This window comes from Triticum aestivum, chromosome 2A (assembly GCF_018294505.1).
Source record: "Triticum aestivum cultivar Chinese Spring chromosome 2A, IWGSC CS RefSeq v2.1, whole genome shotgun sequence".
NCBI lineage: Eukaryota > Viridiplantae > Streptophyta > Magnoliopsida > Poales > Poaceae > Triticum > Triticum aestivum.
In genome coordinates this window covers 181553465-181625553 of record NC_057797.1, presented here as the reverse complement: position 1 = coordinate 181625553, position 72089 = coordinate 181553465, and positions in this window count along the sequence as shown.

Here is a 72089-nt window from a genome sequence, read left to right as displayed (position 1 = left end):
ATGGAACCAGAGAAATTTCGAGTAACACTATGTTACCTCAACGGTGATATGCACATCCCCAATAATAAGAATATCATATTTCTTTTTGACAGTAGGTAGAGGAAATTCAAAACCTCCAATAATAATCGATGGAATTTTTCCAACAGAGTTGATACTATGAACTTGAGGTTGTTTCCTCGGGAAGTGTACCGTATGCTCATTACCATTAACATGAAAAGTGACATTGCCTTTGTTGCAATCAATAACAGCCCCTGCAGTATTCAAAAAGGGTCTTCCAAGAATATTAGACATACTATCGTCCTCGGGAATATCAAGAATAACAAAGTCCGTTAAAATAGTAATGTTTGCAACTACAACAGGCACATCCTCACAAATAACGATAGGTATAGCAGTTGATTTATCAGCCATTTGCAAAGATATTTCAGTAGGTGTCAACTTATTCAAATCAAGTCTACGATATAAAGAGAGAGGCATAACACTAACACCGACTCCAAGATCACATAAAGCAGTTTTAAGATAGTTTCTTTTAATGGAGCATGGTATAGTGGGTACTCCTGGATCTCCAAGTTTCTTAGGTATTCCACCTTTAAAAGTATAATTAGCAAGCATGGTGGAAATTTCAGCTTCTGGTATCTTTCTTTTATTAGAAACAATATCTTTCATGTACTTAGCATAAGGATTCATTTTAAGCATATCAGTTAATCGCATATGCAAAAAGATAGGTCTAATCATTTCAGAAAAGCGCTCAAAATCCTCCTCATCCTTTCTCTTGGATGGTTTGGGAGGAAAAGGCATGGGTTTCTGAACCCATGGTTCTCTTTCTTTACCATGTTTCCTAGCAACAAAGTCTTTCTTATCATCACGTTGATTCTTTGATTGTGGGTTATCAAGATCATTATCATTGTTTCCTAGCAACAAAGTCTTTCTTAGCAACAAAGACTTTCTTAGCAGGTTCAATTTCCATATCATTATCATTGCTAGGTTGAGCATCATCATAAACATTATCATTAACATTATCACTAGTTTCAGGTTCATTACCAAATTGTGTTTCAGCATCAGAAATAGAAATATCATTTGGATTCTCAGGTGTATCAATAACAGGTTCACTAGAAGCATGCAAAGTCCTATCATTTTTCTTTTTCTTCCTTTTAGAAGGACTAGGTGCATCTATATTATTTCTCTGAGAATCCGGCTCAATTCCCTTAGGATGGCCTTCAGGATACAAAGGTTCCTGAGTCATTTTACCACCTCTAGTCATAACTCTAACAGCATTATCATTATTCTTACTATTCAATTCATTGAGCAAATCATTTTGAGCTTTAAGTACTTGTTCTACTTGAGTGGTAACCATAGAAGCATGTTTGCTAATAAGTTTAAGTTCACCTTTGACATTAGCCATATAATCACCCAAGTGTTCAAGCATATTTGAATTATATTTCAATTGTCTACCAAAATAAGCATTGAAGTCTTCTTGCTTAACCATAAATTTGTCAAACTCATCTAAGCATGGGCTAGCAAACTTAGTAAATGGGATTTCAGCTTTATCATATCTATAGAGAGAATTTACCTTTACTATGTGTCGGGTTATCAAGACCATGTATTTCTTCAATAGGTAATGGATTAAGATCATATGTTTCTTCAACAGGCGGTAAATTAAGACCATGTATTTCTTCAATAGGAGGTAAATTCTTAACATCTTCAGCTTTAATACCTTTTTCTTTCATAGATTTCTTTGCCTCTTGCATATCTTCAGGACTGAGAAATAGAACACCTCTTTTCTTCGGAGTTGGTTTAGGAGGAATAGGCTCAGGAAGTGTACAATTATTTTCATTTGTCAACATATTATTCCATAGAATTTCAGCTTCATCCGGTGTTCTTTCCCTGAAAACAGAACCAACACAACTATACATGTAATCTCTGGAAGCATCGTTTAGTCCATTATAAAAGATATCAAGTATTTCATTTTTCTTAAGAGGATGATCAGGCAAAGAATTCAGTAACTTGAGAAGCCTCCCCCAAGCTTGTGGGAGACTCTCTTCTTCAATTTGCACAAAATTATATATATATATATCCCTCAAAGCAGCTTGTTTCTTATGAGCAGGGAAATATTTAGCAGAGAAGTAATAAATCATATCCTGGGGACTACGCACACAACCAGGATCAAGAGAGTTAAACCATATCTTAGCATCACCCTTTAATGAGAATAGGAATATTTTAAGGATATAAAAGTAACGAGTTCTCTCATCATTAGTGAACAGGGTAGCTATATCATTTAATTTAGTAAGATGTGCCACAACAGTTTCAGATTCATAGCCATGAAAAGGATCAGATTCAACCAAAGTAATTATATCAGGATCAACAGAGAATTCATAATCCTTATCAGTAACACAGATAGGTGAAGTAGCAAAAGCAGGGTCAGGTTTCATTCTAGCATTAAGAGATTGCTGCTTCCATTTAGCTAATAACCTCTTGAGCTCGTATCTATCTTTGCAAGCTAAAATAGCTAAAGCAGCTTCCTTTTCAAAAACATAACCCTCAAGAATAACAGGTGATTCATATTTATTAGGGGGAGAGTCTTCATCATCACTTTCATCAATATTATCAGTTTCAATATTTTCATTCTCTCTAACCCTAGCAAGTTGTTCATAAGAAATTCACCAAGTAGCACAGTAGTATCAAGCATAGAAGTAGTTTCATCATAAGTATCATGCATAGCAGAAGTGGCATCATCAATAACATGCGACATATCAGAACAAATAGCAGAATCAGGTTTAGGTGTCGCAAGCTTACTCAAAACAGAAGGTGAATCAAGTGCAGAGCTAGATGGCAGTTCCTTACCTCCCCTCGTAGTTGAGGGATAAATCTTGGTTTTTGGATCTCTCAAGTTCTTCATAATCATAAGCAGATATAAATACCAAGTGACTCAAAGAATAGAGCTATGCTCCCTGGCAGCGGCGCCAGAAAATAGTCTTGATAACCCACAAGTATAGGGGATTGCAACCGTTTTTGAGGGTAGAGTATTCAACCCAAATTTATTGATTCGACACAAGGGGAGCCAAAAAATATTCTCAAGTATTACCAGCTGAGTTGTCAATTCAACCACACCTGGAAACTTAATATCTGCAGCAATGTATTTAGTAGCAAAGTAATATGATAGTAGTGGTAACGGTAGCAAAAGGTAATGATAGTAAAAGTATTGTTTTTGGTATTTTGTAGTGATGATAGCAATAGCAACGGAAAAGTAAATAAGCAAAGAACAATATATGGAAAGCTCGTAGGCAATGGATCAGTGATAGAGAATTATGCCGGATGCGGTTCATCATGTAACAGTCATAACCTACGGTGACACAGAACTAGCTCCAATTCATCAATGTAATGTAGGCATGTATTTCGAATATAGTCATACATGCTTATGGAAAAGAACTTGCATGACATCTTTTGTCCTACCCTCCCGTGGCAGCGGGGTCCTAGCGGAAACTAAGGGATAATAAGGCCTCCTTTTAATAGAGTACCGGACCAAAGCATTAACACGCAGTGAATACATGAACTCCTCAAACTACGGTCATCACCGGTAAGTATCCCGATTATTGTCACTTCGGGGTTAACGGATCATAACACATAATAGGTGACTATAGACTTGCAAGATAGGATCAAGAACTCTCATATATTGATGAAAATATAATAATTTCAGATCTGAAATCATGGCACTCGGGCCCTAGTGACAAGCATTAAGCATAGCAAAGTCATAGCAACATCAATCTCAGAACATAGTGGATACTAGGGATCAAACCCTAACAAAACTAACTCGATTACATGATAAATCTCATCCAACCCATCACCGTCCAGCAAGCCTACGATGGAATTACTCACGCACGGCGGTGAGCATCATGAAATTGGTGATGGAGGAAGGTTGATGATGACGATGGCAACGGATTCCCCTCTTCGGAGCCCCAAACGGACTCCAGATCAGCCCTCCCAAGAGGTTTTAGGGCTTGGTGGCGGCTCCGTATCATAAAACGCGATGAATCCTTCTCTCTGATTTTTTTTCTTCCTGAAAGAAAATATATGGAGTTGGAGTTGAGGTCGGAGGAGCTCCAGGGGGCCCACGAGGTAGGGGCGCGCCCCCCACCCTCGTGGCTAGGGTGTGGGCCCCCTGCTCTTCATCTTTTGCAAGGATTTTTTATTATTTCCAAATAGACGTTCCGTGAAGTTTCAGGTCATTCCGAGAACTTTTGTTTCTGCACATAAATAACACCATGGCAATTCTGCTGAAAACAGCGTCAGTCTGGGTTAGTTCCATTTAAATCATGCAAGTTAGAGTTCAAAACAAGGGCAAAAGTGTTTGGAAAAGTAGATACGATGGAGACGTATCAATCAGCTCTGCTGGGCTGCAAATCTTTCAAGACAAGGAGAGTTTCATTCGGTTTGCCCAGAAATGGGCTGTACATTTTTAAAACACATCAAACAGGGAATTAGTTTCAACTTTTTCATTACAAGATTTTAAATTCCATTGATTTTTATGCGCGGACAATTATTTGGATTTTATATTTATATAAATTATTTTTCAAAATAGTTTGAATGTAAATCGATATTTCGGGATTAAAAACAGTTGACTGCACCGAAATATGCAAAATTTTGTATACTTTTTAACCGTGGCCACAATATGGGGTGTAATGCTAACAAAAATAGGATGGGCTCCAAACAAATTCTTAAGAATTAGCAAATGGGTTGTACATTACTAGAAATAATGCACACGAGAGCAGTGACTGTTGGATGTTCATCCAACGGCTGTTGTACTTCTTCAATCTCTGCTCTTCCTGCTCCAGGCGCTCAAACAAGCGCCGGCGGGACTACCTGCTTCCTCCTCCCGCGGCCGGCTATGCTGCCGCGTAGGCCTCACCGCCCCACCGTACTCCCATCGCTGGCCTAGCCATCCCTCTACTCACCCACACCTGCTGTTATTCTCCGGGGACGGCAGACGAACTAGTAAACCCTCGTACTCCTCCGCGTGGGAAACAACTGCCGAGTCTTCCCTGGCTCCGTGTCGTTCCCTTCCTAGTCCTCGCCATCGTCCACCGCCCTGGTGCTCTCGGCGCGGCCTGGTTAACGTGGTCAATGAACGACATCCATCAGAAGTGGATTGTACGTGGAGAGGCTGATAGTTGGGTCCACCGCCGCACACAAGGAAATGCCTCCTTATTACGTGCAAAATAATGATTCCTCCACCTGACAGCTAGGACCCACGGGAAGGGCTTATGTATTTCACGAAAAACACATTCCCCCGCTGACAGGTCGGACCCACCAGCTATATCTTCGCACGTAAGTGCCTCCTTATTACGCACAAAAAAATGAATATCCCCCTGCTAGTTGGGACCCACCATAGTGGGTGGCTGACTTGTGGGCCTACTAAGTTGACGGGGACGGAGGGCTTTGTCAACTTAGTCAATATGAACGATTCTAGCTCCAATGACCGTACGATGTCCATCCAACGGCCATAGTGCTTCTTCAACCTCTAGTCTTCTTGCTCCAGCCGCCCAAAGCAGCGTCGGTCGTGCCGCCTGCACCTGCCTCCCGTGGCCGGCTGTGCTGTCGCGGAGGCCTCACCACCCCAATACTACTCCCACCGCTGGCCAGACCATCCATCCAGTCACCCACACCCCCTATTATTCTGCGGCGACGGCAGCCTCACACCGCAGTCGAACCAGTGAACCCTCGTACTCCTCTCCGTGTGGGAATCCACTGTCGCGTCGTCCCCTTGCTAGGCCTCGCCGTCGTCCACTGCCTTGGTGCTCTAGGCGCGGAGTGGTCAATGTGGTCAACGACCGACTTCCATCAGAAGAGTACTGTACGTGGAGAGGCTGACAGCTGGGTCCACAGCCATAGCCCAGTTTTTTTGTGATTTGCCAGGTAAATCGCTTTGTCAAGCCTGTTGGGCTACAAATCTTCCAAGACGAGGAGAGCTTCATTCGGCTGGCCGAGAAAATGGCCTATCAGTAATGAGAAATGGGTTGTACATTTTTAAAACACACCAAACCGACAATTAGTTTCAAATTTCTTTTTTTCATTTTGAGATTTTAAATTGTATTGATTTTTATGCGTGGAAAATTTGTTGGATTTTATATTGATATACATTTATTTTTAAAATCAGTTTGAATGTGACTCGAAATTTCGGGATTACAAACAGTTCGGACTGCACCGAAATACGCAAAATTTCGTATCTTTCACTAATAATAAAGCACAGGTTGAGTCTCTTGGGTTCACCGTTGCGGCGTTTTTACACCAAGGTCCCTGCAGTCTTCCACAATTAACCCGCAGTCACGATCCTAATCCTAATAAGTGAAATAATTGTTCGTCCGTGAAAAAGAGTCACCCGCGTCCTCCCACCTGCACAACTGCGCTTGCATAGTTGCATCGCCCCCATGGCATCGCCTCGCTCGCCGCCGGCCCTCCCCCTCCCCTTCTCCCACCTGTAGCTCTGCCGTCTTCCAGATCCGCCTGCATTCCCCACCCACCCATCCCTCTCTCTCTCTCTTCATGCGGCTCCTCGCTGCGCTACCTGTGGCGGCTGATTCAGGCGAAGTCCGGGGAATCCCACCACCACGAACCACAGCCCGAGGCCCCGCTTGCACTTGCGGGGCCCTCCCATATGACTAGATCCAGTGCAGGCGGCCAGCAAAGCTCACCAGCGACACTCCTCCCATGGCTAGGGTTTGGGGCGGCTCCAGCGCCGGTGGCCATATCGCCCTCCTCTCATCCGGTGAGTGCATCCCCTCCCCTGGCTTCGCCCTCTCTCTCTCTAACCTCTGCTCTTCTCTTCTCACGTAGACGTGCAGGGAGGTACAGTGGACAGCCTTGCTACTGCTCGGGACGAAGCAGCCATGAAGCTTCCTCCTCTGGCTTGTGGCTTCAGGTGAGTTTGTCCGCCATGATCCATCGAACGGCTAGCGCGATGACCTAGAAAGTCGGGCAGGGCCAGGACAAGGTAGGTCACAAACATCCATCTACTTTGCCGTCCTATGCATATTTTGATGCTAGATCGGTGTTGTATTTCAATTGCTAAGAAAGCAGAATAAAAGGGCTATGTTCCGTGGTTAGCAGCCGCACCTCTGTGGTTAGCAGCTATATTTTGACATCTCCATATCATCCTTAGCAAAGAAAAGATCATACTAAATCTACTATTCTGTGAGTTTGCCCATATGCACAATTTTGCTTTTTCCTAACAAGTTCCGATCCTCATTCCTTCACTAGCTACTTATTCATGGTGCTGGTCAATGCAGTCTATGCGGTAAACTGCTACAAGGCTCTATTCTTTTTCTACAAAATAAATTACTTTAATTATAAGAGATGGAGTTTTTTCCAGGAATATTTGACTACTATTTGGTTCAATCAGCTGGGGATACAATATTTTTTTAAAGCAATCCAAATCTGTTTCTGCATAGATGCACTGCAAAAATATCAGCATCATTAGACCATAAAGATAGGGGCGTGCTTACGAATTACCCTTAGTGTCCTAATGGTAGTTTTCTCTGTTCTTGCAAAGGTGCTTATTGACTAATGATCCACTGAAACCATGTTATAAGATGCAATTGTTTTATCTCCTGAAAAAGCATGAAGATTTGTTTCTTTTAGTAATTAATTGAAACCACGTGTAAGCCTGCAATAAAGCTTCTATTATTTGTCTCTCATCAATTCGGCAGCTATTTTATGCAATATTTTTTACTTAAATTTCAGCGGAATTTTATAGGGAGCATTTTTAATTTGACATATGAACTGGTCTCTTTTTCCTTTCTTGAAGGAGCGCACCTGGGCTTTTGAATGGAATTCAATACCCTGGTCATATCCACAAATTAAGCCGATCTCACCATGGGTCTTATTCGCTACCACCGTTGGCATGCTTCCAACCGACCACCCAAAAAAAACTAACTAAATGCAAAATCACATTGTAGATCGCAGGTGCAGCAGACTTGACCCCGGCCCTTAGATTGATCCCACACTTAGATTTGTCCAATGGTAATCCATGTCGTTGTTAGTATAATGCCTTGCAAAGTAGGCCTGGCCAGGGTAGTGCCTATACACAGTGGGTCATGAGCCTCTGCTGCTCTGTCCTACAAGCTATGCTTTGGCTGATGTTGTGTGTTTCACTTCATAATACTTTTCATCAGCATATTCATCACGTCTTACACTATGGTATCGGCAGGAAGTAGTACTTCCTGATAAAGAAAAAACTCTAGATATGTCTTAAAGGCGGACTGGTCATCATTTGCTACCAAGATGTGGGTGAGAGTGTGTAATCGATGATAGGCTGATGAGGCTATGCCGATAAGCAGTGGCTGGTACATGTTGGATGTCATTGACGGCTAAGTGCAACCTATGGAACAAGACGCCGGCAAAGGGATTCTCAACACCTGCTAAACTGGACGGAGAATTTGATTGTTATTCTGCTTTATTTACGGGTACTGCTCTCCTATCCAATTGAATGATTCTCACATGATGCATGGCTGGGTCTTGGCTTCATATAATATATTTTGGAGAACGCGTTCCAGTGGATATGATGGTTTGCAAGTATAGGATGGTTGATGCTTGCCTTTATATATCTGCATTTTGGTGTTGGTCTGATTGCTCCAGTTTTTACTGTTAGTACATGCATTAGCATCAAGTAACTAACAAAAAGTTACTATAACATAGGAGGTAACATTTGTCAATGCCATACTTACAAGCGATCTAAATAATTCATAGCGGTAGTGACATTTAAATTTCTCAATGCATTGCTTCTGAATAGTTGTCAATAATCATGCCTTTTTATTTTTTTTATTTTTGCTAGCATCATGCCGATATGACACTTGTGAAAACTGAAGATTTGGTACGGAGTCACAAAAACTGCAATACTCTCGGTAATGCAGAAAAAAACAAAGATTGCATGGCCTTCAACCTTTGTATGTGACTAATATCCTACCTCTATCACTACTTGCATCATGTCAATGCATTGCCTGTTAACACTTCATTTTGTTATTTTCTTTGTAGTTCAAAAGATATATGTAGATGGTTATATGGGTGTCTGGCAAGTATACTGCAATTATGTCACGGCCCTAGATTTGCTTGTAACTAGTTGCATGAAAGCATTCATGTCATCATGTTTAAATTTAAGAAATTTGAATTGGGGATTGATAAACCCTAGCACAAATGCAATTGAAATAGGTTCAACCAAAATATTTTCAATGACCTCAAAATATCCTTTTAAAATGTTCACGATTTATGGAAAAAGGTGAAAGCCTCTACCAGCGATGATGCATATTTTTCCAGGACATTTTGGTCATTGAATTAAATCGTTATGGTATTTGAGTTGGGGTTTAAAATTTACCATTAAATATTGGTTGCTCCAAATATTCTGAAATTTGTTGTGTGGTTTGAAAATAATTCAAATATTCCTCACAAAAATTTATAGAATTAACCAAAGTGTTTTGGTTAGTATTTTATTTGCAAAACAGTAGCAGAAATTAGAAAAACTAAAACAAATAAGAGAGAGAGAGAGAGGGAGAAAGCACTTACCTGGCGCTCACCTGACACGACCCAGCATGGCCCAGCCCACTAGAGCCAGGCGCCAATCGTCTCCTTCCTTTGCCAGGAGGACGACAGCGTGGCGCATGCACAGGAGGCGAAGCCACCTCCTGCTTCCTCCCCACTCCGATCCGACGCGCTTGGAGACGCCTGAGCCCCCTGGTCCTTCCCCTCTCTCGCAGCTCACTCTCTCCTCCTCTGCTCTCCCTCCCTCGCACGCCACCGAGCGAGCTCGCTGACGCCGATCACCGTACCCGCGGCCACCGCCACCGCCTCGCCTCTCCGACCTGTCCATGAGCTCCGCCTCATCCGCCTCTTCCTCCTCGACGATCCGCCCGGCCTCGGACGCGCTGCTTCATCGCCACCATTGCCGTTTCCGTCGCCAGCCACCGAGGCACCTCGTCGGTCGATTCGCCACTACCAATGTGCCCCCGAGCCCGTCGACCACCCCTGCAGAACCGCCGTGAGCCCCTCTTCATTTCCCCTCTACTCTCGTGCCCACGCTCGTCCCCTAGCTCCGTTCCCCCCCCCCCGCGCCCGAGAGCTTCTGCCACCGGCCATGTCGCCGCCGCCGCTTTAGCAACCGCAGCTCGCTCCCGAGTGCGTCACCGCACTCAGGGCACTCCTTGGGGGCCTCCCAGCCCCTCAGCTGGCCTCCTAGCGCACCGCAACCCTGCGCCCGCTCAAACCCGAACTCCGACCACCGCCGCGAGCTCTATTCCGGCGAGCTCCGGCCATCCCAGCTGCTGTTGCTTGCTGGAATGGATGCGCGCGTGTGCCAGCAATCCATAGCCGCAAACCACGCGCCAAACCATCGCCCGTGGCACAAATCCGAGCCGCACCGACGTCATTTGGGTCACCGTCGGCCAGCCTCCGGCGATTGCCGACGTGGCGCCGACGTGGCTTCATCTTTAGTGGCTAACGACGCCACTAAACTAACCCCTAGCTCACTGACGGATGAGCCCCACTCTCTAATTAACCTGGTTTAGTTTCTGCTTAGGTTTAACTAACCACAAGGGCCCCACAGGTCAGTTTGACCTGGCCACGTCACCTGTTGACCAGACCCCACCTGTTTGTGTCACTAGCCTGTTCTGGGTCACTGACCAATGGGCCCCACTATCAGGTTTGACCTGGACCGGCATGTTGACCTTGCTGGCGTCACCCAGACGCAATGCTGATGCAGTAATTGATTTTCTGGATTTAAAGTAATTAGAAAATTCCAGAAAATGCCCAAAACTTCTAAAAATCATAGAAAATTATCTATAACTCCAAATAAGATAAATTATATATGAAAAATTATCAAAAAAATCCAATCTATCCATTTATGCTAGTTTCATGCATGTTAGAACACCTTAACCTTGCTGTTTAGGTGAAACAAGTTAATGCACTAGTATGACTTCATAAAATGGGTTTGCATTTGAATCCTTGGTTCAAATGGACTCATTTCAATATGTTCTAGCTTGCATTAGCCCAAAACACATTCATATTGCCATGTCATAGCATGCATCATATTGTTGCATATCGTCATGTGTTGATTGAGTTCTTTCTCGGTTGCCGGTGTTTGTCCCCTCTCGATAGACGTGGTTCCGACGATGTGATCGATGACACCGATGAAGAACTATACTATCTTCAGAAGTGCCAGGCAAGAAAAACCCCCTTGTTCATTCCGATACAATCCCACTCTCTCGCTCCTGATCTCTTTTACTGCATTAGGACAACAGCGATTCAATTGTTACATGCTGCGGTAGTTGAACCCCTTTCCTCTGCATGACCTGTCATTGCCACAGTAAATAGATGAAACCCACTAGCATGAGTAGGAGTTGTTTGAGCCCTGATGTGCCTACTCATTCATGCTTGTTTGTCATGCCTGCTACTGCTTAGAGTTGAGTCAGGTCCGATTCATCGGGGATGAATTGGAATGTGGTGAACATGTCCTACGTTGTGAGCTAAGTGTGTGAACACGATTTTGGTAAAGGTAGCGGTGAGAGGCCATGTAGGAGTACATGGTGGGTTGTCTCATTGCAGCCGTCCTCAGGAACTGAGTTCTGTGTTTGTGATCCATGAACAGTTACTACCACACATTGGGTTCCGGTAACTCAGCCCCTCTCGGCTTATTAATCAACTCGATCTCTGTCCAGGAGTTGCAACTAGTTTTCTGGTGTTTGTAGGTAGTGTTAGTAGTCTACCAGTGGCACCCGGTACAGGTGGGCTTGGGACAGACTAGGCACAGTGGCACGGTGTACCAAGTGGCACCCGAATGGTGGGCTTGGGAACCCTGCTACACATCGTTTGGGGCCGTGAGCGACACCCCGCCGGGATCTCCTTGCGGATGGAACCCGAATAGGCGATAAACTGGACTGAGAGACTTGTGTGGTTAGTCAGGTCGTGGGCCGACTCCCTCACCAGGCTTCCGCTTGAAGGTTGCCGAGGATACACGACGTGTACATGGTGTAAGTGGCGAGAGCGTGTGTGAAGAAGTACACCCCTGCAGGGTTATCATTATCTATTCGAATAGCCGGATTCCTCAAATATGGAAACTTGGACCCCTTGCATAGTTCATAGAGAAGTGAAAGTGGATACTCTAAAACTCGAAAGATAAGCGTGAGTGCTATGGATGGCATTCTCGCAGGGAGACGGGAGCGGATCCATAGTGGAGTATTGATATGGTGAATTTGTGGACTCATGTGCGCCACCTCAAAAGAGTTGCTTGCAGTCATAGTTCAGGTTAGCCACCGAGTCAAAGCTGGCTTGCTGCAGTTAAACTCCACTACCACTTTGTTGATACCGATGCATATGTAGTTAGTTCTGATGTAAGTCTTGCTGGGTATATTTGTACTCACGTTTGCTTAATTTATGTTTTTGCAGAGAGACTTCAATCTTGCTAGTAGTTCCACGTGGACTTCGACGGTTAGCTTGTTACCTCAGCTACGATCTTGTACCCTTGGGAGGGTCTTGTAGATAGTCAGGCTTCTCAGCCTTTTTCATTTGTAGATGTCTGTACTCAGACATGTTAAGCTTCCGCATGTGCTTGTTGCTTGTATGCTCTGTATGTTGGGTCATGAGACCATGTTTGTAATATCTTGGCTCCTCGGAGCCTAATGAATAAATACTCTGAGTCGTAGATTCTTGTTGTGATGCCATGTTGTATTGCACATATTGAGCATATTGTGTGTATGATTGAAATGCTTGGTATGTGTGGGATCCGACAACCTAGTTGTTTATCCTTGGTAGCCTCTCTTATGGGGAAATGTAGGTCTGGTGCTTCCATGAGGCATAGTAGTCCGCTATAGCCCGGTTCATCGGAGCCCTGCTAGCCCAGCACTACTGCTCTGGAACACTTGACTGGCCGGCATGTGATTCACTTCGTTCCTGTGTCTGTCCCTTTGGGGAAATGTCACGCGGTGACATCCGTAGTCCTGCCTAGCCTGCTACAGCCCGGTTCACCGGAGTCCTGTTAGCCCAGTGCTATAGCCCGGATTCACACACTGCTAACCGACATGCTCGATGTTGATTCATGTATGCCTGTCCCCATAAGTTAGTGCCACTTTGGGTTCATGACTAGTCATGTCGGCCCGGGTTCTCTGTCATATGGATGCTAGCGACACTATCATATACGTGAGCCAAAAGGCGCAAATGGTCCCGGGCCATGGTAAGGCGACACCCGTGGGAATACCGTGCGTGAGGTCGCAAAGTGATATGAGGTGTTACCAGATAAATCAATGTGACTTGGAATCGGGGTCCTGACAGCTTTGGTATCAGAGCCTGACTGCATGTAGGATTACCAAGCCAAGTTGGTCGAAGTTGTGTGTAGAAATGATTTAGTTATATAAGGGAATTGATTGTGGAAGGGAACGTAAGCCTCTTTTTACTCCTTATCCTCATGACCTTCTGATCTGAGTCATCTTATCTTTTCTACGGGGTTAAGAACTAGGCTTCTCTTCTATCTCTCAGGACGATGTGTTACTAAACCGTACTTGCCTAGGATTGTTGAGTTCAAGCCTCAGTCCAGTTCCTACTACTTCCATATGTTTATAGCTGGCCTCAGAACCTTGATATTGTTATGTTGAGTGGTTATGCCACCATTTTTGCAGGATGTCTCAAATCATTTTGAGCATTTACAGTCGTTATGTTGTCCGAGTCATCCCAGGTTTCTAGATAGTCTGATGCACTTGCAAATCTTTCCTCCATGTTCCGTTGTATTTTGGGCCAGATTAAGCACACTAATCGGTGTGTTGAGGTACTCTGTTGCCTTGACGTGTATGTTGGAGTTGGTACTATGACCCTAGGTGTCCTCGAGAATTTAGCAATGCTTCCATATCCCCAGTGTGATGATTCTGGCCATCATTCTTGAAAGCATCCCGTGATGCCATTTAGTAGTAGGTATTCTACTCCTGTGTTCTTGACCCAAGAATCACTCTGTTACTTCCTGTTGATATTGTTGCTAGTTCCTTCAGGATATTAGTAACCTTTGTGATAGTCCTTGAGGTCCGTGGTATTTCCTTCTTCCAAATACCATGAACCCTTAAGGCAGAAATTCTTTGAACCAAAAGATTACCATTAGAGTACTCCTGAGGAGTTCTCCATCCATAATTGTGATTCTGCCAGTTCTACCTTTCTGCATGGGTTATCCGGAAGAAATATGTTGAATTGTTCGACATACTAATCTATGCATCCACAACTCAGAAAGTTATATGTTCCTTTGAGTTGTCCCCCTTCAGTTATATTCCGACCTTCATCTATCAATTGATAGTCAGGAGTAGTCGTGCACTCGTGTTATCGTTGCCTATTACTCTTGTGGTTCGTCAAGCCATTCTATTCCAGAATGACTAGGAGAAACAAACTCCAGTACCTCATCCATATCCAGGATTGGGTCAAAGCAGTTGTAATCCGCAAATCAAATGCCAATCTAGCTTTTGATTCTGTTCTACCTTGGAGTATTACCATCTTTATATTAAGAATGTCATGGAAATTGCACACCATCCTATGAACTCTTGATACAGTGATACTTCTTGCCATCATTATTCATTCCTTGGTCCCCATGTTATTGTAACCGGAACATCGACAAGTGAATCGTGATGTGTGAAATCAATACTCCTAGCAACCCCGTTGCTTGGTAGTTAATGGACAATAAACTCATTCTTAGCGTGTTGGTTATTGAATCATCATTCTAAGATTCGTCATGCTACCTAGTCCTTATTTTCGGAGCACTATTCGATCAATGAGTTAGGATTGTGTCAAACCCTTGCTCTATTGGTCACATCGTCTTGCCTCGCAAAGCAAGATTGTTCTCGAGCTTAGTAACATATCGGTGGTTCGTGAATTTCCGAATATCTTCTCGGAAGTGTTACCAGGTTGTCACCTGACCGCTATGTTGAGTTCGTGGTCAAGTTGGTTTTCTTATAAACCACCCCTTCTCCAAGAATTTGTGTTGGATACCCTGAAATAGTTGATTAAGCTAAATGACAACTTGGAGAGTTGGAATATGATAGCTTGTCCGACTTAGTTCATACCAAAGGGATATCCTTGTGTTTTGATAGTTCTTGAAGCAAGATGATATCTTCATCAATTGGTCCTCATGATCAATTGCTGGGTCTATCATCTTGTCAAAACTTTGACTTGAGTATGGGCTATCGTCAAGTCAAATCAGAACCAACGATGTTTGTAATGTTGCCTTACTCGTGGTTGACCCCTCGAGCATACACCATTACATCTTTTGGTCTGACCAATGCTATCACCGTGTTCACATGATGGTGGAAGTCCAGTGATAAGGAAATTCCGATGAGTTGCTGTTGAGCCCATCAGTAGCATTTTGTCTCCCTGTGATTCATGTTGAACATCAACCTAGTATTGGAAACTTTGTAAGCAATTCCTTCGTGTTCCGTTCATGAAGCTTATGCTTGGATGGAAGAAGTGACTTCCTCAAATTCATGTGCATTTGGAGCAAGTTGCCGCCATGAGTTCAAGAAAGATTGTTTTGTTTCCTCTGGTACCATCCCAAGTTAGTTGTGCATGTGCGAATGTATTATATGGTTTGGTAGATTAATTACCTCCACTCCATATGTATTCCCTAGCACACCAAGCCACTGATTGATTTGTTCAAGGAGAAGAAGTTCCTTCTTAAGAGCATGCCTTATGCAAGGACTTTGTTATCCTCGATGATGGTTCCCCACCTGAACTCGGTAGTGTTTTTATTATAAGACTACTACGTGGTCATGCTTGTCCGGGACAACATGTTCACATGTGTTAGCAGAACCAGCTCATGTTTTGGAGCTTACTACCATAGTCCATTTCCCGAGAATCTCGCAACGCCATCTCGTCGATTTGTGTTGCAAACTTTCATTTTCTTCTTGACTCGATGGGTCTGGAATATCATGTTACCAACTAGATCTGAATCCCAGGCAGATATGATGGTTGGAATTTTTCCAAGATCTATGATGTAGGTCCCCGACAAGGTTGATGTTCTGGCCGACAAACCTAGCTAGAAGATCTATCATTGTAGTATCTTGATTGAGCTATTTAACCATCTTCTCCATGAGGATTTAGTGTGACTTATTCTTGAAGTTGTTCCTTAGGGATCCTTGTGCTCTTAGTTTCTTCGATGATTTTATAACCATTAGAATGTTGGAAACACTCTCGACTGTTGAGTTCTTCCCCAGTTACCAGAATCATTCCCAACATTTGCATTTTGTTCCCAGCTTGCACCTCAGTAGTTGTTGTTCAGGATCATCTTCAAAAGTGGACTTACCATGGGTACCATCCATTTCCTATGATAAGCCAAAAATCATCCATTGCGTTGTCTTCAACAAGGTAGTCCACATCATCCATCCTAGCCGGAGTATGCCATTTTTTTGGAACCCCTTCCAACGATCGATTGTGCTTACCTCAGGCTGTTATAAAGAGTTTCAATGATCTTTGTATCAAAAGTAATTCTTTTGCCACTTAAGGGAAATGCTCCATGAGTCACCTTTCCCTAAGGTGTCCCGTTATGGAATCATGGCAATTATCTCCTCGCTACTTTGAAACCATGCACCATCCTACTCCGGCGTGGAATTGTTGCCTACCAATTTGAACCCTTGTCATCTATTACCTCCCATCTCTCTCGATGTGTGTTTTGTGTCTCAGCCCAAGAGATGTTTCAACATCTCACTCCATGAGTTGATCTTGAGTTGCTCGATCTTTGAGAAGATCGTTTCCTGTAGAGTTTCCTTCCGTCGACATCGTGTTGGATGAAGATCTCGAAGACAAAGACGTCAAGAGCAATGTGATGCAATATATCAGTATCTTCGAGAAGGCAGTTGGATCGAGAAGACTGTGATAGTTTTGTGACCCCTCTGTCTTCTTACTTCACTTCTTGAATCTCGGGACGAAATTCTTGTTTAGTAGGGGTGAGTTGTCACGGCCCTAGATTTGCTTGTAACTAGTTGCATGAAAGCATTCATGTCATCATGTTTAAATTTAAGAAATTTGAATTGGGGATTGATAAACCCTAGCACAAATGCAATTGAAATAGGTTCAACCAAAATATTTTCAATGACCTCAAAATATCCTTTTAAAATGTTCATGATTTATGGAAAAAGGTGAAAGCCTCTACCAGAGATGATGCATATTTTTCCAGGACATTTTGGTCATTGAATTAAATCATTATGGTATTTGAGTTGGAGTTTAAAATTTACCATTAAATATTAGTTGCTCCAAATATTCTGAAATTTGTTGTGTGGTTTGAAAATAATTCAAATATTCCTCACAAAAATTTATAGAATTAACCAAAGTGTTTTGGTTAGTATTTTATTTGCAAAATAGTAGCAGAAATTAGAAAAACTGAAACAAATAAGAGAGAGAGAGAGGGAGAAAGCACTTACCTGGGGCTCACCTGACACGGCCCAGCCCACCTGAGCCAGGCGCCAGTCGTCTCCTTCCTTTGCCAGGAGGACGACGACGTGGCGCACGCACAGGAGGCGAAGCCACCTCCTGCTTCCACCTCCTGCTTCCTCCCCACTCTGATCCAACGCGCTTGGAGATGCCCGAGCCCCTGGTCCTTCCCCTCTCTCACAGCTCACTCTCCCCTCCTCTGCTCTTCCTCCCTCGCACGCCACTGAGCGAGCTCGCCGACGCCGATTGCCGTACCCGCGGCCACCGCCACCGCCTCGCCTCTCCGAGCTGTCCACGAGCTCCGCCTCATCTGCCTCTTCCTCCTCGATGATCCGCCCGGCCTCGGACGCGCTCCACCATCGCCGTTTCCGTCGCCGGCCACCGAGGCACCTCGTCGGTCGATTCGCCACTACCAGTGTGCTCGCGAGCCTGCCGACCACCACTACAGAACCGCTGTGAGTGCCTCTTCCTTTCCCCTCTACTCTCGTGCCCACGCTCGTCCCCTAGCTCCGTTCCCCGCCGCGCCCGAGAGCTTCTGCCATTGGCCATGTCGCCGCTGCCGCTTTAGCCACCGAAGCTCGCTCCCGAGCGCGTCACCGCACTCAGGGCACTCCTTGGGGGCCTCCCAGCCCCTCAGCTAGCCTCCTAGCGCACCGCAGCCCTGCGCCCGCTCAAACCCGAACTTCGGCCACCGCCGCGGGCTCTGTTCCGGCGATCTCCGGCCATCCCAGCTGCTGTTGCTTGCTGGAATGGATGCGCGCATGTGCCAGCAATCCGTAGCCGCAAACTGCGCGCCAAACCATCGCCCATGGCACAAATCCGAGCCGCGCCACCGTTGTTTGGGTCACCGTCGGCCAGGCTCCAGCGATTGCCGACGTGGCACCATCTTTAGTGGCTAATGACGCCACTAAACTAACCCCTAGCTCACTGACGGATGGGCCCCACTCTCTAATTAACCTGGTTTAGTTTCTATTTAGGTTTAACTAACCACAAGGGCCCCATAGGTCAGTTTGACCTGGCCACGTCACCTGTTGACCGAACCCCACCTGTCTGTGTCACTAGCTTGTTCTGGGTCACTGACCAGTGGGCCCCACTGGTCAGGTTTGACCTGGACCGGCCTGTTGACCCTGTTGATGTCACCCAGACGCAATGCTGATGCAGTAATTGATTTTCTGGATTTAAAGTAACTAGAAAATTCTAGAAAATGCCCAAAACTTCTAAAAATCATAGAAAATTATCTATAACTCCAAATAAGATAAATTATATATAAAAAATTATCAAAAATCCAATCTATCCATTTATGCTAGTTTCATGCATGTTAGAACACCTTAACCTTGCTATTTAGGTGAAACAAGTTAATGCACTAATATGACTTCATAAAATGGGTTTGCATTTGAATCCTTGGTTCAAATGGACTCATTTCAATATGTTCTAGCTTGCATTAGCCCAAAACACATTCATATTGCCATGTCATAGCATGCATCATATTGTTGCATATCGTTATGTGTTGATTGAGTTCTTTCTCGGTTGCCAGTGTTTGTCTCCTCTCGATAGACGTGGTTCCGACGATGTGATCGATGACACCGATGAAGAACTATACTATCTTCAGAAGTGCCAGGCAAGAAAAACCCCCTTGTTCATTCCGATACAATCCCACTCTCTCGCTCCTGCTCTCTTTTACTGCATTAGGACAACAGCGATTCAACTGTTACATGCTGCGGTAGTTGAACCCCTTTCCTCTGCATGACCTGTCATTGCCACAGTAAATAGATGAAACCCACTAGCATGAGTAGGAGTTGTTTGAGCCCTGATGTGCCTACTCATTCATGCTTGTTTGTCATGCCTGCTACTGCTTAGAGTTGAGTCAGGTCCGATTCATCGGGGATGAATTGGAATGTGGTGAACATGTCCTACTGTGTGTGAGCTAAGTGTGTGAACACGATTTGGTAAAGGTAGCGGTGAGAGGCCATGTAGGAGTACATGGTGGGTTGTCTCATTGCAGCCGTCCTCAGGAACTAAGTTCTGTGTTTGTGATCCATGAACAGTTACTACCACACATTGGGTTCCGGTAACTCGGCCCCTCTCGGCTTATTAATCAACTCGAACTCTGTCCAGGAGTTGCAACTAGTTTCTGGTGTTTGTAGGTAGTGTTAGTAGTCTACCAAGTGGCACCCGGTACAGGTGGGCTTGGGACAGACTAGGCACAGTGGCACGGTGTACCAAGTGGCACCCAGATGGTGGGCTTGGGAACCCTGCACACATCGTTTGGGGCCGTGAGCGACACCCCGGCCGGATCTCCTTGCGGATGGAACCCGAATAGGCGATAAACCTGGACTAGAGACTTGTTGGTTAGTCAGGTCGTGGCCGACACCCTCGCCCAGTTTCTGCTTGAAGGTTGCCGAGGTACATGACGTGTATAGGGCGGTAAGTGGCAAGAGCGTGTGTGAAGAAGTACACCCCTACAGGGTTATCATTATCTATTCGAATAGCCGGATTCCTCGGATATGGAAACTTGGACCCCTTGCATAGTTCATGGACAAGTGAAAGTGGATACTCTAAAACTCGCAAGATAAGCGTGAGTGCTATGGATGGCGTTCTCGCAGGGAGACGGGAGCGGATCCATAGTGGAGTATTGATATGGTGAATTTGTGGACTCGTGTGCGCCACCTCAAAAGAGTTGCTTGCAGTCGTAGTTCAGGTTAGCCACTGAGTCAAAGTTGGCTTGCTGCCGTTAAACTCCACTACCCCTTTGTTGATACCGATGCATATGTAGTTAGTTATGATGTAAGTCTTGCTGGGTACATTTGTACTCATGTTTGCTTAATTTATGTTTTGCAGAGAGACTTCAGTCTCGCTAGTAGTTCCACGTGGACTTCGACGGTTAGCTTGTTACCTCAGCTACGATCTTGTACCCTTGGGAGGGTCTCAGCCTTTTTCATTTGTAGATGTCTGTACTCAGACATGTTAAGCTTCCGCATGGCTTGTTGCTTGTATGCTCTGTATGTTGGGTCATGAGACCATGTTTGTAATATCTTGGCTCCTCGGAGCCAAATAAATAAATACTCTGAGTCGTAGAGTCTTGTTGTGATGCCATGTTGTATTGCACATATTGAGCATATTGTGTGTATGATTGAAATGCTTGGTATGTGTGGGATCCGACAACCTAGTTCTTTATACTTGGTAGCCTCTCTTATGGGGAAATGTAGGTCTTGTGCTTCCATGAGCCATAGTAGTCCGCTACAGCCCAATTCACCGGAGCCCTACTAGCCCAGCACTACTGCTCCGGAACACTTGACTGGCCGGCATGTGATTCACTTCGTTCTTGTGTCTGTCCCTTCGGGGAAATGTCACGCGGTGACATCCGGAGTCCTTCCTAGCCTGCTACAACCCGGTTCACCGGAGTCCTGTTAGCCCAGTGCTACAGCCCGGATTCACACGCTGCTAACCGACATGCTCGATGTTGATTCATGTATGCATGTCCCCGTAAGTTAGTGCCACTTTGGGTTCACGACTAGTCATGTCGACCCGGGTTCTCTGTCATATGGATGCTAGTGACAATATCATATACGTGAGCCAAAAGGCGCAAACGGTCCCGGACCATGGTAAGGCGACACCCATGGGAATACCGTGCGTGAGGCCGCAAAGTGATATGAGGTGTTACCGGCTAGATTGATGTGACTTGGAATCGGGGTCCTGACAGCTTTGGTATCAGAGCCTGACTGCCTGTAGGATTATCAAGCCAAGCTGGTTGAAGTTGTGTCTAGAAATGCTTTAGTTATATAAGGGAATTGATTGTGGAAGGGAACGTAAGGCTCTTTTTACTCCTTATCCTCATGACATTCTGATCTGAGTCATCTTATCTTTTCTACGGGGTTAAGAACTAGGCTTCTCTTCTATCTCTCAGGATGACGTGTTACTAAACCATAGTTGCCTAGGATTGTTGAGTTCAAGCCTCAATCCAGTTCCTACTACTTCCATATGTTCATAGCTGGCCTCAGAACCTTGATATTGTGATGTTGAGTGGTTATGCCACCATTTTTGCAAGATGTCTCAAATCATTTTGAGCATTTACAGTCGTTATGCTGTCCGAGTCATCCCAGGATTCTAGATAGTCTGATGCACATGCAAATCTTTCCTCCATGTTCTGTTGTATTTTGGGCTAGATTAACCACACTAATCGGTGTGTTGAGGTACTCTGTTGCCTTGACGTGTATGTTGGAGTTGGTACTATGACCCTAGGTGTCCTCGAGAATTTAGCAATGCTTCCGTATCCCCAGTGTGATGATTCTGGCCATCATTCTTGAAAGCATCCCGTGATGCCATTTAGTAGTAGGTATTCTACTCCTGTGTTCTTGACCCAAGAATCACTCTGTTACTTCCTGTTGATATTGTTGCTAGTTCCTTCAGGATATTAGTAACCTTTGTGATAGTCCTCGAGGTCCGTGGTATTTCCTTCTTCCAAATACCATGAACCCTTAAGGCAGAAGTTCTTTGAACCAAAAGATCACCATTAGAGTACTCCTGAGGAGTTCCCCATCCATAATTGTGATTCTGCTAGTTCTACCTTTCTGCATGGGTTATCCGGAAGAAATATGTTGAACTCGTTCGACATACTAATCTATGCATCCACAACTCAGAAAGTTATATGTTCCTTTGAGTTGTCCCCCTTCAGTTATATTCCGACCTTCATCTATCAATTGATAGTCAGGAGTAGTCGTGCACTCGTGTTATCGATGCCTATTACTCTTGTGGTTCGTCAAGCCAATCTATTCCAGAATGACTAGGAGAAACAAACTCCAGTACCTCATCCATATCCAGGATTGGGTCAAAGCAGTTGTAATCCGCAAATCAAATGCCAATCTAGCTTTCGATTCTATTCTACCTTGGAGTATTACCATCTTTATATTAAGAATGTCATGGAAATTGCACACCATCCTATGAACTCTTGATAAAGTGATACTTCTTGCCATCATTATTCATTCCTTGGTCCCCATGTTATTGTAACCGGAATGTCGACAAGTGAATCGTGATGTGTGAAATCAATACTCCTAGGAACCCCGTTGCTTGGTAGTTAATGGACAATAAACTCATTCTTAGTGTGTTGGCTATTGAATCATCATTCTAAGATTGATCGTGCTACCTAGTCCTTATTTCCGGAGCACTATTCGATCAATGAGTTAGGATTGTGTCAAACCCTTGCTCTATTGGTCACATCATCTTGCCTCGCAAAGCAAGATTGTTCTCGAGCTTAGTAACATATCGGTGGTTCGTGAATTTCCGAATATCTTCTCGGAAGTGTTACCAGGTTGTCACCTGACTGCTATGTTGAGTTCATGATCAAGTTGGTTTTCTTATAAACCACCCCTTCTCCAAGAATTTGTGTTGGATACCCTGAAATAGTTGATTAAGATAAATGACAACTTGGAGAGTTGGAATATGATAGCTTGTCCGACTTAGTTCATCCCAAAGGGATATCCTTGTGTTTTGATAGTTGTTGAAGCAAGATGATATCTTCATCAATTGCTCCTCGTGATCAGTTGCTGGGTCTATCATCTTGTCAAAACTTTGACTTGAGTATGGGCTATCGTCAAGTCAAATCAGAACCAACGATGTTTGTAATGTTGCCTTACTCGTGGTTGACCCCTCGAGCATACACCATTACATCTTTTGGTCTGACCAATGCTATCACCGTGTTCACATGATGGTGGAAGTCCAGTGATATGGAAATTCCGATGAGTTGCTGTTGAGCCCATCAGTAGCATTTTGTCTCCCCCATGATTCATGTTGAACATCAACCTAGTATTGGAAACTTTGTAAGCAATGCCTTCGTGTTCCATTCATGAAGCTTATGCTTGGATGGAAGAAGTGACTTCCTCAAATTCATGTGCATTTGGAGCAAGTTGCCGCCATGAGTTCGAGAAAGATTGTTTTGTTTCCTCTGGTACCATCCCAAGTTAGTTATGCATGTGCGAATGTATTATATGGTTTGGTAGATTAATTACCTCCACTCCATATGTATTCCCTAGCACACCAAGCCACCGATTGATTTGTTCAAGGAGAAGAAGTTCCTTCTTAAGAGCATGCCTTATGCAAGGACTTTGTTATCCTCGATGATGGTTCCCCACCTGAACTCGGTAGTGTTTTTATTATAAGACTACTACATGGTCATGCTTGTCTGGGAGAACATGTTCACATGTGTTAGCAGAACCAGCTCATGTTTTGGAGCTTACTACCATAGTCCATTTCCCGAGAATCTCGCAACGCCATCTCGTCGATTTGTGTTGCAAACTTTCATTTTCTTCTAGACTCGATGGGTCTGGAATATCCTGTTACTAACTAGATCTGAATCTCAGGCAGATATGATGGTTGGAATTTTTCCAAGATCTATGATGTAGGTCCCTGACAAGGTTGATGTTTTAGCCGGAACACCTAGCCAGAAGATCTATCATTGTAGTATCTTGATTGAGCTATTTGACCATCTTCTCCATGAGGATTTACTGTGACTTATTCTTGAAGTAGTTCCTTAGGGATCCTTGTGCTCTCAGTTTCTTCGATGATTTTATGACCATTGGAATGTTGGAAACACTCTCGACTGTTGAGTTCTTCCCCAGTTTCCAGAATCATTCCCAACATTTGCATTTTGTTCCCAGCTTGCACCTTAGTAGTTGTTGTTCAGGATCATCTCAAAAGTGGACTTACCATGGGTACCATCCATTTCCGATGATAAGCCAAAAATCATCCATTGCGTTGTCTTCAACAAGGTAGTCCACATCATCCATCCTAGTCGGAGTATGCCATTTTTTTCGAACCCCTTCCAACGATCGATTGTGATTACCTCAGGCTGTTATAAAGAGTTTCAATGATCTCTGTATCAAAAGTAATTCTTTTGCCACTTAAGGAAAATGCTCTACGAGTCACCTTTCCCTAAGGTGTCCCGTTATGGAATTATGGCAATTATCTCCTCGCTACTTTGAAACCATGCACCATCCTACTCCGGCGTGGAATTGTTGCCTACCAATTTGAACCCTTGTCATCTATTACCCCCATCTCTCTTGATGTGTGTTTTGTGTCTCAGCCCAAGAGATGTTTCAACGTCTCACTCCATGAGTTGATCTTGAGTTGCTCGATCTTTGAGAAGATCATTTCCTGTAGAGTTTCCTTCCGTCGTCATCGTGTTGGATGAAGATCTCGAAGACAAAGACGTCAAGAGCAATGTGATGCAATATATCAGTATCTTCGAGAAGGGCAGTTGGATCGAGAAGACTGTGATAGTTTTGTGACCCCTCTGTCTTCTTACTTCACTTCTTGAATCTCGGGACGAGATTCTTGTTTAGTAGGGGTGAGTTGTCACGGCCCTAGATTTGCTTGTAACTAGTTGCATGAAAGCATTCATGTCATCATGTTTAAATTTAAGAAATTTGAATTGGGGATTGATAAACCCTAGAACAAATGCAATTGAAATAGGTTCAACCAAAATATTTTCATTGACCTCAAAATATCCTTTTAAAATGTTCATGATTTATGGAAAAAGGTGAAAGCCTCTACCAGAGATGATGCATATTTTTCCAGGACATTTTGGTCATTGAATTAAATCATTATGGTATTTGAGTTGGAGTTTAAAATTTACCATTAAATATTGGTTGCTCCAAATATTCTGAAATTTGTTGTGTGGTTTGAAAATAATTCAAATATTCCTCACAAAAATTTACAGAATTAACCGAAGTGTTTTGGTTAGTATTTTATTTGCAAAACAGTAGCAGAAATTAGAAAAACTGAAACAAATAAGAGAGAGAGGGAGAAAGGACTTACCTGGCGCTCACCTGACACGGCCCAGCACTGCCCAGCCCACCAGAGCCAGGCGCCAGTCATCTCCTTCCTTTGCCAGGAGGACGACGGCGTGGCGCACGCATAGGAGGCGAAGCCACCTCCTGCTTCCACCTCCTGCTTCCTCCCCACTCCGATCCGACGCGCTTGGAGACGCCCGAGCCCCCCTGGTCCTTCCCCTCTCTTGGAGACGCTCACTCTCCCCTCCTCTGCTCTCCCTCCCTCGCACGCCACCGAGCGAGCTCGCCGATGCCGATTGCCGTACCCGCAGCCACCGCCACCGCCTCGCCTCTCCGAGCTGTCCACGAGCTCCGCCTCATCTGCCTCTTCCTCCTCGACGATCCGCCCGGCCTCGGACGCGCTGCTTCATCGCCACCATCGCCGTTTCCGTCGCAGGCCACCGAGGCACCTAGTCAGTCAATTCGCCACTACCAGTGTGCCCGCGAGCCCGCCGACCACCCCTGTAGAACCGCCGTGAGCCCCTCTTCCTTTCCCCTCTACTCTCATGCCCACGCTCGTCCCCTAGCTCCGTTCCCCGCCATGCCCGAGAGCTTCTGCCACCGGCCATGTCGCCGCCGCCGCTTTAGCCACCGCAGCTCGCTCCCGAGCGCGTCACCGCACTCAAGGCACTCCTTGGGGGCCTCCCAGCCCCTCAGCTGGCCTCCTAGCGCACCGCAGCCCTGCGCCCGCTCAAACCCGAACTTCGGCCACCGCCGCGAGCTCTGTTCCGGCGAGCTCCGGTCATCCCAGCTGTTGCTGCTTGCTGGAATGGATGCGCGCGTGTGCCAGCAATCCATAGCCACAAACCGCGCGCCAAACCATCGCCCGTGGCACAAATCTGAGCCGCGCCGCCATCGTTTGGGTCACCGTCGGCCAGGCTCCGGCGATTGCCGATGTGGCGCCAACATGGCACCATCGATAGTGGCTAATGACGCCACTAAACTAACCCCTAGCTCACTGACGGATGGGCCCCACTCTCTAATTAACATGTTTAGTTTCTATTTAGGTTTAACTAACCACAAGGGCCCCATAGGTCAGTTTGACCTGGCCACGTCACCTGTTGACCGGACCCCACTTGTCTGTGTCACTGACCAGTGGGCCCCACTGGTCAGGTTTGACCTGGACCGGCCTGTTGACCCTGCTGACATCACCCAGACGCAATGCTGATGTAGTAATTGATTTTCTGGATTTAAAGTAATTAGAAAATTCCAGAAAATGCCCAAAACTTCTAAAAAACATAGAAAATTATCTATAACTCCAAATAAGATAAATTATATATGAAAAATTATCAAAAAAATCCAATCTATCCATTTATGCTAGTTTCATGCATGTTAGAACACCTTAACCTTGCTGTTTAGGTGAAACAAGTTAATGCACTAATATGACTTCATAAAATGGGTTTGCATTTGAATCCTTGGTTCAAATGGACTCATTACTCATTTCAATATATTCTAGCTTGCATTAGCCCAAAACACATTCATATTGCCATGTCATAGCATGCATCATATTGTTGCATATCGTCATGTGTTGATTGAGTTCTTTCTCAGTTGCCGGTGTTTGTCCCCTCTCGATAGACATGGTTCCGACGATGTGATCGATGACACCTATGAAGAACTATACTATTTTCAGAAGTGCCAGGCAAGCAAAACCCCCTTGTTCATTCCGATACAATCCCACTCTCTCGCTCCTGCTCTCTTTTACTGCATTAGGACAAAAGCGATTCAACTGTTACATGCTGCGGTAGTTGAACCCCTTTCCTCTGCATGACCTGTCATTGCCACAGTAAATAGATGAAACCCACTAGCATGAGTAGGAGTTGTTTGAGCCCTGATGTGCCTACTCATTCATGCTTGTTTGTCATGCCTGCTACTGCTTAGAGTTGAGTCAGGTCCGATTCATCGGGGATGAATTGGAATGTGGTGAACATGTCCTACTGTGTGTGAGCTAAGTGTGGGAACATGATTTGGTAAAGGTAGCGGTGAGAGGCCATGTAGGAGTACATGGTGGGTAGTCTCATTGCAGCCGTCCTCAGAAACTGAGTTCTGTGTCTGTGATCCATGAACAGTTACTACCACACATTGGGTTCCGGTAACTCGGCCCCTCTCGGCTTATTAATCAACTCGAACTCTGTCTAGGAGTTGCAACTAGTTTCTGGTGTTTGTAGGTAGTGTTAGTAGTCTACCAAGTGGCACCCGGTACAGGTGGGCTTGGGATAGACTAGGCACAGTGGCACGGTGTACCAAGTGGCACCCGGATGGTGGGCTTGGGAACCCTGCACACATCGTTTGGGGCTGTGAGCGACACCTTGGCTGGATCTCCTTGAGGATGGAACCCGAATAGGCGATAAACTTGGACTAGAGACTTGTTGGTTAGTCAGGTCGTGTCCGACACCCTCGCCCGGTTTCGGCTTGAAGGTTGCCGAGGTACATGACGTGTACAGGGCGGTAAGTGGCGAGAGCGTGTGTGAAGAAGTACACCCCTACAGGGTTATCATTATCTATTCGAATAGCCGGATTCCTCGGATATGGAAACTTGGACCCCTTGCATAGTTCATAGACAAGTGAAAGTGGATACTCTAAAACTCGCAAGATAAGCGTGAGTGCTATGGATGGCGTTGTCGCAGGGAGACGGGAGCGGATCCATAGTGGAGTATTGACATGGTGAATTTGTGGACTTGTGTGCGCCACCTCAAAAGAGTTGCTTGCAGTCGTAGTTCAGGTTAGCCACTGAGTCAAAGCTGGCTTGCTAAAGTTAAACTCCACTACCCCTTTGTTGATACCGATGCATATGTAGTTAGTTCTGATGTAAGTCTTGCTGGGTACATTTGTACTCACTTTTGCTTAATTTATGTTTTTGCAGAGAGACTTCAGTCTCGCTAGTAGTTCCACGTGGACTTCGACGGTTAGCTTGTTACCTCAGCTACGATCTTGTACCCTTGGGAGGGTCTTGTAGATAGTCAGGCTTCTCAGCCTTTTTCATTTGTAGATGTCTGTACTCAGACATGTTAAGCTTCCGCATGTGCTTGTTGCTTGTATGCTCTGTATGTTGGGTCATGAGACCATGTTTGTAATATCTTGGCTCCTCGGAGCCTAATGAATAAATACTCTGAGTCGTAGAGTCTTGTTGTGATGCCATGTTGTATTGCACATATTGAGCATATTGTGTGTATGATTGAAATGCTTGGTATGTGTGGGATCCGACAACCTAGTTGTTTATCCTTGGTAGCCTCTCTTATGGGGAAATGTAGGTCTTGTGCTTCCATGAGCCATAGGAGTCCGCTATAGCCCGGTTCATCGGAGCCCTGCTAGCCCAGTACTACTGCTCCGGAACACTTGACTGGCCGGCATGTGATTCACTTCGTTCCTGTGTCTGTCCCTTTGGGGAAATGTCACGCGGTGACATCCGGAGTCCTGCCTAGCCTACTACAGCCCGGTTCACCGGAGTCCTGTTAGCCCAGTGCTACAACCCGGATTCACACGCTGCTGACCGACATGCTCGATGTTGATTCATGTATGCCTGTCCCCGTAAGTTAGTGCCACTTTGGGTTCACGACTAGTCATGTCGGCCCGGGTTCTCTGTCATATGGATGCTAGCGACACTATCATATACGTGAGCCAAAAGGCGCAAACGGTCCCGGGCCATGGTAAGGCGACACCCGTGGGAATACCGTGCGTGACGCCGCAAAGTGATATGAGGTGTTACCGGCTAGATCGATGTGACTTGGAATCGGGGTCTTGACAAATTATGATGATGTTTTAGTTCATGATGATGATTGATGCTTTCAGTTTCAGTTAAGTTGTACGGATGATGTTGCTGTTGGATAATGTTTCTCGGTTAAGTTTTATTTAAGTTTTAGGGATGTTGATGGATGCTTTCATTTTAAGTCTTGCTGTTAAGAAAATGTTCATTTTTCTTTAGGTCCGTGTTTCTTTTGGTGGGATCTATTTAATTTGAAGTACTTCTTTCTACAGAGATAACTTGCACACAAGGAGTGTGCTTCCTTCTACAGAGGCAGTTGGTACACATGGAGGTAGTGAAACACATTCAGAAACACTTAAGATAATTGCCGCATATTGTATTTTTAAGCTGGTAATTATTGTTATTGTTGTGTTGTGAGATCCTTCTGTTTTGTGCCAAGTTATGTGCACACATTAACTTTTGATAAACTCTTATCACCGATTAATTAGTGATCTCCAGCCAGTTTAGTGATTGAGATGTAATTGGCAGTACCTGATATTGAACAATTCCATTTTGTTTCCATAATTACTACTCTACCAAACTAATTACCTTGCCTAATTATAGTGCAAGTAAATTGAGATGATTTTTTTCCTTTTATTCTTGGTCATGTATCCTAAATGAGTAACCAAATTATTTGTATAGGGTGGTCAAGGCAATATGTATTTGTTGTTGGGACAATATGTGTTTTCGTTCTTTGGTATTATACTATTTTGTTCAATGAAATTCTTTAAAATGACAATGAGACAACATATGTAAACATTCTTTACTACTTCCTCAGTCTGATGAAATCAAAGTTGTAGGCCATTGTTCTTTAATTGTAGGTTGCATCAATGGTAATGCTGATTTAATAAAAACAAGAATGCTAGGATACGCTGCTTATCATTACGGTGAATACATTATTGTTCCTTTTGTTTGTGGTTTGGCAAATATTTACAAAATGATTTTTCCATCGTACATTGTGGCATCGAAAAGAGCTCTCCCATTTCCTGTTAATTTAATGATTTAAGAGATGTTTGACTACTGTTATGTCAAGTTGAATATTTTCATCATTATTTTTTACTCCCTAATTGCTTATTCTTTATTTTGGAATAATAGATTTTTAACAAGCTTTAGCATCACCATCTCACTTATATTAAGCACTGATATATATGTGTGCCAGATAAATTGTTGCACAAGGTTCCTATTTCACCCTACCTATTCTTTACAAATATCATTTTCTCCCTTTTTTAGGTTTGGTTTGTTACTCTTCGTGGCAAAAAAGATGACACGCAACTTATATCTATTGTGGGCCAAGGGTAGGAAGGGACACTTTGTAGACGGGAGAGTGTGTTGTAGTGCAGTTACTATAAAGGAAGGATTGGAAAAAGAGAGAGGTGCTTATCGTCCAAACCTAAACTTGCATGTACCCATCTTATGTGAATAAGCATGTAACCAATTTATATCGATATTTTCATAGTAATGGAGACATAAGACAAGTGACATATTAAAATCAAATAATATTTTTATTAGTACCTCAAAGCTGGAAATGCATGATAGGGAGAGAGGGTGACATAGTGAGAGAAGAAGAAATACACGAGGATTCGAAACGCATATAGTAGACACAATTGGTATTGAACAACTATTAGATATGCCCCGTAGCAACGCACGGGCTTTTTACTAGTAATTTTCTAACCGTGGCCACAATATGGGATGTAATGTTAACAAAAATAATATGGGCTCCAAAAAACCTTAAGAATTAGCAAATGGGCTGTAAATTATTAGAAATAATGGCAGATGGGATGTATGCTGTTTTCCACAGATTTGAGGCTTTCCTAAAAAAGGTTGACGCACAAGCAGTGACCGTTGGATGTCCATCCAACGCCGTCGTGCTTCTTCAATCTCTGCTCTTCCTGCTCCAGCTGCTCGAACAAGCGCCGGCGGGACTGCCTGCTCCCTCCTCCCCGTGGCCGACTGTGCTGCCGCGCAGGCCTCACCGCCCCACCGTACTCCCATCGGTGGCCTAGCCATCCCTCTACTCACCCACACCTGCTGTTATTCTCCGGCAACGGCAGACGAACCAGTAAACCCTCGTATAGTCGTACTCCCCTCCGTGTGGGAAACAACTGCCAAATCTTCCCTGGCTCCGTGTCGTTCCCTTCCTAGGCCTTGCCGTCGTCCACCGCCCTGGTGCTCTCGGAGCGGCCTGGTCAATGTGGTCAACAACCGACATGCATCTAAAGTGGACTGTACGTGGAGAGGCTGACAGCTGGGTCCACGGCCGCATGCAAGGAAATGCCTCCTTATTACGTGCAAAATAATGATTCCTCCACCTGACATCTAGGACCCACCAAAAGGGCCTCTGTATTTCGTGAAAAAAATGTTACCGCCGCTGACAGCTCAGACCCACCAGCTATATCTTCGCACGCAAGGAAGTGCCTCCATATTACACACACACAAAAATGAATACTCCCCCAGCTAGCTATGACCCAGTATAGTGGCAGGCTGACTTGTGGGCCTACTAAGTTGATGGGGATGGAGGGCTTTGTCAACTTAGTCAATATGCATGATTCTAGCTCCAGTGACCGTACGATGTCCATCCAACGGCCGTAGTGCTTCTTCAACCTCTGGTCTTCTTGCTCCAGCCGCCCAAACCAGCGTCAGTCGTGCCTCGTGCTCCTGCCTCACGTGGCCGGCTGCGATGCGGCGGAGGCCTCACCGCCCCCTACTACTCCCACCGCTGGCCAGGCCATCCCTCTACTCACCCACACCCCCTATTATTCTGCGACGATGGCAGCCTCACACCACAGCGAACCAGTGAACCCTCATACTCCTCTACGCATGGGCATCCACTGCCGCGTCTTCCCCGGCTCCGAACCGTCCCCTTCCTAGGCCTCGCCGTCGTCCACCGCCCTGGTGCTCTCGGCGCGGCGTGGTCAACATGGTCAAGGAACGGCTTCCATCGAACGTGGACTGCACGTGGAGAGGCTGACAGCTGGGTCCACGGCCGCAGCAAGGAAGTGCCTCCTTATTACACGCAAAATAATTATTCCTCCACTGACAGCGGGGAGCCACCCGACGGGCCACCGTATTTTGCAAAAAAACGTTTCCCCCTCACTGCTGGGACCCACCAGGTACATCTTCGCACGCAAGGAAGTGCGTCCGGAAAAAAACTATTCTTCCCCCTGACTGCTGGGACCCACCAGCTACATCTTCGCATGCAAGGAAGTGCCTGACAGTCGGGACCCACCTGGTCGAAGCGTACGTAGCGTTGTCATTCTTGTCATGAACGTGTACGTACATACTGGTCGATGTAGAGGCGCGCACGTGTCGTAGTAGAGGCGCGCACGTAGCATGTACACATATGTACATTGGCTAGTGTGCAAGAAAGAAAATACGGCCACTTACATACATACGGGTGGGGTCTCGAACGCCTACTCGCGCATACGTACGGCCAGGGCTCGTGTACATGGATGGGTCGGAACAGAGAAACTGCGTCGTCGTCGTGTTCATGGGGAGCCAACCGGTTGGGTCGAAACGGAATGCGTCGTCGTGTTCATCGGGAGGGCTTGGACGGAACAGCCGATGGAAACAAGGCCTGGCATACCGCAGAACGGAGGAAACGGCCTTGTGTTCGACCGGCCACGTTCGAAACGGGATCATGTTCATCGGGAGTGGTCTAGCGTACCGCAAAACGGAGGAAACGGACCTCCTGTCAGTGTCAAAACCGGCGGATCTCGGGTAGCGGGTCCCGAACTGTGCGTCTAAGGTCGATGGTAACAGGAGACAGGGGACACAATGTTTACCCAGGTTTGGGCCCTCTCCAAGGAGGTAATACCCTACTTCCTGCTTGATTGATCTTGATGAATATGAGTATTACAAGAGTTGATCTACCACGAGATCGTAATGGCTAAACCCTAGAGGTCTAGCTTGTGTGGCTATGATAATGATTGTCTTCCCTCCGGACTAAGCCCTCTGGTTTATATAGATACTGGGGGATCTAGGGTTACATAAGGTCAGTTACAAAGAAAGGAATCTACTTATTTGATCGCCAAGCTTGCCTTCCACGCCAAGGAGAGTCCCGTCCAGACACGGGTGCAGTCTTCGGTCTTCGTATCTTCACAGCCCATCAGTCCGGCCCATGGCTAACAGCCTGGACGCCCGAGGACCCCTTAGTCTAGGACTCCCTCAGTAGCCCCCAAACCAGTCTTCAATGACGAGGTGTTCGGCGCATAGATTGTCTTCGGCATTGCAAGGCCGGTTCCTCCACTGGTGACTTCCAGGTAGTGTGTTTGGCCTTCCATTTAATGTTGTACCCCTCGGCTTCTGCGCATCGATAACTTCAGTTTCCACATGTCGAGCGAATGCGAGAGGCCAGGGTATTTTTGCATATACCACCCTGACCATACCAGAAAGGTGCCTATTTAAAGAGAATAGATCTCAGATCCCCTCCAAATCTCACGGAAGAAACCCTCAGAGCTTGTGGAGCAAAACCACCCCAACATGGCTAGCGCTCCCAGCTCGTCCTCTCGTCCCCACAACTCCGAAAAGGGGGATTGGGAGATATGTTCATTTTCTCACAGTCGGCTGGTGAAGCTGCATACACAGGGCTTGCTTCCCCCCGCGGATTTGGTCCCCGTATGAGCAGGGATGACTTCCTTCAAGGGCGGGGCTCAAGCGGAGAACTTCCCCAATCCGTCCAGGGGAGAATGAGTATGCTTCGTCCCCTTCTTGTTAAGAGGTGTCGGATTTCCGATCCATCCCTTCCTCCGAGGTTTGCTGGAGTATTACGGCCTCCAACTGCACAGTCTCACTCCCGCCTCTATCCTTCATATTGCGGGTTATGTCGCTCTATGCGAGCTATTCCTGGGCTGCGAGGCCCATTTCGATTTATGGAGAAGACTGTTCTGCCTCGTCCCTCGTAATCAAGGTGGGTTAATTTTTGAAGTGGGAGGAGCCGAAGTGTGGCGCATCGCCGGGACCGGATACCTGTCCGGCACGCCGCAGAAAGCTTCCGAAGAGTGGCCTTTCGAACGGTTCTACATCGACGACGTCGCTCTACCCGACCCCGTCCGTATGGGCCTCCCCGAGTTTTCAAGTGCTCCGTTGAAGAAACGCCATAGCTGGCATCCTTGGAGCCTCGAGGAAGAGGATAGTGCAGAGATCAGCCTGCTGCTGGGCAAGATTAAGATGCTTGCCCAGTCCAGATTTTCAATAGTCGAGGTAATGGCGATGTCCATAGCGCGGGGGGTCCAGCCACTCCAATACAGAGGGCTGCCCATGTGGCATTATAATGGGGAAGACGATGCCTCATGCTATGGTCGGAAGGGCCCAAAGACCCCCGCCGCCCTGGCCAAAATATTGGTCGAACTGTATAAAGGGGAGAAGGAGGAGTTCACCCATTTCCATGTATATCCTCCCAGCTGGGTAAGCTTTAACTCCACTATTTTACTCCTGTCCCTGAATCATTCTTGACAGGCAGTATCTTATCCGCTTATAACAGGAATGGCGAAAGGCTGTCAAGGGGATCCACGACCCTGCCCCTTAGCCAGAGAATCGCAACCGGGATTTTGACACCGGATATGAGGAAGATCCGGACATATTTGTGGAGCTCGATGATGGAATATTCTATCAGATGAGCTATGACGGTATGGATGTACCCATCATCGCCGATTACCCCGGTCTCCTCCCCGCTTCGCATGTAAGTAATCCGGAGATACCTTGTCCAAGAGAGTTTTCTCATTCTTCCTCACCCACCGCACTGTCCTGTGCTCAACAGGGGAGGCGTTCGGCGCGCCATGCTGCCCCAGGGGCATCTCCGAAGAGAGCGTCCCCCACACCGGGCAAGCCTTCGGAGAGGAAGGCAAACGAAGATAAGGCTGAGCCCTCATCAAAGAGGTATGGATTTGCACCACCTTGGCAGTCACATCCAGCCGTGACCTTTCTGTTTATCCTGTATCAGGAAAAAGGTGTGCCGGACTATATCCGGGGGTTCGGCTGGTCATACTTCCCGCAGCCAGGATCCAGATCCTGTCGTAAATACGGGGGCTGATGTGGGGGTAACGCCGGACTATCCTCCAGCCGAGGATTCAGATGATGTATCCGTCACTAACTTGGAAGTGGAGAGCGCCATGAATCATCGGCGTCACAGGGCCGTTTTACAGGACCCCGGCTTTTCAAAAGAGGCATTTAACACCTTCAGCTCGGTCGATGCATATATCCGAGCTGCTCGAGATGGGCTTAACAGAGCCACAAAGCAGCATTTAAAAGATGTGCGGGTAAGTTTACTTTGTCCGAATATGATAACCATATGCCAATAGCCCCCGAGACTTGAAGCAGTTGGTACAACTAGTTTAAGTATCTTTGTATAACCAGGTTCTTATGGAGAAGAATGACCTGCTAGCCTAGGAGCTAAAAAGGTGTTAGACGCAGCTAACTGCTGCCCGTGCCAAACTGGAGAAATCCAAGAAGGCGTCTCCTAGTAATGTTTCCCTCCATCAAGAAACAATGATTATATGCCAGTTGTGCTGATACTGTTGCTTGTCTCATAACAGGGTCGTCGAACCAACTGGAAGAGAAACTGAAGGCCGCTCAAACGGGCGAGAAAGAGGCGAAAAGACTACATGCCGCCGGCGAGCGCGTTCTGACCCGAGTCATAGAGGAGAAAAACAAACTCCAGGATTCCAACATCCAGCTGGGCGAGGAACTGAAAGATGTGCAAGCCCAATTGGCCGACTCCGTGAAGGAGAAGTGACCAAACTTACCTTATAATAGTTTGGATATGAAAGGTACTGACAAAGTTATGTTTGCAGGTATGCTGACAGGCTATCCTGAAGAGGAGATGTCCGGATTGTCGGATGATCTGCTGCAGGGGCTGTCGCAAATGCACGAGCAAGCTCGGCAGGCAATGCGAAGTGTTGCTAAGGCATTGTGGCCATCCGCCTCCCCTCTAGGAAGTATGGAGGAGCTTGTAGAGCTATTTAAGGGAGCGCGGCGACGTATCTGATTATGGAAAATATCGGCCTGCCGGGAGGGTGCGCGAGAGGCTTGGACCATGGTGAAAACACGGTATACCAAGCTTGATCCTAATCACATGGCCCGGGTCGGACCTTTAGGGTCAGATGGGAAAGAAGTGCCCGTTAATTTGGTATAGGACCAAGTAGCAGTAGCTACCAAATATTCCCAACAAGATTGTAAGTTAGATAGCCTGTTGGATGGTATAGAGGAGGAAATTTATGAGTCTAAGTGACTATGTACTTTCCTTGACATATGTAAATTCTAGCTGAATTGCAAAACGATTGTCATGGCAGACCTTTTCGCTTCAACCTCGGGACCCAAAGGTGCGGAGTGTTTCCGAATACCCGTGCGGCCGAATAGTCCAGGGAATGCATGGAAACCAGGCGTAGGGGTCATAGTTGCTTGAACAGACAAGTTGTATTCAGCTAGTTATGTTATATTACATTAAAGTTGTAAGAAACATCTTCCAGAGAGAATAGTTCCGTTAAGGGTTCCTTTCCCTGGGTGTGCATGTGTTACAGTGCATGTCCGAACTATTGATTGAAAAAATCGCAGTATATATATATATATATATATATATATATATATCTTCTGGGGGTTCGCAATGGAGCTAATGCAAGAAACATCTTTAATCCACCGACCGAATATTCCCTTAAGAACGCTAGCTTTCGGCTTCAACCAGTCTGAGGTACACATCCGGATGACCCGACAGTAACAATCACAGAGGTGCTCCCTTTATGCCCTAGCCGAACTAATGAGAACGTAGGGCATAAGCACAGGAGCCAGGCAACCCAGCTTGGCCAAAACTTAAGTCATATCGATGCATATAATGGCAAAGAAAAGGTACATATGGGAAAAACGCATATGTGATGAGCTTGATGCTTGGATAATAATAGCAAGCTTCTGTACAAGAAGCCCCCAGGTATAATGGACGTACATATTTTAAAGCATATGTGTGCGTCAGGGGTGCGCGGTTGGTAACCCACAAGTATAGGGGATCGCAACAGTTTTCGATAAGTAAGAGTGTCGAACCCAATGAGGAGCTAAAGCCAGAACAAATATTCCCTCAAGTTCTATCGACCACCGATACAACTCTATGCATGCTTGATGTTCGCTTTACCTAGAACAAGTATGAAACTAGAAGTACTTTGTAGGTGTTGTTGGATAGGTTTGCAAGATAATAAAGAGCAAGTAAATGAAAAGTAGGGGCTGTTGTAAGTAAAGAAGCAATAAAGTAAATATAGCGGGTGTGGAAAAGTGGTGGTAGGAGTTGCGAAATTGCCCCTAAGCAATTGACTACTTTACCAGACCGATAGCAAGTATTATGTGGGAGAGGCCACTGCTAGCATGTCATCCCTGACTTGGAATTCTATGCACTTATGATTGGAACTATTAGCAAGCATCTGCAACTACTAATGTTCATTAAGGTAAAACCCAACCATAGCATTAAGGTATATTGGTCCCCCTTCAATCCCGTATGCATCAATTTCTATGCTAGGTTGAAGCTTATGTCACTCTTGCCCTCCAATACATAGTCCTATCAACGTACAACTAACCCTAGGGTGTGATCCACGCGTGCAATCATATGATGGGCACCAAAGGACAGCAACATAACCACAAGAAAATTAAATCAATCATAGCAATTCATCAACCACCGATAGGACAACGAAAATCTACTCAGACATCATAGGATGGCAACACATCATTGGATAATAATATGAAGCATAAAGCACCATGTTCAAGTAGATGGTACAACAGGTTGCGGGAGAGTGGACCGCTGTAGATAGAGGGGGAAGGTGATGGAGATGTTGGTGAAGATGGCGGAGGTGTTGGTGTAGATCGCGGTGATGATGATGATGGCCACGACAGCGTTCCGGCGCCATCGGAAGAGAAGGGGAGAGGGGGCCCCTTCGTCTTCTTCTTCCTTGCCCTCCTCCCTAGATGGGAGAAGGGTTTCCCTTCTGGTCCTTGGCCTCCATGGCATGGGAGGGGCGAGAGCCCCTCCGAGATTGGATCTGTCTCTCTGTCTCTCTCTGTTTCTGCGTTTTGTTCTGCTGCCCTTTCACCGTTTCGGGTATATATGGAGATCTGTAACTCCGATTGGATCGAAACCTTCGCCATGATTTTTTTCCAAAAATTAGCTTTCTTGCGGCTGAAGAAGGGCATCAACCGCCTTACGGGTGGCCCACGAGGGTCAGGGGCACGCCCAGGGGGCAGGCGCGCCCCCCTGCCTCGTGGACACCTCGGGCACCGTCTCGCGTGGATTTTTCTTCCGAAATTTTCCAAATATTCCATAAATAAGCTCCATCCATTTTTATCCCGTTTGGATTCCATTTGATATGGATATTCTCCGAAACATAAAACATGCAACAGACAGGAACTGGCACTGGGCACTGGATCAATATGTTAGTCTCAAAAATAGTATAAAAAGTTGCCAAAAGTATATGAAAGTGTTGGAATATTGTCATGGAACAATCAAAAATTATAGATACGACGGAGACGTATCAGCATCCCCAAGCTTAATTCCTGCTTGTCCTTGAGTAGGTAAATGATAAAAAAAGATAATTTTTGATGTGGAATGCTACCTAGCATAATCTTGATCATGTAATCTAATCATGGCATGAATATTAAGACATGAGTGATTCAAAGCAATAGTCTAGCATTTAACATAAAAACTGTAATACTTCAAGCCTACTAATAAAGCAATCATGTATTTTCAAAATAACATGGCCAAAGAAAGTTATCCCTACAAAATCATATAGTCTGGCTATGCTCCATCTTTACCACACAAAATATTCACATCATGCACAACCCCGATGACAAGCCAAGCAATTGTTTCATACTTTTGACGTTCTCAAACCTTTTCAACTTTCACGCAATACATGAGCGTGAGCCATGGACATAGCACTGTAGGTGGAATAGAATATGATGGTGGAGAGGACAAAAAGGAGAAGATACTCTCACATCAACTAGGCGTATCAACGGGCTATGGAGATGCCCATCAATAAGTATTAATGTGAGTGAGTAGGGATTGACATGCAATAGATGCACTAAGAGCTATAAGTGTATGAAAGCTCAGACTGAAAACTAAGTGGGTGTGCATCCAACTTGCTTGCTCATGAAGACCTCGGGCGTTTGAGGAAGCCCATCATCGGAATATACAAGCCAAGTTCTATAATGAAAATTCCCACTAGTATATGGAAGTGATAACTCAAGAGACTCTCTATATGAAGAACATGGTGCTACTCCGAAGCACAAGTGTGGTAAAAGGATAGTAACATTGCCCCTTCTCTCTTTTTCTCTCATTTTTTGTTTTTTTTTGTTTTTTTGGTGGGCTTCTTTGGCCTCTTTTTTTTATTTGGGCTTCTATGGCCTCTTTTATTTATTTTTAAAGTCCGGAGTCTCATCCCGACTTGTGGGGGAATCATAGTCTCCATCATCCTTTCCTCACTAGGGCAATGCTCTAATAATGATGATCATCACACTTTTATTTACTTACAACTCAATATTACAACTCGATATCTAGAACAAAGATATGACTCTATATGAATGCCTCTGGCGGTGTATCGAGATGTGCAATGATCTAGCATAGTAACGACATCAAAAAACTGACAAGCCATGAAAACATCATGCTAGCTATCTTATGATCATGCAAAGCAATATGACAATGAATGCTCAAGTCATGTATATGATGATGGAAGTTGCATGGCAATATATGTCGGAATGGCTATGGAAATTCCATGATAGGTAGGTATGGTGGCTGTTTTGAGGAAGGTATATGGTGGGTTTATGGTACCGGCGAAAGTTGCGGTACTAGAGAGGCTAGGAATGATGGAAGGGTGAGAGTGCGTATAATCCATGGACTCGAGATTAGTCATAAAGAACTCACATACTTATTGCAAAAAATCTATTAGTCATCGAAACAAAGTACTACGTGCATGCTCCTAGGGGGATAGATTGGTAGGAAAAGACCATCACTCATCCCCGACCGCCACTCATAAGGAAGACAATCAATAAATAAATCATGCTCCGACTTCGTTACATAACGGTTCACCATACGTGCATGCTACGGGAATCACAAAGCTCAACACAAGTATTTCTACAATACACAACTACCCACTAGCATGACTCTAATATCACCATCTTTATATCGCAAAACTATTGCAAGGAATCAAACATATCATATTCAGTGATCTACAAGTTTTATGTAGGATTTTATGACTAACCATGTGAATGACCAGTTCATGTCATCTCTCTAAATAGATATAAGTGAAGCAAGAGAGTTTAATTCTTTCTACAAAAGGTATGTCCATGCTCTAACAAATATAATTGAAGCAAAAGAGCATTCTACAAATGGCGGTTGTCTATATAAAGAGAAACAGGCAATCCAAACTTCAAATGATATAAGTGAAGCTCATGAAGCATTCTATAAAGCCATACTCAAAAGATATAAGTGAAGTGCAATGAGAATTCTATAAATCAACCAAGGACTATCTCATACCATCATCGTGCAGAAAATAAAAATGAAAACTAAATGCAAAAGACGCTCCAAGATTGCACATATCACATGAACGAAACGAATCCGAAAACATACTGATACTTGTTGAAGAAAGAGGGGATGCCTTCTGGGGCATCCCCAAGCTTAGATGCTTGAGTCTCCTTGAATATTTACTTGGGGTGCCTCGAGCATCCCCAAGCTTGAGCTCTTGCCTCTCTTCCTTCGTCTCACATCAAGACCTTCTCGATCATCGAGCACTTCATCCACACAAAACTACAACAGAAAACTCGGTAAGATCTGTTAGTATAATAAAGCAAATCACTACTCTAAGTACTGTTGCAAACCAATCCATATTTTATTTTTGCATTGTGTCTACTGTAATATAACTTTTTCATGGCTTAATCCACTAATATAAATTGATAGTTTCATCAAAATAAGCAAACTATGCATCAAAAACAGAATCTGTCTAAAACGGAATAGTCTGTAATAATCTGAACATTAACTATACTTATTATACTTTAAAAATTCTACCAAAATTAGTAAAAATAAATAATTTGTATATGAAGACATTGCAAAAAGAATCAGAACCATTTGACGTTCCAGCCAAAAATGTAAAATCGCGCACTACAGCCAAAGTTTATGTCCTGCACTGTACAAACCATCAAACAAATGTAAACATCTTAAAGGCAAATCTTGGCACATTATTTTTATAATACAATGGAATTGTACAAGGGGATACTTATTTTATTGAAAAGTTTCTATGATCAAGATTCACAAAGTTTCCATGAGCATGAACAAAGTTCAAGGCTAGCTCCCACTTCAACAATGCTTGTCTTTCTCACTTTCGCTTTCCTTTTTGAAAAAAAGTTTTGGGTACCCCTCTTTATTTATGTTGTTTTTAAACTATATGAAAGCACTCAACAGAAATAAATGACTCTCTAAAACTTCCGGATTGTCTCCCTGGCAGCGCTTTCTTTAAAGCCATTAAGCTAGGCATATAGTGCTCAAGTAATGGATCCACCCGGATCCCAAGGTATATCAAAGCCAATTTTAATTAACAATGGTCTGTAATTTAGTGGTGAGCACAAGGTAACATATATCATGTAATGATGAAGTCTAACTCTCTTCCTATGCATCGGCATGTCATAAAAGAACAATTCATGCACACAAAGTAAAGGCCAATGCATAGTATAAACAGTTTCTTGCAATTTTATCATATTGGAAACATAGAGAGGTGGAGATATAGTTCCTCTCTCATATTAATTGCAAGTAGGAGCAGCAAGCACATGCATATTATATTCATCAAAATCATCATGTGCAACGGTAAAATGCAACCCATCAATATATTCCTTAATAAGAGCAAACTTCTCTGATATAGTGTAGTTTGGAGAATTCAAAAAGATAATAGGACTATCATGTGTGGGTGCAATAGCAACAATTTCATGTTTAACATAACGAACTATAGCCAGTTCATCTCCATAAGCATAATTCATATTGGCATCTTGGGATATTTCAAAAGAATCAACGGGATCATAACAATCATCATAGCAATCATCCTCCAGTAAGCACGAAGGGAAATTAAGCAATGTATGAGTTGAAGAGTTACTCTCATTAGAAGGTGGGCATGGGTAACTAATCCGCTCTCTCCTCCTCATTTTTTTCATCCAATGAGCTCACAGTTTCATCAATTTCTTCTTCCATAGACTCTTGCAAAATATTAGTCTCTTCTTGGACAGCGGAGACTTTCTCAATAAACGCATTAATATAGGAATTATATTCATAATTATCATAGCAATATTTTAAGATAGTTAAATTTTCAGGCCTATAAACATCATCATCATAAGCTTCATGCTTTTCAAACAAAGATTCAATTTCATAAGCACCCTTAAAAGCAACAAATTCTTCTATTTGTTCCAGATCATAGTAATCATATATACCATTAGCATAAGAAGCTAAGGTTTCATTATCATTAAATTCACATGAAAAGGGAAGGTGTGGAGCCTTCACCTTATTGCAACAAGTATAATCATATCTCAAGCATAGTTGCGTAGCATACCAATTCAATATATGAATTTGATCCCATAATAGTTTCCCTTTTTGTGTCAAGCGGTAATCCCTAAAGTATTCACATTGATCCAACGTTACTCCCATTACATAATTGAATGGGGTTTTCTCAGGATTATTAAAGTAATACATAATATTTTTCACATAACCAGCATCGAGGGTTTTAGGAGGTTCCCCATCTCCATGAGTAGCAAGTACACCTAATTTTTTTGGTATTTCGTGTTCCATATCCATAACTAAAGATAGAGAACAACTAAGAACAACAAATAAAAATTACTTAGTGATAAAGCAAACAAGCACACACGAGAATATTCACCCCATGCTATTGCTCCTCCGCGCGCCAGAAAAAGGTCTTGATAACCCACAAGTATAGGGGATCGCAACAGTTTTTGATAAGTAAGAGTGTTGAACCCAACGAGGAGCTAAAGGCAGAACAAATATTCCCTCAAGTTCTATCGACCACCGATACAACTCTACGCACACTTGATATTCGCTTTACCTAGAACAAGGACGAAACTAGAAGTACTTTGTAGGTGTTGTTGGATAGGTTTGCAAGATAATAAAGAGCAAGTAAATAAAAAGTAGGGGCTGTTGTAAGTAAAGAAGCAATAAAGTAAATATAGCGAGTGTGGAAAAGTGGTGGTAGGAGTTGCAAAATTGCCCCTAAGAAATTGACTACTTTACTAGACCGATAGCAAGTATTATGTGGGAGAGGCCACTGCTAGCATGTCATCCCTGACTTGGAATTCTATGCACTTATGATTGGAACTATTAGCAAGCATCCGCAACTACTAATGTTCATTAAGGTAAAACCCAACCATAGCATTAAGGTATATTGGTCCCCCTTGAACCCCGTATGCATCAATTTCTATGCTAGGTTGAAGCTTTTGTCACTCTTGCCCTCTAGTACATAGTCCTATCAACATACAACTAACCCTAGGGTGTGATCCACGCGCGCAATCATATGATGGGCACCAAAGGATAGCAACATAACCACAAGAAAATTAAATCAATCATAGCAATTCATCAACCACCGATAGGACAACGAAAATCTACTCAGACATCATAGGATGGCAACACATCATTGGATAATAATATGAAGCATAAAGCACCATGTTCAAGTAGAGGGTACAGCGGGTTGTGGGAGAGTGGACCACTGTAGATAGAGGGGGGAAGGTGATGGAGATGTTGGTGAAGATGGCGGAGGTGTTGGTGTAGATCGTTGTGATGATGATGATGATGGTCACGGCAGCGTTCCGGCGCCACCGGAAGAGAAGGGGAGAGGGGGCCCCTTCGTCTTCTTCTTCCGTGACCTCCTCCCTAGATGGGAGAAGGGTTTCCCCTCTGGTCCTTGGCCTCCATGGCATGGGAGGGGCGAGAGCCCCTCCGAGATTGGATCTGTCTCTCTGTCTCTCTCTGTTTCTGCGTTCTGTTCCGCTGCCCTTTCACCGTTTCGGGTATATATGGAGATCCGTAACTCCAATTGGATCGAAACCTTCGCCGTGATTTTTTTTCCGAAAATTAGCTTTCTTGCGGCCGAAGAAGGGCATCAACCGCCTTACAGGTGGCCCATGAGGGTCAGGGGCGCGCCCCTGCCTTGTGGCCACCTCGGGCACCGTCTCGCATGGATTTTTCTTCCGGAATTTTCCAAATATTCCAAAAATAAACTCCATCCGTTTTTGTCCCGTTTGGATTCCGTTTGATATGGATATTCTGCAAAACATAAAACATGCAACAGACAGGAACTTGCACTGGGCACTGGATCAATATGTTAGTCTCAAAAATAGTATAAAAAGTTGCCAAAAGTATATGAAAGTTGTAGAATATTGGCATGGAACAATCAAAAATTATAGATACGACGGAGATGTATCAGCGGTCTAACCGCACGAATGCTTTAAGGCTAAAGAGAAAAAAACGAAAAGAGAGAGAAAGACAAAAAAATGTATTATGGAAACAACAGGGAGAAGGAGACGAACAAAGAGTTCGGTGCTTAGGCATAGAATCTTCGGAGTCCGGCGGCGTTCCAGGGGTTTGGCTCGAGGTGATTATCGGATGCATCACACAGGCGGTATGCTCCTCCCATGAGAACTTCGTCAATGATGAAGGGACCCTACCATTTGGGCTTGAGTTTGTCCTTTTTCTTTTCCGGCAAGCATAGAACAAGTTCGCCAATGTTATAAGTCTTGGCCCGTACTTATCTGCTTTGATATCTGTGGGCATGTTGTTGATAAAATGCGGAACGGGCTTTTGCAACATCACCCTCCTCCTCTAGGGCGTCTAGGCTGTCATGCCGATCGAACTCGGCCTCTCTCTCTTCGTACATGCGCACCCAAGGTGAGTCATGTATAATGTCGCAGGGTAGCACAACCTTTGTGCCGTACACCATGAAAAAGGTGTGTATCCGGTAGTGCGATTGGGCGTGATCCGTAGCCCCCAGAGTACGGAGTAGAGCTCCTCAACCCAGTGTGTGTCTGGTTCCTTCAAAGACCGCACTAGTCTAGGCTTGATGCCGCTCATAATAAGACCATTAGCTCGTTTGACTTGACCATTTTTCTGCGGATGATAGACAGAGGCATAATCAAGCTTGATGCCCAGATTAGCGCACCAGGTTTTCACTTCGTCGACTATGAAGTTGGAGCCATTATCAGTGATGATGCTATGTGGAACACCATAATGGTGTACAATGTCGGATATGAATTCTATCATCGGCCCAGACTCGGCCGTTTTAACTGGTTTGGCCTCTATCCACTTAGTGAATTTATCCACCATGACCAGCAGATATTTTTTCTTATGGCTTCCTCCTTTAAGGGGTCCAACCATATCCAATCCCCAGACCAAAAAAGGCCAAGTGATGGGGATTGTTTGTAGGGCAGTGGGGGGCATGTGGCTTTGGTTGGCGAAGAGTTGGCATCCGACGCAAAGTTGTACAAGGTCATGTGCATCTGCTCGGGCCGTCGGCCAATAAAACCCTATACGGAAGGCCTTGCTAACAAGGGCCCGAGCTGCAGCATGGTGCCCGCCGAGACCGGCATGAATCTCAGCCAGGAGATGCCGCCCCTCCTCCTCGGAGATACATCTTTCAAGGACTCCGGTAGCGCTTTTCTTATAGAGCTCTCCGTCGTGAACCTTGTAGGCCTTCGAACGCCAGACAATGCGACGGGCCTCATTCTGATCCTCAGGAAGTTCTTTCCTATTAAGGTAGGCCAAGAAGGGTTCGGTCCATGGGGCAATGACTACCATAATGAGATGGGCCGACAGTGTTATTTCGGTGGCTGAGCCTCCGTTGATATCGGTGGGTTCGGAATCTAGGGTTGTGTTTGGATCCGGACTAGTATTGCCGCTTTCCCCTGCCACACCACGGATGGCTTAAAAAGCCTTTCCAGAAAGATATTAGGTGGGACGGGGTCGCGCTTGGCGCCGATACAAGCAAGAACGTCTGCCGCTTGATTACTTTCTCGGGCCACGTGATGGAACTCGATCCCCTCGAACCGAGCCAACATTTTTAAGATGACATTACCATAAGCAGCCATCTTCAGATCTTTGGCATCGAAGTCTCCATTTATTTGAGATATTGCAAGGTTTGAGTCCCCGTGCACTTCCAGGCGTTGTATGCCCATGGAGACAGCCATCCGGAGACCATGCAATAATGCCTCGTATTCGGCTGCATTGTTGGAGTGTGTGTATAGTATTTGGAGTACGTACTGAATGACGTCTCCAGTGGGGGACGTTAAAACGACGCCCGCTCCTAGCCCTGCCAGCATTTTGGAGCCATCAAAATACATGACCCAATTGGAATATGTGTCATACTCTTTAGGGAGTTCGGCCTCTGTCCATTCGGCGACGAAGTTGACCAGTACTTGGGATTTAATAGCTCGACGCGGTTTGTATGTAATATCGAATGGAAGGAGTTCAATGGCCCATTTGGCAATCCGGCCCGTGGCATCGCGGTTGTTTATTATGACGTTGAGTGGTACCTCGGAGGCCACCGTGATTGAACACTCCTGGAAGTAGTGTCTTAGCTTTCGGGATGCCATGAAGACTGTGTATGCTATCTTTTGATAATGGGGGTACCAGGATTTGCATGGTGTAAGGACAGTGGATACGTAGTATACTGGCTTCTGAAGCAGGAATTTGTGTCCGTCCTGTTTTCGTTCAATGACGAGTATGACGCTCACCACTTGATGTGTTGCCGATATGTATAGCAACATGGGTTCACCGACGTTCGGCACGGCCAAGATCGGGTTGCTCGCTAGAAGTGTTTTTATTTCTTCCACTGGCTGTTGCCGCGTCCGCCCACCCGAAGTGATCGGTTCGCCGTAGAAGGCGATAGAGTGGCAGTGCCTTTTCTCCCAATCTGGAGATAAAGCGGCTTAAAGTTGCCACGCAACCCGCGAGTTTTTGGACTTGTTTAAGGTCTGTTGGCATAGCCAATTGTGACAGAGCTCGGATTTTGGCTGGATTTGCTTCAATTCCTCTATTGGAGACGATGAAGCCCAGCATGTTTCCTATGGGGACGCCAAAAACACACTTTTCCGGATTGAGCTTAATGTCATATGTGCGGAGGTTGTCAAATGTGAGACGTAGGTCGTCTATTAATGTTTCGACGTGCCTTGTCTTGATTATGACGTCGTCCACATAGGCTTCAACTGTCTTTCTGATCTGTTTCTCCAGGCATGTTTGGATCATGCGTTGGTAGGTGGCGCCAGCATTCTTGAGCCCGAAGGGCATGGTGTTGACGCAGAATGGCCCATATGGGGTGGTGAATGTTGTTGCAACTTGGCCAGACTCCTTCATTTTGATTTGATGGTATTCGGAATATGCATCGAGTAAACACAATGAGTCGTGTCCTGCGGTAGCATCAATGATTTTATCAGTGCGGGGAGGGGGAAGGGATCCTTAGGGCAAGCCTTATTGAGGTCTTTAAAATCGACGCACAGGCGCCAGGATTTATCCTTCTTTGGTACCATCACCAGGTTTGCCAGCCAGTCCGGGTGTTTTATTTCTCTAATGAATCCGGTCGCGATTAGCTTGGCTAGCTCCTCTCCCATGGCTTGACGTTTGGATTAGGAAAAGCGCCGTAGTGTTTGTTTGACTGTTTTGTATCCCTTTAATATGTTGAGGATGTGTTCGGCCAGCTTGCGCGGGATTCCTAGCATGTCAGAAGGGTGCCAGGCGAATATGTCCCAGTTTTCGCGAAGAAAATCCCGTAGCGTGGCGTCGCCCGTTAGGTCTAGTTGTGCCCCAATAGATGTTGTATTTTTGGGGTCCATTGGATGGACCTGGAATTTGACTATTTCTTCCGCTGGCTTGAACGAGGTGGATTTGGGGTGTTTGTCTAAGATCACATCGTCCCTGTCCACCGTGGAGCGCAGTGCGGTTAATTCTTTGGCCAAGAGGGCTTCAGATAATGCCTCAAGGGCCAGGGATGCGGTTTTATTTTTGATGCGGAGTGCTATGTCTGGATCATTGGCGAGAGTGATTATGCCTTTGGGCCCGGGCATCTTAAGCGTCATGTACCTGTAATGAGGTATGGGTTGGAAGCATGTGAATGCCTCCCGCCCCAAGAGGGCGTGATGTCCGCTGTTGAAAGGGGCCACTTGGAAGGTCATTTCTTCGGACCGGTAATTCTCCGGCGTGCCGAATACCACGTTGAGTGTTATTTTTCCTGCACACCGCGCCTCCCGACTGGGAATGATTCCTCGAAAGGTCGTGCTGCTTTGCTCAATGCGGCTCCTGTCTATTTCCATTTTGTGGAGTATATCTTCGTAGATGAGGTTTAGTCCGATGCCGTCGTCCATGAGGACCTTGGTGAGCCGGAAGCCATCCACGATTGGACTGAGGACCAAGGCGGCTGGTGCTCGGGCTATCCTGTATTTTGGTTCGTCACCAGCATTAAAAGTTATAGCCGTGTCGTTCCAAGGGTTTATTGCTGCTATTTGACAGACTTCGGTGAGTTCACATAGTGCTCTTTTGCGCCTATTGGTTGAGGTGAATGTCTCGAAGACCATCAGTACTTTGGGGTCGTCGTCTTCTGGGGGGTGTTGTTCTGGGGTATTCTTGGTGAGGATATCCTCGCCGCTCTTGGCCACTTGCCGGAGTATCCAACATGCTCTAAGGCTATGTGTTGGTATGTTATCCGGTGTTGCATGTATTTTGCATGGCCCATCGAGCCATCCTTCCAAAACGGTTCCGAGCCTCGTACTGTACTTATATTTATTTACTATTGGACCGGGCGTGTTGCAAGGGTGCGCCCTTTTCGCCTGAATGAGGGATTGAGTGGGGACCGATGGTTCCCAATGGGCTGCCTGAGTTTTCCAGGCGCTTTCCATTGCGCTGTACTTCTGTATGATAGTTGCCTAGTCAGCGAACTGTAGTATGCGATGGCGGTTGATGGAGTTGAGGATTCCTTCATCCGTGCAATTGTTGCGGAATGCTGAGATCACTTCCTCGTTGCGGCAATCTTTAATCTTGTCTTTGACAAGAAGGAATCTGGCCCAGAAGTGGTGGACCGTTTCCTGAGACTGTCTCCATGGGCTACTGTTCATCCAGCTCTCCACCATCTACTATTCATCCAGCCCTCCATGGGGTGGTCCTGTTCATCCAGCCCTCCACGGGGTCCTGTTCATCCAGCCCCAACCGGCTCGATCGATCGGGGTCCTATTCATCCAGAGGCAACACCACGGGGTCCTGTTCATCCACCCCCACCGGGAACTGTTCATCCAAAATCCCCCAGCAATGCTCACTGTTCATACAGAGGCAGCATCGATCGGCTTCAGTTAGCAGCAACAGTGAAGGAATCGCTCGATCGGGTTCAGTTAACAGCCATCGATTGATCGCTCGGGTTCAGTAATGCATAGCCTGCAGTGCAATCGCTCGGGTTCAGTAGGCGAACGCCTCGCTCGGGTTCAGTTAAAGGCCAACGCCTCGCACCCATGTGCGTGCGTGTATGAGAGAAACGCAGAAACCTCCGTGCATCGCTCGGCCCCGACCACCCACTGTAACCGGGAACACCCTGATATTTTCCTCGCCCTCGCTTCTACCATGGTTTTTTCCGTCATGGACGGCACAAAGAATGTCATGCAGCTATGTCTCTGGGCCGCCCAGGACGAAAAGCCCATTTTCTGTCATGATTTTTTGTCATAGAAGTAGGAGCCTGCCACATCTATGATGATACCGGGTTTTGTCACAATTATCATCATAGAAGTTTTATAAGTATGATAGGAAAAATTCGTTCGGCCCAAAATGTCACGGATGTGTCTTTTTTTGTAGTGATTGTTGCTCGATAAGGTGCGAGCATAATCGAAAGAATAAGCATTGAAATTCCTTTGAGATGAATGGACATAATGATTGAATGAGGTATGCAAAAACTCATTCCGTCGAGCTCGAGCATTTTGAGCCTGCATGTTTAGTAATGTGGTAACAGGTAATGCTTCAACAATTTTCTTAGGCACCCATATAACTTTATTTGGGGGGGGGGGCATTCCTGTTGTGCAGTCTAACATAGCGAGCAACAACCTCACCATATTGGTTTTTGAACAACTTATAGTTATCCAGAGAATCATTATTAGTATATTCAGGGGTGGGAGAGTTATATCCCGAAAATAATGCTGGATTGAGCGTTTTGCTCTTGGTAGGAACCCACACAGTGCAAGCATATTGATGAGATTCCCAGTATGAACCATTTTCATTTAGTTTCCTTTCGAAACCGATACCTTCTTTCCTGGGATTTTTATGAAGAATAGATTTCTTCAAAACTTCACAAAGGGTTTGATGCCCCTTGAGTGATTTGAACATTCCTGTCTGAAGAAGATCGTTCAACCTAGCATTTTCATCATAAACAGAACCATTTTCCTCAACGGAGGGGTTAGCATTCACAGATGATTCGGCATTTGATTCAACATTGGTTTTTTCAAGGAATTTTAAGCATGGTGGAACAAACACTTCAGGTTTCTCCTTAAGTTGTTGGGTGAGAAGAGAATTTTCCCTAGTCAAATCCTCATGAGCCTCTCTCAGTGCCTCGAGTTCTTGTTTCCTTTTCAAGTAATTGTAGGTCAATCTTTTGTGGTTGACCAAGAGAAAATCATGATGATTTGATACTTCTTCCATTCGTGAATTGAGAGTGGAATACTCTTTGGTTAACGACTAATTTTTCTCCATCTCCTCAACCAACAACCCTTCAGATTTCCTGAGGGTTTTCTCAATTTTCTCAAGAGAATTTTGTTGAATATTAGCAATTTTGATCAACTTAGCACGGTCATCCTCATTAGAAGAATATTGATCACTAGAGTGAACCTTGTGATGTTTGTAGGATACCTTTTCCTTCAAAGCTTTGGCCATGAAGCAGTAGGCCAGAGATTCATCGTCGCTTGATCGATTCCCGAAGAAATTTGTTGCAGAAGAAGAGGCACATGCTATGACAGCCATGTCAGAGTCGGAATCCTCAATGGGTTCATCAGCTTCTTCAGAGTCAGGTGATTCTTCTTCATCAGAATCCATCTCCTTGCCGATGTACGCCTTGGCTTTGTTAGAGTTATTCTTGCGGTTGGAGGAGGACTTTGAAGGATTCCTTGCGGAAGATCTTACAAAGATTTTGATGTGGACTTGTCATTCTTCTTGAAGAAATTCTTGATTTTCTTCTCATCATTAGATTTGTAGTTCTTGCCCTTGCTTTTACCTTGATAGTTGCCAAAATTATATTGTAACATCCCAATTTTCAATTTGGATGTTATACATAGGTCATCATATGCATATCATATTTTATTTGCATATTTGGTTGTGATCCTAGAAATCCTAAGCAACTCAAGGACCCAAGGAGAGAGTTGGGGATCTCAATTATTTTCATATTTGAATTTCTCAAATTTGAAAATAGGATCAATTTGGTTTTAATATTTTTCTCTCCAAATATTTCCAATATTAAAAATAAAAGAGAGAAGATAATATGACTTCTTCAAAAAGAGAGGAATATTGGAGCAAAAAAATTAAAATCAAATTTATATTTTATTTGGTTTTTTATTTGATATTTTATTTGAATTAGAAAAATATGCCTTTTTTAAAATTGCATTTTAGGCCAGAACAATGTTCACTTTGTTCTAAATAATAAGTTTAGACGGTGAAAATTGTTTTTGGCATTTTTAGAATTTTTTATATTTTATTAGGATCCTTTTTCTTCGGGCGGATTTTTTTTAAAGAGCTCCCGCCCGACTTGGCCGAAGCCCAGCCGAGCAAGCCGGCCCACCTCGCGCCACCGCCTTCCCGCGCCGCACCATCGTGCCGCCGTCGAGCGCCGATGGGAGTCCGAGCCGGACTCCACCCCGCGGCGCCCCCTCCTCCAAGACGCGCCCCCTGGGCCCCTTTCTATTGCGTCGCCCCCGCCACCGCCTCCACCCCACAACACCGCCGCAACCGCCGCCTGCCACCGCCCGCTCACGCAGCTGCCGCCGGCGCCGCCCGCTCGCTGTCGCGCCTCGCCCCGCGCCGCCGCCTTGCGCCGCCATCGCCGCAAGCCGGACACCGCCGACCCGCCGGAGCCCCGCCTCGCCGTTCGCCGGATCCCGCCACTACCGATCGCTGGTTTTCTTTTAAGAACCACTAAAAACCACCGAACCGTCGCCCCGTTTTTTTGTTTTTCGATTAGATCGGTTTTTTCGGTTTCGCTAACTAGTGAACGTTCATTCGAACATCTCTGTTAGCGAACGTATTCGTTCTTTTATCCCTGATAGCTAACGTTCGTTCGATAAGATTTTCTTTTTATTTTCAGTTAGGGACCTATCTGCGATTATTTTTATCGCAGATTAGCCCCTGATCTTCAAATGCTCGCAATTTTTTGCTCGTTTGTCCAAATCCAGTGAAACCAATGCCAAAATCTTTGTATTAGTCCCCTCTTTCCAGATAATCAACTTGAACATGGTTTTGACAATTTAAAATTTGGGTTCAACCATATTTGAATTCGAACTTTTTTTGACCGTAGTTTGAGTTTCGCGGCTCCGATTTGATTGATTCTTTTTGCTAATCGAAGCTCTTCACTTGTACTTTCAATTTGGATCTTTTCTCTTGAGTTTCGCTCTTGCATCTATTGCTTGAGTGCTTATGTATGTTATTGTTTGTTTGCGATAGAGTTTCCAGAGTGCGAAGCGTGCTACTACGAGTCACTAGGGTTTTCAGATCGTCAGCAAGGCAAGTAACACTTTGATCATACTCCTTAATACCCAGTTTTTATGCATTAGTTCAATCCTCAAACACTGCATGTTTAGGGCATGAATACTTGTGGGTATTGGGAAGTCGTGATGAGGTGTACCTATTGCCTTTATTTTTCAACCCCTGGGAGTTACTTCTACGTTATGCTTATATTGCTATGCTATGCTCGTAGACGTGGTTTGGTTTGAGTGATCCATGATAGATGTGAGAGTTTTAATTAATGGTTAAACTTAAGGTGGCTACTTTAATACACATCTGGGTGGATTGGTTGAGGCACCCTGGAGTACCCAGTGGTTGTCTGGGCACCTGGAGCAATCCAGCGCTATCCTGGGATATCCCGGAGTACCCGTGTGATTATCCTATGGTTTGCCACCCAGGCTCAAAGGGATCATAAGATTATTCATGCTAGAAACTTCTGTGTGCAGCCACAAGCCAATATGGGCTCTGGCATAGTTGAGTAAGTAGCGGGAAACCTTTCCATGATGGGCTAGCAGATGTAGGGGATTGTAGGTGTACCGGCATATCTATTGGTTAAGGGGACCTCTTCGGAAAGACTGTGTCTCGATCATCCGTTTCTCAAACACCATGTAGTGCGAGAAATCCAATAGAGGAGATTGAGTCTTGTGGGGAAAAGTGCGCAAACCTCTGCAGAGTGTAAAAACTAATGATGGTTAGCTGTGTCCCCGGTTATGGACATCTTGAGTATCTGGTACTTGAATTATTGATTTGATCTCATCACTTTACTTAATTAAATTTATTGGGTTGATGATTACATTAATTCGACATTGAGTTGGAGGAACCCTCTCAATGTTTTCAACAAACTTTGTAGTTAAATAAAATATATTCATTTGTTGTAGGGAAAAACTAGCTTTCTGCAAATGCTAAACATAGAGCCTCCACCAGCCATATATGCATATAGTTATAGCTATTACTTGTTCATTGCTTTATAGTGTTATCTTGCCAGCATATTCCATGTGCTGACCTACACAGGCTGCAACGTATTGTGTTGCAGAGTTTTCAGACGAAGAGTAAGGTGCGCTAGGTCATTCTCGTGCACTCAGCTATGCCGTTGGAGTTGATGGACTCATTTTACCTTCGAAGCTTCCGTTGTTCTCTTCATTAGATGGCCTTTAGCCATATTATTGTAATAAGCTCTCTTTTGAGATATTCGATGTAATAAGTGTGTGATTGAAATCTGTTATGAATCCTTCAAGTACTGTGTATGCCAGCACTATCGATCCAGGGATGACACTTATGCACAAAGATTTGACCGTCTGAGGTCAGATCGCTACAAGATGGTATCAGAGCACACGCTGATTGTAGGACGCGACCACTAAGATGAGCCATAGGACACTCTTCTCTACTCATTTCCAACTTGTCTCCACCTTCTACTCTATAGATGACGGACCCAAGGAACAAGTTTGCTCAACCGGATGAAGACACCCCTTTTGGACGACACTTGAAGGAGGCCACTAGATACCTGAACATCAGAATACCAAGCTTCACCGGGACCTACACTTCCACTCTACTGGAAGAAGAGTGTTGGACAGTTCGAGTACATGTTCTAGGAAGGACATTCACACCAGTTACTGAGCCCATAGAGTTTTCCTTTGATGCATCAACCTGGTGTCTAGAAAATAGCATGGCAGCCCACATCACCATGGGATGCATCGGCGAAGTCTACCACAAGGATCTTAAGGACACCATCTACCAGATATGTGGACGCCGAGATGAGCAATGGGAGATGATTTGCACCAGGAGAGACAAGTCCATTGCAGCCTACATCCAGGAGTTAAACCAACACATTCGTCGTCAGGAGAACCAGATGTGCACCAGCATGATAGACATGAAGAAGTTGATGACTAGGAACATGGAGCTAGAAGAGGAACTCAAGTCTACACGCGATGGATATGAAGAAGAAATTATAGTACTACTGGAGAAGAATGAATATCTGAAGAAGAAGCTAGGAGTATTTATGGGAGATCCCGCACCTGGAGAGGACAACCATCCCGAAGACTACATCATCATCGACGACACTGACTCCGACCCCGATAGTGATGATGATTATGAAAACGAAGCTGGAGCAGATATCATGGAGTCTTTTTCCGATCAAAATTTCTAGTCAACCACCATGTTATCAGTAGTATTCCCCCATGTATATAGGATAGTCCGAGTATTTTGTAATGGTAGCTAGATCGATTGTATGCCCTTGTTTGAATTGAGTGGTGTGATATGAATGTGTTTGTCTCATGTGCATATGGGCAGTGATTTCTCTTTAGACCTCACTCTATTCTAATCTCTCCCCTCTAAACCCATCAGATGCCTCCGAGACGTGACTCTGGATTTGTCTTCCCACCGAAGCTCACCCAGTTGATCCAACAGCAGAATGCCTTGATGCAGCTACTAGTCTAGAACCAAGGCAACAACAACAACAACCACCCACCGCCACCACCTCTAGTTGACAATTTAGCCCGTTTTCTAAGGTTGAATCCGTCGGTGTTTTCCAGTAGCACCGAGTCGATTGTTGCGGATGACTGGCTCCACAGGATTGGAAGGGAGTTGACCACCACAGGTTGCACAGATGCTGAGAAGGTGTGTTTTGCCGCACAACAATTGGATGGACCAGTAGCCTCGTGGTGGGAGAATTACAGAGCCACTTTTCCCGTAGCCAATGTCACATGGGATCCGTTTCCGCAAGCTTTCCATACCGCCCATTTCTCAACTGGAGCAATGAGTATGAAGAAGCGTGAGTTTCACAACTTACGCCAGGGGAATCGTACTATGGGGCAGTATGTGGATGAGTTTAGTAAGTTAGCTCTCTATGCCCCGGATGATGTGGCCACAGATGCCGCAAAGCAGGAGAAGTTTATGCAAGGGTTGAATCATGAGCTGAGCATGCAGTTGATGGTGGCAACATTCAATAACTACCAGGATTTTGTAGACAGGGCCCTTATGATTGAAGGCAAGCAGCAGCAGATAGAGAGCTGAAAAAGGAAGTATGGACAGGGGAAGTATAATTCTGGAGCTCAGCAGAAGCCTCGCTTTACCCCTAACTTCGGAGGTTACACCCATAACCATGGAGGCCATACTCACAATGGAGGAAGGACGCATAACCACAATGGCCCTAAGAATGGAAATGGGAATGGAGGAAGCAACAGTCAGAACCGTTCCAACCCAGCAACACCCGCCAAGAAGGATCTAAGTCACATTACTTGTTTCAAGTGCGGAAAAACTGGACACTACGCCACCAAATGCCCTGAAGCAAGGAATGGAAATGGAAATGGGAACTCTGGGAAGAAGCCCAACCCTTTCACCAGAGGACAAGTGAACCATCTTAACGTGGACGAGGTTGAAGAACAGCCAGATGCAATTATAGGTAAGTTTTTGATTAAGTCATTTACTGCAATAGTTCTTTTTGATACTGGTGCATCACATTCATACATATCGATGGGATTTGTGGATAAATTTAAGTTGCCCACCAAAGTTCTTAAGACACCTATGTTAGTAAGGTCACCTGGAGTGGAGTATATGGCAAGCAGTGGATGTTTTCAGATGCCATTGACCATAGGTAGGCATGTTTTCCCCTCAGACCTGATAATTTTGGAGTCGCAAGGATTGGATGTGATATTAGGCATGGATTGGCTATCGATGTATGGAGGAAATATCCATTGTGCTAGTAAGTCAATTCTACTCACCACCCCGGAGGGAAAAAAGATCAAGTATGTGTCTAGGCATGCGCCAAGGAGGACCCAAGTGAATTCCCTCTCGGGAGTTGTTCAGGAAGAAGTGTCTGTTGTGAAGGATTGCCCGGATGTATTTCTAGAGGAACTACCAAGCATGCCGCCAGATCGAGACATAGAATGTTTGATAGAGTTGTTGCCAGGCACTGGACCAATATTGAAGAGACCGTATCGTATGCCCCCAAATGATCTGGAGGAAATTAAGAAGCAGATTAAGGAGTTACTGGAGAAAGGTTACATCCGACCAAGTTCATCATCGTGGGGATCCCCAGTGCTCTTAGTTGAGAAGAAGGATGGATCTTTGAGAATGGTTGTTGATTATCAGGCATTGAACGAAGTGACGATCAAGAACAAGTACCCACTACCGATGATCAATGATTTGTTTGACTAGTTGCAAGGAGCTAAAGTATTCTCCAAGATCAATCTTCGATCAGGATACCACCAGTTGAAGATTCGGGAACAGGATATACCTAAGACAGCTTTCACCACAAGGTATGGGCTATATGAGTACACGGTCATGTCATTTGGATTGACTAATTCCCCTGCCTAGTTTATGAGTATGAAGAATAAGGTGTTCATTGAGTTTTTGGATAAGTTTTTTGTGGTATTCCTTGATGATATTTTGGTGTTCACAAAGAATGAAGAGGAACACAAGGAACACTTGCGCTTAGTTCTCGAGAAACTCAGGGAACATCATTTGTATGACAAGTTTAGCAAGCGTGAGTTTTGATTGAAGGAAGTTGGATTTCTTGGACATGTTATATCAGGAGAAGGTATAGAAGTAGACCCCACCAGGGTTCAGTATGTCACTGAGTGGCTGGCACCCACCTCAGTTGGAGAGATCCGCAGTTTTCTGGGACTCGCAGGATAGGAGGTTCATTGAGAATTTCTCCAAGATTGTGAAACCCATGACAGAGTTGTTGAAGAAGGACACCAAGTTCAAATGGAACAAAGATTGTGAGGCAAGTTTTTAGGAGTTGAAGAAACGTTTGGTTACAGTCCCAGTGCTGATTCTTCCAGATATACGCAAGGATTTCCAAGTGTATTGCGACGCTTCTCGCTTGGGACTTGGAGGTGTACTTATGCAAGACGGAAGAGTTGTTTCATATGCCTCATGGAAGCTTTGACCTCATGAGTTGAATTATGCCACACATGATTTGGAGTTAGCAGCCGTAGTGCATGCACTCAAGACCTGGAGACATTTTCTGATTGGAAATAGATGTGATGTGTACATGGATCACAAGAGTTTAAAGTACATTTTCACACAGAAGGAGTTGAATCTCAGGCAGAGGAGATGGTTGGAGCTCATAAAGGATTATGATACGAAGTTGCATTATCATCCAGGAAAGGCCAATGTCGTAGCAGACACTTTGAGCCGCAAGAGTTATGCCAATACCCTTGTAAGCGGAGGATTACCGCAGGAGACGATCTCAAGGAACTTCGTTTGGAGATAGTTCCAAGAGGTTTTGTTGCAACCATGGAGGTTCAGTCTACATTATTGGGAAAGATTCGAGAAGCTCAAAAGGATGATAAGGAAATTGTTGAGATTAAGGAGAAGATGAGCAAAGGAAAAGCCAAAGGTTTTCGTGAGGATGAGCACGAGACTTTATGGTTTGAGGATCGTGTATACATGCCCAATAATGCGGAGATCGGGAAGTTAATACTTCAGGAAGCTCATGACTCGACATATTCAATTCACCCCGGAAACACCAAGATATATTTGGATTTAAAGGAACATTTCTGGTGGACAGGTATGAAGAAGGATATTGCCGAGTATGTAGCAGTATGTGATGTATGTCAGAGAGTGAAGGCAGAACATCAGAAGCCAGCAGGATTATTACAACCTATGCTGATACCCGAATGGAAGTAGGACAAGCTTGGCATGGATTTTATCACCGGATTACCTAGGATCCGATCGGGATATGATTATATCTGGGTAGTAGTTGATCGCTTGACCAAGGTAGCTCACTTTATCCTAGTGAAAACCACTTATACAAGCGCGAAGTTGGCCAAGATATATATGACCAGGATCGTATGTCTGCATGGATTTCCAAGGACCATCGTATCAGATAGAGGAACACAATTTACCTCGAAGTTTTGGAATCAGCTGCACCAGACTTTGGGTACTAGGCTAGAGTTCAGTACAGTCTTTCATCCACAGACAGATGGACAGACCGAGAGAGTCAATCAGATTCTGGAGGACAAGTTGAGAGCTTGTGCACTAGATTATGGATCTAGTTGGGATGATAATTTACCTTACGCAGAGTTCTCATACAACAACAGTTATCAGGCTAGTTTGAAGATGGCACCTTTTGAAGCCTTGTATGGAAGGAGATGCAGGACGCCGTTAATGTGGGATGAAGTTGGAGACCGTCAGTTGTTTGGACCGGATTTGATCAAAGAGTCCGAAGAGAAGGTGATAACCCACAAGTATAGGGGATCGCAACAGTTTTCGAGGGTAGAGTATTCAACCCAAATTTGTTGATTCGACACAAGGGGAGCCAAAAAATATTCTCAAGTATTAGCAGCTGAGTTGTCAATTCAACCACACCTGGAAACTTAGTATCTGTAGGAAAGTGTTTAGTAGCAAAGTAATATGATAGTGGTGGTAACGGTAACAAAGTGAAGACAACAAAAGTAGTGTTTTTGGTATTTTTGTAGTGATTGTAACAGTAGCAACAGAAAAGTAAATAAGCGTAAACCAGTATATGGAAAACTCGTAGGCACCGGATCAATGATGGATAATTATGCCGGATGTGGTTCATCATGTAACAGTCATAACATAGGGTGACACGGAACTAGCTCCAGTTCATCAATATAATGTAGGCATGTATTCCGTAAATAGTCATATGTGCTTATGGAAAAGAACTTGCATGACATCTTTTGTCCTACCCTCCCGTGGCAGCGGGGTCCTATTGGAAACTAAGGGATATTAAGGCCTCCTTTTAATAGAGAACCGGAACAAAGCATTAACACATAGTGAATACATGAACTCCTCAAACTATGGTCATCACCGGGAGTGGTCCCGATTATTGTCACTTCGGGGTTGCCGGATCATAACACATAGTAGGTGACTATAGACTTGCAAGATAGGATCTAGAACTCACATATATTCATGAAAACATAATAGGTTCAGATCTGAAATCATGGCACTCGGGCCCTAGTGACAAGCATTAAGCATAGCAAAGTCATAGCAACATCAATCTCAGAACATAGTGGATACTAGGGATCAAACCCTAACAAAACTAACTCGATTACATGATAAATCTCATCCAACCCATCACCGTCCAGCAAGCCTACGATGCAATTACTCACGCACGGCGGTGAGCATCATGAAATTGGTGATGGAGGATGGTTGATGATGACGACGGCGACGAATCCCCCTCTCCGGAGCCCCGAACGGACTCCAGATCAGCCCTCCCGAGAGAGATTAGGGCTTGGCGGCGGCTCCGTATCGTAAAACGCGATGAAACTTTCTCTCTGATTTTTTTCTCCTCGAAAGCCAATATATGGAGTTGGAGTTGGCGTCGGAGGGCCACCAGGGGGCCCACGAGGTAGGGGGCGCGCCCAGGGGGAGGGGCGCGCCCCCCACCCTCGTGGACAGGGTGTGGGCCCCCTGGTCTTCATCTTTGGCGAGGATTTTTTATTATTTATTCTAAGATATTCCGTGGAGTTTCAGGTCATTCCGAGAACTTTTGTTTTCTGCACATAAAACAACACCATGGCAATTCTGCTGAAAACAGCGTCAGTCCGGGTTAGTTCCATTCAAATCATACAAGTTAGAGTCCAAAACAAGGGCAAAAGTGTTTGGAAAAGTAGATACGACGGAGACGTATCAACTCCCCCAAGCTTAAACCCTTGCTTGTCCTCAAGCAATTCAGTTGACAAACTGAAAGAGAAAAAGAAAAACTTTTACAAACTCTGTTTGCTCTTGTTGTTGTAAACATGAAAAGCCAGCATTCAAGTTTCAGCAATTATTATGAACTAACCATACTCACAATAACACGTAGGTCTCACAATTACTCATATCAATAGCATAATCAGCTAGCGAGCCATAATAATAAAACTCGGATGACAACACTTTCTCAAAATAATCATAACATGATATAACAAAATGGTATCTTGCTAGCCCTTTCTGAGACTGCAAAACATAAATGCAGAGCACCTTTAAAGATCAAGGACTGACTAAACATTGTAATTCATGGTAAAAGAGATCCAGTCAAGTCATACCCAATATAAACCAATCATAATGAATGCAAACGACGGTGTGCTCTCCAGCGGGTGCTTTTTAATAAGAAGGGTGATGACTCAACATAAAAGTAAATAGATAGGCCCTTCGCAGAGGGAAGCAGGGATTGGTAGAGGTGCCGGAGCTCAATTTTTGAAATAGAGATAAATAATATTTTGAGCGGCATACTTTCACTGTCAACGCAACAACTATGAGATGGTTGTATCTTCCATACTACATGCATTATAGGCAGTTCCCAAACAGAATGGTAAAGGTTTATACTCCCCCTCCTCCACAAGCATCAATCCATGGCTTGCTCGAAACAACGAGTGCCTCCAACATTCAACGGGTCCCAGGGGGAGTTTTGTTTAATTATTTTGATTTGCTTTGATCTTTTTGGATCATGGGACTGGGCATCCCGGTTACCGGCCCTTTCTCGTGAATGAGGAGCGGAGTCCACTCCTCTTGAGAATAACCCACCTAGCATGGAAGATATAGGCAGCCATAGTTGCACATGAGCTGCTCGAGCATACAAAACAGAATTTCATTTGAAGGTTTGGAGTTTGGCACATACAAATTTACTTGGAACGGCAGGTAGATACCGCATATAGGAAGGTATAGTGGACTCATATGGAACAACTTTGGGGTTTAAGGAGTTTGGATGCACAAGCAGTATTCCCGCTTAGTACAGGTGAAGGCTAGCAAAAGACTGGGAAGCGACCAACTGAGAGAGCGACAACAGTCGTAAACATGCATTAAAATTAATTCACACCGAATATAAGCATGAGTAGGATATAATCCACCATGAACATAAATATCATGAAGGCTATGTTGATTTGATTCAACTACATGCGTGAACATGTGCCAAGTCGAGTCACTCAATTCATTTAAAGGAGGATACCATCCTATCATACCACATCATAATCATCTCAATAGCATGTTGGCACGCAAGGTTAACCATTATAACTCATAGCTAATCAAGCATGGCACAAGCAACTATAATCTCTAAATGTCATTGCAAATATGTTTACTTCATAATAGCTGAATCAGGAACGATGAATCATCATATTTACAAAAACAAGAGAGGTCGAGTTCATACCAGCTTTTCTCATCCCAATGAGTCCATCATATATCATCATTATTGCCTTTCACTTGCACGACCGAACGGTGTGTATAATAATAAGAGTGCACGTGCATTGGACTAAGCTGGAATCTGCAAGCATTCAACTCAAGAGAGAAGACAAGTAATATGGGCTCTAAGTTAAATAAACAATCTTGCATATAAGAGCCACTAAGCATTTTCAATATAGTCTTCTCGACCCCCAAAGAAAGGAAAAGAAAAATAAAAACTATTTACACGGGAAAGCTCCCAACAAGCAAAAGAAGGACGGGAAATATTTTTGGGTTTTCTTTTTAATTCTACTACAAGCACGGAAAGTAGACTAACACTAATTTTTTTGTTTTTCTTAAGGTTTATTAAACACACAAGAAGAAAGCAGGAAAAAGGAAAATAAACTAGCATGGATATTACAATGAAAGAGTATGAGCACCGACATCTAGCAATGAGTGTGTGTGAACATGAATGTAATGTCGGTGGGAAATACGTACTCCCCCAAGCTTAGGCTTTTGGCCTAAGTTGGTCTATTGCCAGGGATAACCTGGCTGATATCCGTAGGTGAAGCTGGGGTCGTACTGCGATGAAGAATAGTTGGGATCATAATGTGATGAAGAGGACTCTGACTGCCACTGGCTGGCAACCGCCTCAGGATCCCAAGAATAAACAGACATTCGTGGAGGCTCCGGTTCCGAGGCTGGTGCAGGATTCCGATAGGCTTGAACAGCCGCCTACGGAACAATGTAAGTACCTGCAGACAAGTTAAACAAAGAGGGAGCAGGCAAAGTAATAGTCTCAGGGTGATGTTTATCAAAGTACAATTTATATTTAAGCGCCCTTTCGCGATTCTTAACAAGAAAATCATGTGCTACCATACTCTTATAATCTAAATAAGCACGGGGAAGCACTGTTTCTTCTTTCTCCTCATGCCTAATAGGTATTTCAAAATGTTCAGCTAGGCGTGAAGCATAAATGCCTCCAAAGATGGGGCCCTTAGTACCGTTCATACTCAACCGTCTAGCAACAATTCCACCCATACTAACAGAGTTATTGCGGTATAAACCATGGAGCAAAATAATAATATCAGGAATACTAAGGTTCCCACAGTTTCCGCGACCAATCAAGCAGCGACTAGCAAATAAGGCAAAGTAGCGTAAAACAGGGAAATGTATGCTAGTAATTCTTGCATCAGAAACCTTCCTGGTTTCTCCCACAGTGATAGTGTCAATACAAGCTTCCACTTCATTACGGTGTGGTTCGTCTAAAGAACCCTCGAAAGGTATTTTGCAAACCTCGCAAAATGCAGCTAATGTCATCTCCCTAGCAACATCATATAAATGGAACTCTACTGTTGGAGGTGATTTCTTAGGGAAAAAGTAGAAGTTCTGCACAAAAGTATTTGTGAGTAAGAGATACTGATGACATTGGTCGCGGAGGAAGTTGGCGAGGCCGACGTTCTCAATCAATAGATAGAAATCTTCATAAATCCCGGCACTCCTCAAGAAGTCATCGGAAGGCCATTCACATGGCCGGACCTTCGCGATACGAGGCAGATTAAATTTGGGCTTCTGTTCTTCTTCCTTTTGTTTCTCCTTAGAACTTCGGCTCGACGAGCCCCTCAAAAAGTCTCTTCATTATTTCTGAAACAATCTGAATTTTTTAGTAATCAAACAAAGTGAACCAACTTCGATAAGATTGATAGCAACTACTCATACAAGTGCCTAGAGCATATATCAAGCATTAGAACTACTTGGAACCATATATATTTGACATGCAAGCTCAAGAACATGGTCACCTATGCAGAACAAATTTGCAATGAATAAAGCACTAGAACAAAAACTAATTGGACCAATGGAGGAGTCACATACCAAGGAACAATCTCCCCAAGCAGTTTTGCGAGAGGTGCTTTGAGCAAGGAGATCGAAAATCGCACCAAAAGTTGCTGGAACACGAGCTTGAGTTGGTTTTTCGGGTTTGTGCGAGACAAAGGAAGAAGATGGGTGCAGGAATAAGTGGAGGAGGGCCACCGTGGGCTCACGAGGCAAGGGGGCGCACCCAAGGGGGTAGGGCACGCCCTCCACCCTCGTGACCAGGTGGCAGCTCCCCCCGCGGTAATTTTTGCACTAAAAATCCTTAAATATTCCCGAAAAATCATATTAAATTGGCATGGCATTCTGAGGACTTTTATTTTCGGGATATTTTTATATTGCACGGATAAGTCAGGAAACAGACAGAAAAATACTATTTTACTTTATTTCTACTAAAGAACAGAAAATATAAAGAGGGTACAGAAGGTTGTGCTTCTAGTTTCATCCATCTCATGCTCATCAAAAAGAATCCACTAACAAGGTTGATCAAGTCTTGTTAACAAACTCATTCCGATAATCATGGAACCGAGAAATTTCGAATAACACTATGTTACCTCAACAGGGATATGGACATCCCCAACAATAAGTATATCATATTTCTTTTTGACAGTAGGAAGAGGAAATTCAAAACCTCCAAATATAATCGATGGAATTTTTCCAATAGAGTTGACACTATAAACTTGAGGTTGTTTCCTCGGAAAGTGCACCGTATGCTCATTACCATTAACATGAAAAGTGACATTGCCTTTGTTGCAATCAATAACAGCCCCTGCAGTATTAAGGAAAGGTCTTCCAAGAATAATAGACATACTATCATCCTCGGGAATATCAAGAATAACAAAGTCCGTTAAAATAGTAACGTTTGCAACCACAACAGGTACATCCTCACAAATACCGACAGGTATAGCAGTTGATTTATCAGCCATTTGCAAAGATATTTCAGTAGGTGTCAACTTATTCAAGTCAAGTCTACGATATAAAGAGAGAGGCATAACACTAACACCGGCTCCAAGATCACATAAAGCAGTTTTAACATAATTTCTTTTAATGGAGCATGGTATAGTAGGTACTCCTGGATCTCCAAGTTTCTTTGGTATTCCACCCTTAAAAGTGTAATTAGCAAGCATGGTGGAAATTTCAGCCTCCGGTATCTTTCTTTTATTAGTAATGATATCCTTCATATACTTAGCATAAGGATTTGTTTTGAGCACATCAGTCAATCGCATACGCAAAAAGATAGGTCTAATCATTTCAGCAAAGCGCTCAAAATCCTCATCATCCTTTTTCTTTGATGGTTTCGGAGGAAAAGGCATGGGTTTCTGAACCCATGGTTCTCTTTCTTTACCATGTTTCCTAGCAACGAAGTCTCTTTTATCATAACATTGATTCTTTGATTGTGGGTTATCAAGATCAACAGCAGGTTCAACTTCTACATCATTATGATTACTAGGTTGAGCATCATCATTAACATTTTCACTAGGTTCATGTTCATTACCAGATTGTGTTTCAGCATCAGACATAGAGATATCATTTGGATTATCAGGTGGTTCAGCAATAGGTTCACTAGAAGTTTGCACAGTTCTATCATTTTTCTTTTTCTTCCTTTTAGAAGAGCTAGGTGCATCAATATTATTTCTTTGAGAATCTTGCTCGATTCTCTTAGGGTGGCCTTCAGGATACAAAGGTTCCTGAGTCATTCTACCAGTTCTAGTAGCCACTCTAACTGCATAATCATTTTTCTTACTATTCATTTCATCAAGCATTTCTTTCTGAGCTTTAAGTACTTGTTCTACTTGAGTGGTAACCATACAAGAATGTTTGCTAACAAGTTTAAGTTCACCTCTAATATTATCCATATAATCACTCAAGCGTTTAATCATAAAGGTATTCTGCTTTAATTGTCTACCAAAATAAGCATTAAAGTCATCTTGCTTAAACATAAAGTCATCAAACTCATCCAAGCACTGACTAGCAATTTTAGTAGGAGGGACTTCAACTTTATCATATCTATAGAGAGAATTTACCTTTACTACCTGTGTCGGGATATCGGGAGGTTCTTCAGTAAATAAGTAATTGAGATCATATACTTCTTCAATAGGTGGTAAATTAAGACCATGTATTTCTTCAATAGGAGGTAAATTCTTAACATCTTCAGCTTTAATACCTTTTTCTTTCATAGATTTCTTTGCCTCTTGCATATCTTTGGGACTGAGAAATAGAACACCTCTCTTTTTCAGAGTCGGTTTAGGAATAGGCTCAGTAATTGGCTCAGGAGCTAGCTCAGGAGTTGGCTCGGGAGGTGGCTCAGGAGGTGCCCAATTATTTTCATTTGCCAACATATTATTCAATAAAATTTCAGCATCATCCGGTGTTCTTTCCCTGAAAAGAGAACCAGCACAACTATCCAGGTAATCTCTGGAAGCATCACTTAGTCCATTATAAAAGATATCAAATATTTCAGGTTTCTTAAAGAGGATGATCAGGCAAAGCATTAAGTAACTTGAGAAGCCTCCCCCAAGCTTGTGGGAGACTCTCTTCTTCAATTTGCACAAAATTGTATATTTCCCTCAAAGCAGCGTGTTTCTTATGAGCAGGGAAATATTTAGCAGAGAAGTAATAAATCATATCCTGGGGACTTTGCACACAGGCAGGATCAAGAGAATTAAACCATTTCTTAGCATCACCCTTTAATGAGAACAGAAATATTTTGAGTATATAAAAGTGGCGCGATCTCAGATTATTAGTAAACAGGGCAGCTATTTCATCTAACTTACGAAGATGTGCCACAACAGTTTCAGATTCATAGCCATAAAAAAGGATCAGATTCAACCAAAGTAATTATATCTGGATCAACAGTAATATCATAATAATCCTGATCAGGAACACAGATAGGTGAAGTAGCAAAAGCAGGGTCGGGTCTCATCCTACCTCTAAAAGATTCCTTACTCCACTAAATTAGTAACCTCTTACGTTCAGGTTTATCCGGACAAGCAAGAATAGCTTCATAAGATTCATTATTAAAAAGATAACCCTCAGGAATAACAGGCATAGGTTCATCATCACTAACATCATCGTGTTCAGGTTCACTAATTTCTCTTTCTCTAGACTTAGAAATTTGCTCATCTAGAAATTCACCAAGTGGCACAGTAGTATCAAGCATAAAAGTAGTTTCATCATAAGTATCATGCATAGCAGAAGTGGCATCATCAATAACATACGACATATCCGAATTCATAGCAGTAGTAGGTTTAGGTGTCGCTAGCTTACTCATAGAAGAAGGTGAATCAAGTGTAGAGCTAGATGGCAGTTCCTTACCTCCCCTCATAGTTGAGGGATAAATTTTTGTCTTAGCGTCTTTCAAGTTCTTCATAGTGTCCAGCAGATATAAATCCCAAGTGACTCAAAGAATAGAGATATGCTCCCCGGCAACGGTGCCAGAAAAAGGTCTTGATAACCCACAAGTATAGGGGATCGCAACAGTTTTCGGGGGTAGAGTATTCAACCCAAATTTGTTGATTCGACACAAGGGGAGCCAAAGAATATTCTCAAGTATTAGCAGCTGAGTTGTCAATTCAACCACACCTGGAAACTTAGTATTTGCAGCAAAGTGTTTAGTAGCAAAGTAATATGATAGTGGTGGTAACGATAACAAAGTGAAGACAGCAAAAGTAATGTTTTTGGTATTTTTGTAGTGATTGTAACAGTAGCAACGGAAAAGTAAATAAGCGTAAACCAGTATATGGAAAACTCGTAGGCACCGGATCAATGATGGATAATTATGCCGGATGTGGTTCATCATGTAACAGTCATAACATAGGGTGACACAGAACTAGCTCCAGTTCATCAATATAACGTAGGCATGTATTCCGTAAATAGTCATACGTGCTTATGGAAAAGAACTTGCATGACATCTTTTGTCCTACCCTCTCGTGGCAGCGGGGTCCTATTGGAAACTAAGGGATATTAAGGCCTCCTTTTAATAGAGAACCGGAACAAAGCATTAACACATAGTGAATACATGAACTCCTCAAACTATGGTCATCACCGGGAGTGGTCCCGATTATTGCCACTTCGGGGTTGCCGGATCATAACACATAGTAGGTGACTATAGACTTGCAAGATAGGATCTAGAACTCACATATATTCATGAAAACATAATAGGTTCAGATCTGAAATCATGGCACTCAGGCCCTAGTGACAAGCATTAAGCATAGCAAAGTCATAGCAACATCAATCTCAGAACATAGTGGATACTAGGGATCAAACCCTAACAAAACTAACTCGATTACATGATAAATCTCATCCAACCCATCACCGTCCAGCAAGCCTACGATGCAATTACTCATGCACGGCGGTGAGCATCATGAAATTGGTGATGGAGGATGGTTGATGATGACGACAGCGACGAATCCCCCTCTTCGGAGCCCCGAACGGACTCCAGATCAGCCCTCCCGAGAGAGATTAGGGCTTGGCGGCGGCTCCGTATCGTAAAACGCGATGAAACTTTCTCTCTGATTTTTTTCTCCTCGAAAGACAATATATGGAGTTGGAGTTGGCGTCGGAGGGCCACCAGGGGGCCCACGAGGTAGGGGGGCGCGCCCAGGGGGGAGGGGTGCGCCCCCCACCCTCGTGGACAGGGTGTGGGCCCCCTGGTCTTCATCTTTGGCGAGGATTTTTTATTATTTATTCTAAGATATTCCGTGGAGTTTCAGGTCATTCCGAGAACTTTTGTTTTCTGCACATAAAACAACACCATGGCAATTCTACTGAAAACAGCGTCAGTCCGGGTTAGTTCCATTCAAATCATACAAGTTAGAGTCCAAAACAAGGGCAAAAGTGTTTGGAAAAGTAGATACGACGGAGACATATCAGAAGGTTAAGTTGATTCGAGATAGACTGAAGGTAGCTCAGTACAGGCAGAAGAGTTATGCCAATACGAAACGCAAGGAGGTAGTTTATGAGATTGGAGACCGAGCATATCTTCGTGTGTCACCACTCCGAGGAGTTAAACAATTTGGTGTTAAGGGAAAGTTAGCCCCGAGATTTGTAGGACCATACCGAGTTATGGAACGTATGGGAGAGGTTGCCTACAAGTTGGAGTTACCCGAAGGATTGTCAGGAGTTCATGATGTGTTTCACGTTTCCCAGTTGAAGAAGTGTCATCCTGAGATGGCCGATATTCCTGTAAGAGATACAGTGCCCCTGGAAGCAATTCAGTTGGAGAGTGATCTGACCTACGAGGAGAAACCCGTCAAGATTCTTGAGTTTGCCAGCAGAGTTACCTGCAGCAAGGTTATCAAGTTTTGCAAAGTTCAATGGAGCCACCAAACCGAGGATGAAGCCACCTGGGAAAGAGAAGAAAACCTACGGAAATACCACCCACACCTATTTTATAGCCAACCCGAATCTCGAGGGCGAGATTCATCTTAAGGGGGGTAGGTTTGTAACATCCCAATTTTCAATTTGGATGTTATACATAGGTCATCATATGCATATCATATTTTATTTGCATATTTGGTTGTGATCCTAGAAATCCTAAGCAACTCAAGGACCCAAGGAGAGAGTTGGGGATCTCAATTATTTTCATATTTGAATTTTCTCAAATTTGAAAAGAGGATCAATTTGGTTTTAATAATTTTCTCTCCAAATATTTCCAATATTAAAAATAAAAGAGAGGAGATAATATGACTTCTTCAAAAAGAGAGGAACATTGGAGGAAAAAAATTAAAATCAAATTTATATTTTATTTGATATTTTATTTGAATTAGAAAAATATGCATTTTTGATAATTGCATTTTTAGGCCAAAAAAATGTTTGCTTTGTTCTAAATAATAGGTTTAGACGGTGAAAATTGTTTTTGGCATTTTTAGAATTTTTTATATTTTACTAGGATTCTTTTTCTTCGGGCGGAATTTTATTTTAAAAAAAAAGAGTTCCCGCCCGACTAGGCCGAAGCCCAGCCGAGCAGGTCGGCCCACCTTGAGCCACCGCCTTCCCGCGCCGCACCGCCGTGCCGCCGCCGGACGCCGAGTGGAGTCCGAGCCGGACTCCACCCCGCGGCGCCCCCTCCTCCAAGCCACCCCAAGGCCCCTTTATATTGCGCCGCCCTCGCCGCCGCCTCCACCCCAGACCGCCGCCGCAGCTGCTGCAGCCGCACACGCCGCCGCCTGCCACCGCCCGCTCGCTGCCGCGCCTCGCCCCAGCGCCATCGCCGCAAGCCGCTGCCGCCGGACCCCACCGCCTCGCCGGAGCCTCGCCTCTCCGTTCGCCAGATCCTGCCGTCGCCGACCGCCGATTTTCTTTTAAGAACCGGTAAAAACCACCGAACCGTCACCCCATTTTTTTTTGTTTTTCAATTAGATCGTTTCTTTTGTTTCCCTAATTAGAGAGCATTCGTTCGAACATCTCTGTTAGCGGACATATTCGTTCGTTTGTCCCTGATAGCGAACGTTCATTCGATAAGCTTTTCTTTTTATTTTCGGCAAGGGACCTATCCGTGATTATTTTTATTGCAGATTAGCCCCTGATCTTCAAACGCTCGCAATTTTTTGCTCGTTTGTCCAAATCAAGTGAAACCAACGCCAAAATCTTCGTCTTGGTCCCCTCTTTCCAGATAATCAACTTGAACATGGTTTTGACAATTTAAATTTTGGTTTCAAGTAGATTTGAATTCGAACTTTTTAGCACAGTTTGAGTTTCATGGCTCCGATTTGATTGATTCTTTTTGCAAATCGAAGTTCTTCACTTGTACTTTCAATTTGGATCTTTTCTCTTGGGTTTTATCCTTGCATCTATTGCTTGAGTGATTATGTATGTTATTTTTTGTTTGCGATAGAGTTTTCGGAGTGTGAAGCTTGCTACTATGAGTCACTAGGGTTTTCAGATCGTCAGTAAGGCAAGTTACACTTTGATCATACCCCTTAATACCCAGCTTTTATGCATTAGTTCAATCCTCAAACACTTCATGGTTAGGGCTTGAATACTTTTGGGTATTGGGAAGTAGTGATGAGGTAGTACCTATTGCCTTTATTTTTCAACCCCTGGGAGTTACTTCTACGTTATGCTTATATTGCTATGCTATGCTCGTAGACGTGGTTTGGTTTGAGTGATCCATGACAGATGTGAGAGTTTTAATTAATGGTTAAAGTTAAGGTGGCTACTTTAATACACATCTAGGTGGATTGGTTGAGGCACCCCGGAGTACCCAGTGGTTGTCTCGGCACTTGGGGCAATCCAGCTCTGTCCTAGGATATCCCGGAGTACCCGTGTGATTATCCTATGGTTTGCCACCCAGGCTCAAAGGGATCATAAGATTATTCATGCTAGAAACTTCCGTGTGCAGCCACAAGCCAATATGGGATCTGCCATAGTTGAGTAAGTAGCGGGAAACCTTTCCATGATGGGCTAGCAGATGTAGGGGATTGTAGGTGTACTGGCATATCTATCGGTTAAGGGGACCTCTTCGGAAAGACTGTGTCTCGGTCATCCATTTCTCAAACACCATGTAGTGCGAGAAATCCAACGGAGGAGATCTAGTCTTGTGGGGAAAAGTGTGCAAACCTTTGCAGAGTGTAAAAACTAATCATGGTTAGCCGTGTCCCCGGTTATGGACATCTTCAGTATCTGGTACTTGAATTATTGATTGATCTCATCACTTTACTTAATTAAATTGATTGGGTTGATGATTACTTTAATTTGGGATTGAGTTGGAGGAACCTTCTCAATGTTTTCAACAAACTTTGTAGTTAAATAAAATGTATTCCTTTGTTGTAGGGAAAAACTAGCTTTCTGCAAATGCTAAACATAGAGCCTCCACCAACCATATATGCATATAGTTATAGTTGTTACTTGTTCAATGCTTTATAGTGTTATCTTGCCAGCATATTCCATGTGCTGACCTACACAGGCTGCAACATATTATGTTGCAGAGTTTTCAGACGAAGAGTAAGGTGCGCTAGGTCATTGTCGTGCACTCAGCTGTGCTGTTGGAGTTGATGGACTCATTTTACCTTGGAAGCTTCCGTTGTTATCTTCATTAGATGGCCTTCAGCCATATTATTGCAATAAGCTCTCTTTTGAGATATTCGATGTAATAAGTGTGTGATTGAACTCTATTGTAAATCCTTCAAGTATTGTGTGTGTCAGCATTACCGATCCAGGGATGACACCTATGCCCAGAGATTTGACCACCTGAGGTTGGATCGCTACATATATCTTCCACTGGCACGGATTTCAGCTTCCCAGAGAGGGCAGTCCAAAATGAAGTGTCCAAGTTTTTTGCACTTGAAGCGGGTGTATTCTTCCGTAGGTTTTGATGAAGATTTTGAACCGCCGGAGTTGCTCGAACCTTTCTTCTAGAACCGGCTCTTCCTGTGAAGGCGTTGGAATCTCTTCATGATTAATG